Source organism: Myxocyprinus asiaticus, chromosome 20 (assembly GCF_019703515.2).
Source record: "Myxocyprinus asiaticus isolate MX2 ecotype Aquarium Trade chromosome 20, UBuf_Myxa_2, whole genome shotgun sequence".
Taxonomy (NCBI): Eukaryota; Metazoa; Chordata; class Actinopteri; order Cypriniformes; family Catostomidae; genus Myxocyprinus; species Myxocyprinus asiaticus.
The window spans coordinates 9,797,018-9,869,106 of NC_059363.1; the positions used below are offsets into that span (position 1 = coordinate 9,797,018).

Here is a 72,089-nt window from a genome sequence, read left to right on the forward strand (position 1 = left end):
ACAAGTTGGAAATGTAAATCAAATGCCCCTTTTAACTTGATCTGTTTGCTTTGTTTAATGAAGTCTGATTGTTTCATTTGTCTATAATTTGCAGGTCTGAGAAGGTGGGATGTATGTTGGGATCGAACTGTGTATTTACAGTGATTTCTGAGCAAAGCAGAAAGCCGAAAAGGCTAGGATAAACATAGCATTGAGCGTTCAAGCTGTGTATACTGAATGGTTGGTGGTTAGGCATTTGTTAAGATATTGATGGTTAGAGGCATTCTAGTGCCCGAGCGTTTAATGAGCAGAAGAAGAAAAAAAATTGGGGGGTATTGTTTGCTGGGGCGGACTTGCCAAATATCAATTTATCGAAAAGGACACCGCTCAGATAGCCTTTGGTGGTATCTGATTAAATGACTTTGAATTGGCTTATGAATGGTGAAATGGATAATATGCTGTAGTAGAACCATTATTAAGTGCAATATATATAATCCCCCAAACTGAGTGAAGGAAACACCAAATTGAGGGCTGACAGAAATGCTAGATCATGGTAAACTGCACTGGAACAACCGGCTTTCAGAGGCAGCCTCATGCGAGGGCCTGCTCTGGGTGGAAGGTTTGGACGAAAGACCTTTATGCAGCTATAGTGGGGCTGTTCCATTGATATTTGCATTTAATCAGCCAGTTTACGGGGGCAGCCTCACATACGGGCCCAATCCGGGTGGAAGGTTTAGATTAAAGGACCTGTGTACGGCCGTAGGGAGTTGTACCATAGGTATACTGTCAGATCGGCTGGCTTGCGGAGGTAGCCTCACTCAAATGTCTACCAAGAGACAGGGAAATATGGTGCTTTGAAAAGAACAAGAGGAGGTGGTGACCGCCATCTCCTGTAAGGCTCGTTGCAGCTGCTGAGAAGCAAAGACAAAGGACTTCAGCAGAGCATGGTAAAACGCTGCTGCGGCTGTAGAGTAAGTGGGCCTCCTTCGGGAGCATAGTTTAGAGTACCGTTGCTGCAGTGGATTAAATATTTGGGGGCATGGTAAGGGGCTCCTTTGGAAGCGCTGCAGTGTTTCCATTGCTGTAGATGCACATCTATACATTTATGGAGCTTAGGAATTGAAAGTGCCTGTGGAGAAAATAGAAATAACTCTGTGTACACACATTTGGCATGAGCGGGGCACTGTTGCGACAGTGTCAGGTGGGGCACTGTTGCTGCGGTATCAAGTTGGGCACAAATGACTTTATTAGATTTATCAACATCTGTAAGGAAAGCAAAGGTTAGTTTGTACTTACCTATAGGGGGAGCAAATGGTTAGTTAGGAATATGTAAATTTATTACCTTTATATACATCAGTAAGGGAAGCAAATAAGTTTAGTTATGGAAAACCTGTTAATAACGTTTATATGCAGCTTTGAGGAAAGCAAAAGGTTAGTTAAGTATACAACTTTATTTTTTGCCTCATGATGGGGCACTACTGTGGGAGTATCAAAATGTGAAGGGGGTGCTGCTGTGGCATTATCGAGAGTATGCGTGTGATGCTTCAGCAGTATTGAGCATGGGCGGGCGCTGTGGCACATTATCTGGTGGAACTGCAGTATCAAGTGGGGCACACATGGTTTTATTAAATTTATGCACAACTGTAAGGAAAAAAAGTTATTTTGAAGGTTATATCAAGCTCTATTTATTATGTGTTGGGCTCGTTTTAACCATGAGCAAAGGAAATGCCAATGCAAAGGTTAACGGGAAATGCTAAAAGGCTCTTAAGATTACTGCACCACCACTGCTTGAATGGGAGAGCTCATACTGCATACGAACTGTGGCCCAAATTGTGTAGGTTCACACTGCGCCCGAACAGAAAAGCCCACACTGCATTCGAATGGCGGGTGGCGCCAAGAAGAGAACCTTTCCGAATTGTGGTTTGCGATGTGTATATATTTATGAGCTACACCCCTAGACTTTTGATAAGAGGAATACAGGCCCATGAATGCAGTGCTTGTACAGTGCATTTGCGCCATTTGCAGGAATAAAGACGCAGTTGTGGCACCTGTATGGCACGTTTGCGCTACTATGCAGTGTCGGGGGAGTTTGTTGTATGGTCTGAAAGACACTACGGTTGTGGCACCTGGACAGCCCATTTGTGCTGCTTAGGGATGTTTTGAGCCAATGTTAGGAGCACCGCAGTTGTGCTTTCTAACAACTTTTTTCTCCCCTTTTCTCCCCAATTTGGAATGCCCAATTCCCAATGCACTCTAACTCCTCGTGGTGGCGAAGTGACTCGCCTTATTCCAGGTTGCAGAGGATGAATCCCAGTTGCCTCCACGTCTGAGACTGCCACGTGGCTTGTTGAGTATGTTACCGCAGAGAATAGCGTGAATCCTCCACATGCACTAGGTCTCCATGGTGACGTGCTCAACAAGCCACGTGGCAGTCTCAGACACAGAGGCAACTGAGATTCGTCCTCTGCCACCCGGCTTGAGGTGAGTCACTATGCCACCACGAGGAGTTAGAGCACATCCACGCAGAACTCACCACGGCCCACACTGAGAACGAGAACCACATTATAGCGACCACGAGGAGGCTAACCCAACGTGACTCTACCCACCCTAGTAACCGGGCCAATTGGTTGCTTAGGAAGCCTAACTGTAATCACGTCCTGGATTCGTACTTGCGACTCCAGGTGTGGTAGTCAGCGTCTTTAATTGCTGAGCTACCCAGGCCCCCTGCTTAATAGTAACTTAAATGTTTGCCATCTTTGGCTCCATGGAAGGTAACGGTAAAGTCTTGGAGTGATACCTAGATAGCAAAAGCAAGAGGAAAACCTGTGAACTCTCCCATGGAAAGGATTTTAGATGGGCTCTCATAGAGACCTGCTGGAAGTAATATTGGTGAAACCCTTGCGGATGGCACAATTTCAGGCGTTTCTGTAGAATTGACAAAATATTCATATTTAGGTGAAACTTATACACATTTCACGACCCTAAGAAATCTGTGAAAAGTTAGATCCATGACCACTGGAGTGTGGGCTGCACTTGCACCAGTAGAGGGGTAACCTCAGGCTGCTAATGCTTATTTGAGGGGAAAACATGCAGACTGCTAATGCTTATTAGAGTGGAAAGCATGCAGTTGACGTTTTGGGTACATGAGTCTAGAGAGAAGAGAAAAATAAATATTAGTAACATTTAGAAACAATGTGACCAACAGCATAAATTATCTAGGAATAAAGAGAGTTGCAGCTCTGCAATGCATACGGAAATGCAGGAGAAATGTGCTGGGAAATCTTAATAAACAATGTGAAAAAAACATCATAAAATGATCTAAGAAATAAAAGAGCTTTGGCTCTCTACTGTGTACTGATATACAGGAGAAATGCAATCATTATTGAAGGATTCACTTGTGGTCATTCACTCCTTAGGAGTGTGACTGCCACCTGCTGTACAAAATATGTCTTGCATGGGAAATGCATCGCATAGCATAGGTGTGAACAGCATGAAATTATATAGGAATAAAGAGAGTTGCAGTTCTGCACTACATACTGAAATGCAGGAGAAATTGATTGATTTTACTTGTGTGAAGCCTTTGTCCTGATGGGAGGAGGGAAAGTGATGATGAGAGGAAGTTTGTAGCAGCGCTTACTTCATGTTATCGGGGCTGCGCGACGAGGCTCGAATGCTGAGAGGAGATGAGACACATTGCAGGATGATTATGAATAAGTTGGGATGCCTCTTGTGGAGCCGAATTCGGCTCGTGTCTGTTCAGACAGAGGCTGTGTATAACTGCAGTGTGCTGTGGAATGGCCAGAGCGAGTGCTGCGTGGCAGCAAGCTCGCGCTAAAATGTCTGCGTTGGTTTGGAAAAAAGTTGTAATTAGAGTATCGGTCAATTGGAAGGAGTTCATCTGTTGCATGATTGCCCCTGTGTTCAGAAAGGAATAAATCATGCTCCAAAGGGCACTCTGGAGGGAGAAACAATACTGATATTCATGTAGGAAGATGACGAACAATCTCAAGATAGAGCACGCCCTAAACGAGCTGTGCGGTGAGGTAATGAGGCTGACAGGTATCACATGTGTGGAAGAACCAGATTAAAAATGCTGGGGGGGGGGTTGAAATGGTGGTTGGATTGAATAGTTAATCTTTGTTTCTCACGCTTTCAAATAAAATGGAAACTGTAATGGATCGAATGGCATGAGGCCGGAACGGCGCCTGTTTGCAGAGGCAGCTTGCGGATGGAAAGTTTAGATAAAAGAACATAGGAGCAGTCGTGGACATCTGTTTCACATGTATACAAAGACGGAGCAGCCAGTTTGTGGAAGCAACTTCATGCTATGAACTGCTTCAGTGAATGGAGCATAGAAAGAAAGAGTAAAAAAATATAACACTTAACGTGGTAGCTGTCAATACTGCAAAAAAACAAATTAACTGCTGTGGCAGCTTCTGTTGGATGAAAGAGCTGTTCTGATGAAGACGAATGCTTTGAAGCGAAGTTGCATCCAATGATCTGACTGCCTGGGTTTGCTCGTGGGCAAAGGGTGGGGCTGAATGCTGGAAAAACTGTCATGTCAGGAGAGTTGTCACAGGAAGCAGGTAAGCGCGTCTTATATACTCTACTCGCAGGCTGTGATTTGTCAGATTAAAATGAACATGCTCCTCCTGAACCTCTGTTAATTAACTCCATATATTGATTTTCCGTGTGATCATGTTGGAGAAAACAGTGTAAAAATTGCAGTAATAACAAAATCTACATTAAAAAAACTAACTTTGAAGCCATTTAGCTCAATTTAACTTTTGCCATAGTTACTGCATTTTGCCTTTGTTGGGGAGTAGACTCGAGTGATGTGTTTTTCCACATCCCATAATGCTTTACTTCAATATTCATGGCACATTTTGACAATCTGGGTTGCTAGTAAATAAGGATCTGCTCTCAGATGTAGTGATCAAACCATGTCATGCTGGCTTTACATGAAATCTTGACTTGTATTGTGTTATTCTGCTTTTAACAGACACTGTCTTATTCAAATCAGCAGTATATTTTCACTACAGGTGAACAATTCCCCTGGAGCAATGTTAGTTGCCTTGCTCAAGGGCACAATGGTGGAACCTCATAAATCAACTTTTGGGTTGTGATGCTTCAACCTTGGGGTTACTTACCAGCACAACAAGCCACATCACCCATTTAAAGGTGCATTCAGTAATCTGGGACTAATTTAAAAGTTTTACACATTAACAAATGAATTGTTTTCGTGAAGAGTGATCTGAATGGTGTACACTCACATGAGATGAAGACTATTACTCATAATAGTTTTCTATAAAAAAGTGTTTTTATTGTACATGGTGCGGGTCACCCCTTCAGTGTGTTTTGTCATATTGAAATGACATGGTCTGCTGTGTTTCACTAAACAAACAAAGAAAAGAATCCTCGTGTTCATTGGCTGCCGCCAGGGTTGGGGAGTAACAGAATACATGTAATGGGATTATGTATTTAAAATACAAAATATAAATAACTGTATTACACTACAGTTACAATTTAAATCATTGGTATTTAGAATACAGTTACATTCAAAAAGTATTTTAATTACTGAAGAGATTACTTTGCATTTTAATGTCATTTGTTTCATTTAATATTTAGTCCTTTCAGATGGAAAACATTTATACATATAAATGATGCGATCCAAAGTGCATTTGAACAGCGGTGAAACACTTTCTTATGATGTGTTACATTCATACGAGCAGACAGAGAATTAAGTTTGAAGTAAGTTTGGAGCAGAAGAAATAGAAATAAACCTTGTGTAAATTGTCAGCTTTTCGCTAAGCTAAAATGCTATTTCTAGCCATTTTACATGCACATGTTACAACGCACAATTATATTTTTTTATCAAGAAAATTCACTTTATAACATAATTTCTTTTTTTCTAGTAAGACCTTTGATATTAGGGCAAAAATCATATTCTTGATAATTATTTTTGTATTGTTTTCCTGCAAAAATATCTAAAAATCCTTAAAACAAGATCAGTTAGATTTATCTTGTTTTAGAAACAAGATAAATTATTGTATTATATTTAGGCAAAGCAATTATATTATTGTGACGAGGAGGAGGGTGGGGCCGGGCCGTGACTATGCACACCCAGCCCCCAATCGGGCTAATCAGCCGAGGAGAGAGATAAAGGCAGCCGGGTGCGGCAGTTCGGGAGAGAGAGAGCCACACGCAGATGTTGTGTGTGTGTGTTTATGTTTTGTCTTTATGTTTTAATTTTACATTAAACATTACTTTGATTTTTCAGCCGGATCCCGCCTCCTCCTTGCCCATTTTAACCCTATTACATTGGTTCCGAAACCCGGGAAGGAGGAGGATTGCGCTGTTGTGGAGTCCTCGCCATTGCTGTCCGCCCAAAGGAGCAGCCGTGGCTGTCCGCCGGGGGATGGAGGGGCTCGCTGCCGGCCGCCTGGAGCCGTGGAGCCGCTGTCAGGGGCGGAGGGGCTCGCTTCTGGCTGCCAGAACACGGAGGGGCGTTCCATCCGCCAGGGGTTGGAGGACTCGCTTCTGTCCACCTGGGGAGGAGTGGCTGTCGTCTGCCAGAAGGTAGAGGAGTGGTCGAGGACCGGACAATGGCGTGTCTGGGAACCGGCGAGCAAATTTTTTTTCTCTCTCTCTCTCTCACTGTCGCTCTGCCTCGCCCTTTCCCTCTCCTCATCTCTCCTCTTTTTTTCTTTTCTTTTTTCAGGATTTTTTTGTTTTTGTACGTCATGCCGGGGGTTCCCCGGCCTGAGGCAAAGGAGGGAGTGTGACGAGGAGGGCGGGGCCGGGCCATGACTATGCACACCCGGCCCCCAATCGGGCTAATCAGCCGAGGAGAGCCGGGTGTGGCAGTTCGGGAGAGAGAAAGCCACACGCAGCTGCCATGTGTGTGTTTGTTTTGTCTTTGTTTAAATTTTACATTAAACATTACTTTGACTGTTCAGCCGGTTCCCGCCTCCTCCTTGCCCATTTTAACCCTGTTACAATTATAGTAGTAATACATAACTTTAGAAATTACCTCAAAGTCTGACATTTTGTTAAAATACAACATTTACATCATATACAAATTACATAATTTATCATATCAAAAAAGCATAAAAGACATAAGTCATTATAAGCAGGTTAGCCGTGGCAGCACTTTTAGTTTGTCAGATTCTTTGGACGTCTGAAAGAGAAGTATCTACGTAACTGGAATGGTAAGACTTTTCAATATAAGAATCTGATGACAGGCCCTACTTCATATTTCATGCCTGGCATCAAAAGCACTTTATCAGTCTTCAAAATAAAGGTTCTTGAGTGGTTTTTTGCAGCCATTTAGTTTCAGCAAAAACAAAATTTCATTTTATGAAGAATCATTATAGCAATGTAGGGTTCTTTGGTTGCCAGAAAGGTTGTATTTTTTATTTTATTTAATTTTATTTATTTATTGGAGGTTACAAATATTGTACAGTATAATTTAATACAACTTTATGAATTCCCAAGGGGCAATTTTGTTCTTGATGTTACATTATAAGTTCTTCAGGTCAGTGTATTGGTTTCAAGTTCTTTGAAGCTCCAGTAAATAGATTATGTTCTACAGAACTAGAGAATAAAAAGTTATTGTGGAAATGAAACAGGTTCTCCAATGGAATTAGGCTGTTAATCCCTTTTTGGTTCTAATTAGAACCTTTATTTTTAAGAGCGTAGTGCCTGTGCATATAAAACTTCCATGTAGACAGAGAAATCTTCCAAATATTTTGTAAAAACATCTGAAAATGGGTGTGAAATGGGAGGAAGAATAAACAAAGAATCAATGATTGAGTGATAGGCAGTGTTGAGTGAGTGAAGAAGGGTGAAGGAATGAGGAAATGAGACTTGTCAAAGCTTTTTTCTCCTGTCAAAAAGATCACAGCTTGACTAAAGTGCAGTGTTACACTTGAGTAAACTTACCGACGGGTCACTGTTTTTGTCTGCACCAATATGTAAGGTACAAGAGCAGAGGTAAGGCTTCTGGGACTGTGACGGCTTCTGAACACTTTAAAGAGGAGTTCACTGACAGAAAGGGGCCATTGAATTATTATCTACACAGGTACTTGTCTTTTTATCACAAAATCTTTATGCTCATATAATATCAATTGATTGTTTTTCCACTTTTAAAATAATAAAAGGTGGATTTAGATAAATTGAGCCATTTTTTACTATCCACCTGCACTGTAAAAAGTGAACATGTGTTGTTGGTACCTTTAGGAGCTGTTCCTGATCTGAATGATTTACTGATTTACTTATGGTAATCTTACTGATATTTGACTTATTATGACTTCAGTTAGATGTTAACACATTAATTAATTAATATTTAGGTTACTGACAATTGTTTTTTTTTTTTTTAAGGTTTTATCATTACATAGTTTCTATTGATTATTTAGTGTCTGTCTCTTTAAGAAAGTTTTATTGGCCTTAACATTTGTATTGTTCAGTGTGCATGAGAAATGAACAGTGAAACTGGGAGAGGTGCAGTTGTAATGTTCATAAATATCTAAGAGCAGGTGGATCTGTAATTTTAGCTGTGAGAACCTGTTCCAGTTGTCATTTCGGTTATGAGGTGAGGGTTTTAAAATTTTCCCAGACTCTAAACTGTACTGCTACATCTTCAATATATTTTAATGAAGGTTTTAAGGTAATTGGGGAATTATATATGAGATTATTTATAACTTTTGGTTATACGGTCTTAAAAATATGTCTTTTATTGAGAAAAACGGTGGCAAAAGTAGATAAATGCTAAAGACTGCTCTGTCATTAAAACCAAATGTTGCAGCAAAGATAGATTACTGGGTCATTAAAAAAAGGTTATTCTGACTTGTGATTAATTGCAAAAACAAAAAAAAATGTTCCTTGCTAAAGCTTTATAATTACAATAAATAATGGAAAGCAACGGTGGTATCTAGCAACTAAACAATACTTTTAAATGCCCTTTTCAAGATTAACTAGACCTTATCTGATTTATCAAGAGTGAAACAATGTGACATCTCAAGTACAGGTATTTCCATTTGTTGTGGAGTGTTTTATTTCTTTAAAAGGAATTTCGACATCAGAACCATCCCCTGGTGATGCCAGTGGAAACATCATATGAAATGTTCCTCTCTGTGGTATGTTTTATTAGGCAAAACTGTCTAAGAGGCCTCATGATGATAAAACTGAGAGCCATTTAAACAAATACTGTACCTTTTTTATTCAAGAGGGTCAGAGGTATGTTTTTGGAGTATTTGAATTCCATTGTACATATGTGAGCGACCTTTTAGACAAGATTCTACACTTATGAAAAAGTAATTTGTTTTACTTGCTACTTTATTGGTTTAGCCTTTTCTATGACTTAAGCACAAAGAAGATACATTGAAAATTGTATAATGCACAGCCCAATACACAGATTGTGACAACCCTATTATGGAGATTTACACTATTCAAACAGAAGGTAAAGGCCTAATGTCCTGTTAAAGTGTGACAGTGGTCTACTGGTAGCTTATTTTCACTTTGTAACATATATCATCTTGTGCCTGTTATATTTGTTCATAATTTAGGAAACTAAGTCTGTGTAATGTCTATTTAGTAACTTATTTACTAACGTATCTGTTCCATAGGCAATTGTTGAAATGCCTCATCAATGTGGGTAGGATAATATAAAAGTTTAAAACCCTCCAGAATTTGAAGTAGAGATGTTCTGCACATCAACACAAGCCTTTTCAGATGTAATTAATATTAAAATGATACAAAGTAAGCCTAAATGACAAATAAAGGCTCCATCTCCATTGTACCCTTCTAAAGTGCAATAAATATATCTATAAATAATATACAAATCTTTATATCTCTTCATGGAATAATGCATTCATATTTGATTGCTACTGTATACACTGGCCTTGAACTTCCAAGTTGTGTTGTCACCGTCATTTATAAATGCTACAAATACTCTAGACACAACTTGCCTATCTAATTGTCTACCAGTAGGACCAGAATCATGGCACCAATCAACACAGACCTGGTAGGCTGGGCAGCCAAGACACAACCAGAGGCTGCATTTGTCTCCGTGCTCATCCTCTTCATCCTCAGCATTGCACTCCTCATTCTCTGCACAAGCTGTAAAAAGTAAGTAGTTGCTGGATGACCTTTAAAGAGACATTATCCTTTACATCATTTGGGTTAAAAAGCATGCCTTTAGAGATGTCCATTGAACAGATGCAACAATGCATGTCCTTTAGATATGTAGCAGAATGTCACCTTCTTGAATGCATAAAGGTACATTCCAGGACTGCACTGTCAAGTTTTTCCACTCCAGTAATTTGTAAGGAATGAGGCAGGAATGTGGCCCTTTTACAGAAGAAAAGATCACCATGTGCAGGGTATCTTATACATGACTCATATCAAGCATATTAAAAGTGCTTATTGAGAGGTTGTAGTTAATGGACTGCTTGGTTTTGCAAACAAGTTGTAGTTGTCTGTGTAGTCGTGTGAAAAACCAAACTCAAACTCAAAATATAACATTTCAACACTTAAAAATTAGGAAACAGTAATAAGAGACACAATAAAAAAAAATTAAGCTATTATAATATTTACTTTTAAACTAGAATGATTGTTAAATATATATATTATTTAAAAGCATCCTAGGGGACAGAAATGTTCCCCTAATTAAAGATTATAGGGTGTTAAAGGAATATTCCGGGTTCATTACAAGTTAAGCTCTATCAGCGGTATTTGTGGCATAATGTTGAGTACAACAAAAATGTATGTCGACTTGTCCCTTCTTTTCTTTCTTTTTTTAAAAATAAGGCAAACATCTGGGTAACAATGAGGCACTTAAAAGGGAGTAAATAGGGCCAATCCGTAAACTTTAAATTACTCTCCTTTTTTAAAAGTATAGCCACGAGATGTAAACAGGTGTTAATATGATTTAGTGTGATGAAATCGATCACTAACCTTTCCTTTCCCGTGTAAAGTCACAGCCAATATTGCAACTTAAAACGACAATTTAAACAACTTTCCATCTCAAGTAAAACACAAGTTTTAACAGATGAATTAATGTAAGTGCTTTTATAAAATTATAAGCTTCACGTTTCTGCCTTTAAACCCTCCAAAAATTGGCCCCATTCACTTCCATTGTAAGTGCCTCACTCTAACCATGAATTTTGCCTCTTCTATTTTTAAAAGAAAAAGAGGAATGAGTCAGAATGATTATTTCCGGGAATCAACATTATGCCACAGATTCTGTGGATTTTACTAGTATTGCTTAACTTGTATTGAACCCGGAATATTTATTTTAAAGCCAAAAGGCCAAATACCCCAGTCCATTATTTTCTCATTCTTCAAACTTATAATGAAAAAAGGTTTATAATTTTATATTATAATAAAAAGAAACTAATTGTTAATGTTGTAGGGATTTCAATAGAAATGTGTCATTATCTGCATATTAAAGGAATGTTCCGGGCTCAATACAAGCTCTGATCACCACAAACATTTGTTTCAACTCATCTCTCTTTTTCTTTAAATAAATAAAAGGTTACAGTGAGGCAGTTACACTGGAAGTGAATATGGCCAAGTTTTGGAGGGTTTAAAGGCAGAAATATAAAGCTTATAATTTTCTAAAAGCACTTCCATTAATTCTTCTGTTAAGAGTTGTAAAGTTGTTTAAAATGTCATTTTTACAGTTGTTTTAAGGTTTGTTGACATTACGTCATTATGGCAACGAAGTTGTAAAATTGGCTGTAACTTTACACAGAAAATGTTAGTAATGATTTTATCACACTAAAATCCTGTTTACACATATTGTTTATGTCTTGTGGCTATACTTTTGAAACAGTGAGTATTTTAACGTTCAAAAATTGGCCCCCATTCACTTCCGTTGTAAGTGCCTCACTCTATCCCAGGTTTTTGCTTCTTTCTTTTTTAAAGAAAAGGAGGGGCAGGTCAAAATAATTTTTTGTGGTGATCAATATTATGCCACAAATGCTGCTGATTAATTTTAACTTGTTTTGAACCAGGAATATTCCTTTAATTCACATTATTTGTACCTTTATCCTCACTTGTAGTTTTAATCCCAACCACCAGAGGGAAGCCAAGGTCAAGACTGCAAAATGTGTGGGAAAAACTTTGACCATAAATTTGCACTGATAATAACTCATCTTGTAGGATCGCATATCATACCTATTTAAGCAATGAAATCTCTGATGTGTCTATAAAAAAGTACATTCACTCACAAAGTGCAAAGGTTCAACAGTAGCCTACTTAACCTGTCAATGCTGCTAAGCACAAATCACTGCTAAGTTCTTGTATTATTTTACAGACATTCATTTCAGTTAGAGGAAAAAGCACCGGAGCAGAAATCATCAACACTTGTTAGTGTGGTGAGTAAAAAAAAAAAAAAAAAAAAAAAAAAAAAAAAAAAAGGATGTCAACAGCATTAACTACTTTGCAATTAGACTGCTTTTTTTGTATATTACATGAAAATCCCTCTAATGTGTGGTGTTTACAGCACTACACATCTTTAAAAGCCATATAAAACCATTCAGGGTGTGATGTTATATTCAAACCACAATGTGTAATTACTTTTGTCATAAATACTTTTTTGTGTATTTATGATAACATAACATGGCTGATGAAAGTAGCTCTTCTGTTTAAATGGACAGATGTGTAACTTTTTCAAAATACATAACTTTGAAAGGAAAAAGAGTTGGGGAATGATAATATTCTTGCTTTTAAGCATGAAAGAAACATAGAAATACTTTTCCTTTGTGATTTAATAATTCATACAGCAGAGTGATATATTATTATAAACTCATCATATGAATGTTTAAATTAAACTTATAATTAAAGAACATGTCCAGGCCTACTGAAGTAAAATTCTCACCTGAACAGGCAAGAATGAAGGATGCGAGAGGAGCCAACCCTGCTGTTAATGAAATCACGAATAATGAAATCGGTAAACTAAGTTGTCTACATTTCTTTTTGAGCTAAATGGCTCTATGTATTTCTTTGTAATGCTATCAACATTTGGCAAACCCACTCAGTAGATGCACTTTAATCTCGTCTTTGAAGATCTCAGCTTAGAGCCTTTTGACGGTAACATAGAAATCTCTCGAGGAGGAGCAGCGTACAGACCCTGGAGAAGTCACACTCTCACTCATGGTATGCCTGTCTATTATCACTGGAATAATAATAATAAAAGATTACTGGAAGGAATTCCAACCACAAGACTATTTTAATCCTAGAGAATGGCATTTAAATTGCTTAATTTCACACCACATATTTTGATAGATCCTTGCTGTAAAGACCAGCCTTCACCAGCATGCAGTTCCCATGCCGGTCTATGCTGGTTTGGAACTGGTCTAGGTGGTGGACCAGCATTGCCATGTTGTTCACAAGCAAAATGATTGATCATTAGATTGATCACTATATGGTTTTTCTGGTAATGCTGGTCAACCAAGAACGTCTTGATGGTAAAGCTTGTCAAAATGCCTTGATGGAACATCAGCACACCAGCATCCTGTATTGTCGACCAGTGTTCAATACACAACATATGCAGAGTTATTTTTCCTATCCTTTCCTATCAAATAGGGATATTCTATTTGAACATTTGGGTTGGATGTCTTGTATAACCATAATAAAGCTCAGTGAGGAATGTATAGTCTTACACGACATTAAAATATCTCTGCTTTCTGCAGGTTCAAGCCTTCAAACTCAAATAAATGGTGGCATCGGGACAACAACTGATGGTTCAGTAACGCTCCAGGGTATCTGAGCAAGTGTAAGTACTTTGGATGACCTAGCTTTTTACATTTTAAAACTTTTAAAACACTTTTTACACTTAAAGAACAATTAATGATTACTGGATTTTTTTTAAATAATTTCACAGAGATCCCAAAAAGCAATTTCTAACCAACAAAATATTTTAGAGCTGAACATATCCAGAAAAATATATATTCACTATCTAAATAAAAAAATATATATCCCCTTTTCTCCTAATTTGGAATGCCCAATTCCCACTACTTAGTAGGTCCTCGTGGTGGCGTGGTTACTCACCTCAATCCGGGTAGCAGAGGACAAGTCCCAGTTGCCTCCGCTCCCGAGACAGTCAATCCGTGCGTCTTATCACGTGGCTCGTCTTGCATACCACGGAGACTCCGCATGTGGAGGCTCATGCTACTCTCCGCGATCCATGCACAACTTACCACGTGCCCCAATGAGAGCGAGAACCACTAATCGCGACCACGAGGAGGTTACCCCATGTGACTCTACCCTCCCTAGCAACCGGGCCAATCTGGTTGCTTAGGAGACCTGGCTGGAGTCACTCAGCACACCCTGGATTCGAACTCGTGATTCCAGGGGTGGTAGTCAGTGTCAATACTCGCTGAGCTACCCAGGCCCCCAATTTTTATGATTTAAGGTTTTATTAAGTTCCATGACTTTTCCAGGCCTGGAACATTTCCTGATACTGTGTTTCCAAGCTTTCCATTAATGGACCCTGTATTTAAAATCTAAGTGGTATTTTAGTGGAACTTCACATGACAATACAAGCACATACTGTAAGTTTTTTTCTGATTATTTTTTAATTCAGGTGACTAAAATGGCATTGCTGCCGAAGGCGTAACATCACTCCAGCTATAACTACATTTTTTTGTGATGGAAAAAAGCCTGCAGAGCGTTCCTCCATTATCCTATGCAACCATAAACCTGAAACAGCTCTCACATTAAACAAAACCCCTCACAATTTGGAGACATCTGCTTTCAAAGCTGTATCCTTGAAGAATCAGGCTGAAGCCAAACAAAACGGTTCCTGCTTTGTGGATTTGCCATGTATAAGTGTCCAGCACCACTTGAACTGAGCTCCTGATCTGTCCCTCTATATTAACCATACAACACTGAATCTTTATGCAATGTTTCAGACAGTGATGGATATTGTCCCTCAGAAAAATGGGCCAGATATTTGGGCCACACCTGTCGTGACAGACAGGGATCACTATTCGGGCAGTCACCAAGTAAATGTGATGAATGCAATGGTGAGCAAGAAAATCAAGTATTCTACTCCACCTATATGAAGTGGAAGCAACAGCACCATCACTACCAGGGATAACCTAAGGAACTGAATGGTTTTTACTACATGTCTTTTTCCAATGAAATCCAGTATTGTAAAATTGCTCTGATATTACATTATATTTAAGTAGGGATGATAAATAAACTTAATCTCTCAGGTTGACTGGTCTGTATTGTCTTAAATTTAAGGGTTATGCTTTATGAAGACACACTGGTCAGTCTCTTTAGGCTCTGAACATGTATTATAACCAGCAGGTATGAAGAAATATAATCAAAACAAGTTTTTTAATTTATAATTATTATTTTTTCATGAAAAAATGCCCAGGTCACATTTCACCATCAAATCAGATAAACAAAGTTTTTTATTATAAAAAAAAAAAATGTATTATTTTATGATTCATGTTTTAAACATTATTTTACTGTATTACAGTAAGAAGTTTTGTAATCCAATATGTTTAATTCAAAGAAAGGCAGTACATACTACCACAAGGTATAAGCTCTTTATAATTTAAATAATATATCATTGTATTTTGCATTGCAGTAATGAGAATGAGATGTCAAGCCTGCATATATCCACGTGCATTCACTGAAAAAATAAATCCGTTTTCCGTTGCGGAAAAATGTTTCATCATGCATTTATCAGACACGTATTAGCTGTCTATTAGGTCACACGTCTCTTTTAAAGCATGTCGTGCATGTACAACCGTGGAGTTGAAAGTGTCCCTTTAAAAAAATCTATAAAAACATTTTCTTTGACCAGTTCTCTAAAGCTTAATACTCACATTGGATGGTGAGTAGATAAAAAAACACTAGCATGCTTTAATTAAACAGTTTCTTCACGTGACGCCTGTTCTTCCAGTCTTAGGGCAAATGCTCTGCACAGTGCTCTGTGACAGACGTGCAGAACGCCCGTTCTCTCTGCTCTGGCACGAGGATGTGCTTTCGCGCACGTACGCAGTTTATTGGCCTGAACTTGTACACGAGCTCAGCGCGTGGGGAGGTGCGTCACAGCGAGCGACCAATAGCGTGCGGCAGCGATGCCACCAAACTGGGAAAACTCGTATTACGTAACCCTTTCATACCCTCCCCCTTCATAAAATGCATCTCCTGCACTTCATAATGGAGGCTGGTTTATGGCACATTTCAAGACAAAATGCATGCTATTAGTTTAAGCATATTAACTGATACTTTGTCAGTCCTATTAAGGAAACGCATACAGTGTGACATCAGACAGACACAACATACAAAGTGCATGAAGTACACATTTGCACAGACACAAATATTGCACGATACAAACAGATATGATAGTTAAATGAGTGCAATTTGAATGCACAGTTTGTGTCATGTGATATAAATATATATAAAAAGAAACATAGCAAATGTGCTGGAATGCATGTTTCAAATCACTAGAATGACTGGGATTGCACAGTGAGCAAGCGTGCAATTATATGCACATTGCTTCTTTGCATTAATTTTCGCATGCATATTCCAACAGGAGGACTGCAAAGCCACAGACACTTCATAAAAGTGGTGTAGCATTATAAGACATGCAACGTCCTTTGTGTGGCCATTGTGTTTCTTGACCCTTCCTAACTTATGCGTAAACAAGTTGGAATTGTAGGGCGTGTGTCTTGGAAAGCGCTGCTTGACCAATGAGCGTCGACATCCCTGCCACATGGTCAGGTTGTTTACTACAAGAGCCAAAACCCGCTAGAAGACGTTAGACGAAACACCCGGCACTGGATCTCGATAACGGAAGCACAAAGCGGCTTAAAACTAAACTTAACAGGGGCTCGACACACTTGTTGCGTGTGAAAAGAACACTTTAGATTGGGTTAGGTTAGACTGTTTTATTGTTTTAACAGTGTTGGTGATTTGTCAAACAAGCACTGGTCTGTCGTACAGGAAAGAAAATCCATGCCGGGATTTTGAATACCTGAACACAAGCCAGTCTGGGCTCTGAAAAGGGACGTTTTCAAGTTACAGCCGGTCAGAGCAAGCCTTGTGGAAAGGGGGTGTGTTGAAATTTGGCAAAGGTACGTGCGCAGCGTTCATTGAAAGTTTTTCTCTCGATTTAAATGCGTTTGCGGTTTATCACTGAACTTTATGCTTTTCAGGCAAGATTGCACTATTTGATGTCATTCAGGTTTGTAGTAATGTTTCAATGTTTTATAGTTCTTGCGCTGTTTGTGTGATGGCTGCGCTTCGACTGAGAAATGAAAAGCCTTAAAAAAGAAAGAAAAAAATATGAGTTACTCTCTAGAGGATTTTACGTCTTAATAATTGTAAACTTTTGCATATAACAGTTTCGTAATAGAATAAAAAAAAATGTCATTTGGGCTTAAAATGCAAGGAATAATACCGTTGTCGTTTTGTCGCGTTGTGCTTCTGTGAATCTGGTACATTCTGACCAGTTTTGCAAATACAGCATTTAAAGTTTTGTATGAGTACTAGTTGGATGATCTGCTGCTTCTGCGCTCTCTGTTCGTGCTGAACATGTGGGAAGTAAGGGTCCGTTCACACCGAAAGCGTATATATTTGCGTCCGTCCGCGCTGTTTTACAATTGTTTCGCTATGTAAACGCGCTATCAAGTTAAAAAGAAATTCAGATTTAAACACACACACACACACATATATATATATATATATATATATATATATATATATATATATATATATATATATATAAATAATTAAAAAGACACTTGCATTTGGCTATGTTCGTTGAAGTGCGTCTATCTTTTATTTTTTTTATTTTTTTTTTTTTTTTTTTTTGCGTAAATCATAACGTGTTTTGTTTGAACGGCCTCAAATGTACGTGTTGTTCTGAATGAAGCTACTGAAGGTCTGGAACATTTAAATGAGGCTGCATACGCGGAGCGAGCAAAACAGTGACGTCATGGACAGCCTATGTTCACCAACTTTTATTATCATCCAGACATACTTGGACCGTGATTTAAATGATTAAAGAGAGGAAAACGGATTTTGTTTGGTGTAAATAAAATGTTTGCTTAAAACTTGTAAATGTTGACAGTGCCTCGACTTCCAGTTAAATTCTTGAAAACACGGTGTATTCATTCAATATTGGCATACCAAGTGAAAATCAATAAGTCAGTGTAAAATTATATAGTAATATCTAGTGGTTAATGAATGAAGTGCACAGTATTTTGTTAACAGTCTGTTTTTATTTTGTTTATGCAAATGAATGAATGAATGTGGTTAGGAAAATAAAGCTTACAAGGTTTCCACAAGATATCTTAGAAATTTACTTTTTTGTAATCATCATCATCATGTAATAAAATCTACTTGCATTAGCTCAAATTGGATGCATGTGGCAACAAAGGAAACTTTTCAATAAAGTTGTTGCTCTGAATCACCTTTTACTGGAAGAGAAAAAAACGTAATGCTTGTCTGTAAGTTGTGATAATGGTTGTGTAGCTATTACCAATTCCACTGTGCCCCAAACTCTTTCATGTGTCCCTGGGTGAACATTCTGAGGTTACAGGGCCAGTCATGGTCATAACGGTATCTAGTATCTACAGTTTTAATGTCTTGCGTCAGTCTACAGTAGCATTTGCATACTTCATTCTGTGGTTGCAGTGACTCATAGTCATTCTGCACGATTGCATGTATACTTTGAATTTTGCTTCAGTTGTCCTGTGATGGCTAAATAGTTGTCGGATGTTCACGTACTGTAAATGGTTGGGTGGTGACTGGCTTACTTCACTGATTTCATGTGTTTCGCTGATCAGATTCAACAGGTTACAGCAGATGACTAGGTTGCATCAGCCAGTCTTTGGTAAATATGACGTTAGTGTTTGCAAATGCACAGGTCTTTACATTTAGATAAATTAGATATGATTAGATGAAACTGTCTTGTTCATATCTTGATAGTTTTTAAATGACAAGCTAGTTATAAATTGGAAATTTTGGATATGTCAAGACAGTTTTGTTTCATGAATACTGCATTTTGTTTGATTACATCTAGTTCTCGACCATATTGGGTTTTTCAATGGCCGAAACCGATATCTAGAAGGCAGGGTGGCTGAGTACCGATATATTACCACTGTATAATAAAATCTAACAGCAGCAAAAGAGATCTACACAAAACTGCTAAAAAAACAACAGCTTCAATCTTAAATTGGCCAAATATGTTCCAATTAATTGGTCTGACCGATATATTGTTCTGTTAGTTGCAACTGTATAAATGGTCTATAGCAACCACTGTTAAGGATCTTGCTTACAGCCTAGCTTCAAAACATCAGGCATTCTTTCAGGCAATGAAATGTGCTGAGTGGCCAAAAGTGCATTCATCATTTGTTTGTTTTCTCTTCCCAGCTTCCTGTTCGTCCTTTGAATAGTGCTGCTGAATCTCCATCAGGAGTTCTTCAAAGCTGTAGAGAACATACAAGGTGCTAGTAACAGAAAATGGTATCAAAGACCAGACTTGGGAAGCGGTCTCCATTGGGCGCCCTGGTGTGTGGTTCCTCAGCGGAGGGCCTGACAGAAATGGGATCCCATGGATCCCCGGACAGTGGGCTTCACAGAAGCAAGCTTTACCCAGGACAGAAGGTGATAATTATTGAATGCATCCAATGTAGAATACAAAATTCTCATTTTGGTCAGTCCTTCAGTCATTTTGTTTTGACATAAAAATTTTCAAAGTTAATTTGAATGGTATTCACATTAAGGCACAGTACAGTTCATATTGTCAACAGTGGTGCAAGCAGCGCCTTCATGGTGTTTTTGCTGATATGATTCAGGTGTATGTGCACTGCGGAGGCCAGGAATGCAGAGGTGTGGTGGAACAACATAACCACGTGGACAATGAGGTGTCCATCTTTCTGCCCCAACTCAACCAACATGTTCACCGCAAGCTGGAAGACGTATGGACAAGCCCCACATCCAGTTCTACCTCTTCAGTCTCCTCATCCATTGATGTGCCAAAAAGGCAAGACTTGTCAAATATGTCATCTGCTTCCATATAATGGTGCATTTTGACATTTTTAATTGAGCAAAACTCTCTTGCAACTGAACCTCATCACTACAGGAGTCCAGAGTCAGTGGACATGGATGAGATGATGGCTGCAATGGTGCTTACCAGTTTGTCCTGCAGTCCGGTGATCCAAAACTCTGCTCAGGGGAGCATGGCAACAGGTTAAATGAACATTATGTTTTCATTTAGAATCTTAGTAGACACTTTTTAACCATAACAACAGTACACTGCACGAACCACAAGACTTGCACGTACCAGCTGAGATTACACCACGCTTACTCAGCTAAGCATTAGTCACCAGGCAGAAGCTCCTAACAACTGCACGTACAATAAGATTTTTTGACTAGGGTTTAAGATTGCTATTGGAATTTCCATCATAAGTTTTTAACCAATCTTAAAGGATACTAAAGAACCCTATAAGAATAAAAGAAGATCATACTGGATTGACTGAAATTCTGAAAACATAAACTGAAAAACAGGAATTTCATTTTATCTTGAGTGATCAAATTTTATTCTCATTGAAGCCATATTTGATTCCTCTAGGATTGGTTTCAAATTATTTGGAAATTCCAATAGCAATTCTTTTGATTTTTTTCGACTATGGCCTCAAAGTTCAGTTTCTCACTAAGGCCACGTCCACACTACTCCATTTTTGTTTAGAAACACATTGATTTTGCCATGATTACGCCTCTCATTCACACTGGAATGGCATTTTGCTCCACCGAAAACTGAGACTTTCGAAATCGGTCTCCATAACTGTATACTTCTGTTATGTGCAGTGAATTGAAAACAATGATGTTAGGAACCTGAAATGGAGGTTTCAAACTTAATTGGACTAATACACTTTGCTTGAAAACATTTTCTGTTTCCTAACTTTTTCAAAGTATGAGGTAGTAGAGAGCTTTATCGTATGTCTTTTTCTGTCGTTTTCGGGCGAGTAAAATGACATTCCAGTATAAAAGACCCCTACTGGAATGTAGAATGGTGGGTTTGGGTTAGGGTCAGAGAGTGTTTTCAAAAGACTTTTTGATTTAGGAAAAAGCATTTCAGTGTGGATGAGAGGCAAAATCGATACATTTTCAACACCTAGCCAGAACATTTGGGACACTCACCTACTGGCTGAACACTAAGGTCATTTACTTTGAAGATCAAGCACTTCTAATAGCATTTATCTCTATTATTCTGTTTGTTATAGCTTTGTGTGGAATGGAGAATGGTGGTGGTGAACTGTCCGATGCTGGATACTGGAGTTGTGACCACGGAAATGGAAGTCCTGCCCCATCCCCACCCATCGCAGAGGTGGACAAGAGCGCTCCTCTCGCTGACGAAGGCCTGGACGTGGAGCTGGATCAAATGTTGTTTAACGAGCCAACGCCAAGGAAACGCAAGGTAAGTCGTGAACCATTAGCAATGTGTACATATCCAGTGTTAAATAGCGTGTTTGTATGGTTTTATGGACAATTAGGGATCATTTGTTTTTATTCCATAAATACGACTTGGGAGAATGTTCTTATTCATCTTCTTTGTCCTTTTCGCCCTCTCTAGAACTCCTTAAAAGTAGCATATCGGTGCTTGTGGCCAAACTGTGGGAAAATACTGACAACAGTAGTGGGCATCAAACGTCACATCCGAAATTCTCACCTTGGGTAAGTTTCAAAAACTCCCTAAGTTTTACAGAATTATTTTACCAATTGCAGCAGTCTGGCACGTTGAAAATGCATCTCATTCTGTAATGCCTTTTTCTGCAGACAAAGTGATGAGCATTCCCAAAGGGAAGAAGACTTTTATTACACAGAGGTCTATCAGGACATGGAGCAGACAGCTCCCTCTGGTGGCCACCGGCCCTCCTGTGCCTCTCCATCCAGTCCCAGCCGGCACATGCCCCCTTCTCCCTCCACCCTGGAGATGCCCCAGCCCAGCCCACTCAGCCAGTCTGCCCCGAGTAGTTTTTGGCAGGTCCACTCCGAGCACTCTTACCAGGTGAAATGCTATACATTGTAGTCACATAATTATACACCACATTTTCCCTCAAGGGCTTTTAATGCAGTCGAACCTCCAGTTGTTGCCGCATGTCATTGTTTGTGTCCCCTGTGCATGTTGTCCAAAATTAAATGCAGTTATTATAAGTCGATCGTATATATTTCTCTATAATCGATTCTTAGGCCCCTCCACCAGTTCAGGTGGTGACTCAGTGTAAACCAGTGACCGTTCCTGTCTCCTGTCATTGGACTCCATCTCTCACGGTTCACCAAAACAGACAAGTGAGCATTTTCTTAATTACATAAAGGCAAAATAAACCTCAGAACAATGGCTTTGCTTTATAAGAGTGTATTGTACAACAGCGAATGCATCAAGGCCTTTGTTCCGTGAATATTTATACCTAAAGGATTGGTTATGCAACATATTCTCTGAGGCTTTGAGAACATACAAAGTTCCACATGGTCTCAAAGACATAGATGTGCTCTCTCACTGGAGATGGGAGTGACATGCCCATGTTGTTTTCTTTTCGTTTGTCCCGCCTATAAGAGATATTGCAGTGCCATCTAGTGGACTTCAGGACACTGTGCGTTTTCTTTGTCTAAACATGTTTGTCACCAGTGTGAAAAATATGAACAGAATATTTGATCTGCGTATTTTGATATTGGTGATTTTAAGAGGCCTATTTACAACAGATATCGGTGATTTGTACAATGAATTTTATTTCTGATCTTTCTCTTTTCGAATTATGCTTCATGTTTAATGGTCTTGATGCATTATAAGTTTGTCAATTTAGTTGTCAACAGTATTTCTCTGAAATTGATAATGTTACTGTTTTATTTTTAACCAGTTTTACTGAATTGAAGCATTATGTATAATGTAGGTAGTGTTTGTAGATGTAATGTAACTGCAGTGCGTCATTCTGTGACTAATGGCTCTCTCTCTTTTTTGTTTTTTCTTTTTTTTTTTACCCAGGGCTCACCATTCCGCCGTCGTTCGGTTAGTGTAGGAGAACAATGGCTCCAGAATAACAGCGCCACCTTCAGGCCACATCCTGCCAGTGTTTCGCCTCCAAGAAACCACTGCACTTCCAGGTTGGGTTTGCTGTTGCTGTACTGTACAGAGTCTCTTACTACTGATGTTAAACTTAATTTGCAAAATTTATAAGGAAAAAAAAATACAGTGTATGTATAAAATATATATATTACACCAATCAGCCACAACATTAAAATCACCTGCCTAATATTGTGTAGGTCCCCCTCGTGCCGCCAAAACAGCAGTTACAGAAATACTCAAACCGGCCCATCTGGCACCAACAATCATCCATGTGATTATCTAATCAGCCAATCGTGTGGCAGCAGTAGAGTGCATAATATCATACAGATATGGGTCATGAGCTTCAGTTAATGTTCATATCAACCATCAGAATGGGGAAAAAATGTTATCTCAGTGATTTGGACTGTAGCATGATTGTTGGTGCCTGACGGGCTGGTTTGAGTATTTCTGTAACTGTTGATCTCCTAGGATTTTCACACAAAACAGTCTCTAGAATTTACTCCAAATGGTGCCAGAAACAAAAAACATCCAGTGAGCGGCAGTTCTGCGGATGGAAACGCCTTGTTTATGAGAGAGGTCAGCAGAGAATGGCCAGACTGGTTCAAACTGACAGAGTCTACGGTAACTCAGATAACTGCTCTGTACAATTGTGGTGAGAAGAACAGAATCTCACAATGCTTTTCTGAGATATGGGATACTTCCCAATTTGGAATGCTCAATTCCCAATGCGCTCTAAGTCCTCGTGGTGGCGTGGTGACTCACCTCAATCCAGGTGGCAGAGGACGAATCTCAGTTGCCTCCACGTCTGAGACAGTCAATCTGCGCATCTTATCACGTGGCTTGTTGAGCGCGTTACCGCGGAGATGCAGGTGTGGAGGCACGCGCTATTCTCCACGGCATCCACGCACAACTCAACACGTGCCCCACCGAGAGCGAGAACCACACATTATAGCGACCACGAGGAGGTTACCCCATGTGACTCTACCTTCCCTAGCAACCAGGCCAATTTGGTTGCTTAGGAGATCTGGCTGGAGTCACTCAGCATGCCCTGGATTTGAACTCACGACTCCAGGGGTGGTAGTCAGCGTCAGTACTCGCTGAGCTACCCAGGCCCCCTAGGTTGATGCTGTTTTAATGGTATGAGGGGGACCTACACAATATTAAGCAGGTGGTTTTAATGTTGTGGCTGATCGGTGTGTGTGTGTGTGTGTGTGTATATATTTATACACACACAGTTGAAGTCAGAAGTTTACATACACCTTAGCCAAATACATTTAAACTCAGTTTTTCACAATTCCTGACATTTAATTGTAGAAATCATTCCCTGTCTTAGGTCATTTAGGATCACTACTTTACTTTAAGAATGTGAAATGTCAGAATAATAGAAGAGAGAATGATTTCAGCTTTGATTACTTTCATCACATTTCCAGTGGGTCAGAAGTTTACATACACTTTGTTAGTATTTGGTAGCATTGCCTTTAATTTGCTTAACTTGGTTCAAACCTTTTGGGTAGCCTTCCAGAGGCTTCTCACAATAAGTTGCTGGAATTTTGGCCCGTTCTTCCAGACAGAACTGGTGTAACTGAGTCAGGTTTGTAGGCCTCCTTGCTTGCACATGCTTTTTTAGTTCTGCCCACAAATTTTCTGTCGGATTGAGGTCAGGGCTTTGTGATGGCCACTCCAAAACCTTGACTTTGTTGTCCTTAAGCCATTTTGCCACAACTTTGGAGGTATGCTTGGGGTCATTGTCCATTTGGAAGACCCATTTGTGACCGAGCTTTAACTTCCTGTCTGATGTCTTGAGATGTTGCTTCAATATATCCACATAATTTTCCTTCCTCATGATGCCATCTATTTTGTGAAGTGTACCAGTCCCTCCTGCAGCAAAGCACCCCCACAACATGATGCTGCCACCCCAGTGCTTCACTGTTGGGATGGTGTTCTTTGGCTTGAAAACCTCGCCCTTTTTCCTCCAAACATAACGATGGTCATTTTGGCCAAACAGTTAAATTTTTGTTTCATTAGACCAGAGGACATTTCTGTGGGGGGCTTGAGTATCTCAGTGGTAAAGACGCTGGATACCACCCCTGGAGTTCGCTAGTTCAAATCCCAGGGTGTGCTGAATGACTCCAGCCAGGTCTCCTAAGCAACCAAATTGGCCCAGTTGCTAGGGAGGGTAGAGTCACATGGGGTAACCTCCTCGTGATCGCTATAATGTGGTTCGTTCTCGGTGGGGCGCGTGGTGAGTTGAGCGTGGATGCCGCAGTGGATGGTGTGAAACCTCCACACGTGCTATGTCTCCGTGGCAACGCACTCAAGCCATGTGATAAGATGCACGGGTTGACGATCTCAGACACGGAGGCAACTGGGCTTCTTCCTTGCTTAGCAGCCTTTCAGGTTATGTCGATATAGGACTAGTTTTACTGTGGATATAGATACTTGTCTACCTGTTTCCTCCATCTTCACAAGGTCCTTTGCTGTTGTTCTGGGATTGATTTGCACTTTTCGCACCAAACAGAATGCATTTCCTTCCTGAGTGGTATGATGGCTGCATGGTCCCATGGTGTTTATACTTGCATACTATTGTTTGTACAGATGAACATAGTACCTTCAGGTGTTTGGAAATTACTCCCAAGGATGAACCAGACTAGTGGAGGCCCATAATGTTTTTTTCCTGAGGTCTTGGCTGATTTCTTTTGATTTTCCCTTGATGTCAAGCAAAGAGGCACTGAGTTTAAAGATAGGCCTTAAAATACATCCACAGGTACGCCTCCAATTCAGTACACCTCCTATCATAAGCTAATTGTCTAAAGGCTTGACATAATTTTCTGGAATTTTCCAAGCTGCTTAAAGGCACAGTTAACTTAGTGTATGTAAAATTCTGACCCACTGGAATTGTGATATAGTCAATTAAAGGTGAAACAATCTGTCTGTAAACAAGTGTTGGAAAAATTACTTGTCATGCACAAAGTAGATGTCCTAAACAACTTGCCAAAGTTACAGGTGCATCTCAATAAATTAGAATGTTGTGGAAAAGTTCATTTATTTCAGTAATTCAACTCAAATTGTGAAACTCGGGTATTAAATAAATTCAATGCACACAGACTGAAGTAGTTTAAGTCTTTGGTTCTTTTAATTGGGATGATTTTGGCTCACATTTAACAAAAACCCACCAATTCACTATCTCAGAAAATTAGAATACATCATAAGACCAATAAAAAAAACATTTTTAGTGAATTGTTGGCCTTCTGGAAAGTATGTTCATTTACTGTATATGTACTCAATACTTGGTAGGGGCTCCTTTTGCTTTAATTACTGCCTCAATTCGGCGTGGCATGGAGGTGATCAGTTTGTGGCACTGCTGAGGTGGTATGGAAGCCCAGGTTTCTTTGACAGTGGCCTTCAGCTCATCTGCATTTTTTGGTCTCTTGTTTCTCATTTTCCTCTTGACAATACCCCATAGATTCTCTATGGGGTTCAGGTCTGGTGAGTTTGCTGGCCATTCAAGCACACCAACACCATGGTCATTTAACCAACTTTTGGTGCTTTTGGCAGTGTGGGCAGGTGCCAAATCCTGCTGGAAAATGAAATCAGCATCTTTAAAAAGCTGGTCAGCAGAAGGAAGCATGAAGTGCTCCAAAATTTCTTGGTAAACGGGTGCAGTGACTTTGGTTTTCAAAAAACACAATGGACCAACACCAGCAGATGACATTGCACCCCAAATCATCACAGACTGTGGAAACTTAACACTGGACTTCAAGCAACTTGGGCTATGAGCTTCTCCACCCTTCCTCCAGACTCTAGGACCTTGGTTTCCAAATGAAATACAAAACTTGCTCTCATCTGAAAAGAGGACTTTGGACCACTGGGCAGCAGTCCAGTTCTTCTTCTCCTTAGCCCAGGTAAGACGCCTCTGACGTTGTCTGTGGTTCAGGAGTGGCTTAACAAGAGGAATCTTTTTCTTCCACACTTTTTCCTGCCACTCAACTTTCTGTTAACTTTCTGGATACAGCACCCTGTGAACAGCCAGCTTCTTTGGCAATGAATGTTTGTGGCTTACCTTCCTTGTGAAGGGTGTCAATGATTGTCTTCTGGACAACTGTCAGATCAGCAGTCTTCCCCATGATTGTGTAGCCTAGTGAACCAAACTGAGAGACCATTTTGAAGGCTCAGGAAACCTTTGCAGGTGTTTTGAGTTGATTAGCTGATTGGCATGTCACCATATTCTAATTTGTTGAGATAGTGAATTGGTGGGTTTTTGTTAAATGTGAGCCAAAATCATCACAATTAAAAGGACCAAAGACTTAAACTACTTCAGTCTGTGTGCATTGAATTTATTTAATACACGAGTTTCACAATTTGAGTTGATTTACTGAAATAAATGAACTTTTCCACGACATTCTAATTTATTGAGATGCACCTGTATAGTTTGCTAATGTTAAATCTGTGGAGTGGTTAAAAAATTAGTTTTAATGACTTCAACCTAAGTGTATGTAAACTTCTGACTTCAATTTTATATATATATATATATATATATATATATATATATATATATATATATATATATATCATGTCTTTTGGCTATACTTTTGAAAAAGTGTTCTGTTTGAATGTTTATGGACTGGCCCCATTCACATCTATTGTAAGTGCCTTACTGTAACTGTGATTTTTGCTTTTTTTTTTAATAAACCAGGGACAATTTAAATTATTTTAGTGGTAATCAATATTATGCCATAAATGCTGTCAATTGAGCTTAAATAGTTAATTCCTTAAATTTATGTAGTGAACTCAGAACATTCCATTTTAAAGGTGTTTTGATCAGGTGTCATTCCTAACTCTATAATCATTTTACGGTAACAGGAGGATTCGTGGAGAGGCCAAAAAATGCAGGAAGGTGTACGGCATTGAACACAGAGACCAGTGGTGCACTGCCTGCCGCTGGAAAAAGGCCTGCCAGAGATTTCTTGACTGAATCCTTCTTGAGAAAATAATAAACAGAACACTAACCTTACAAAGACCTTCAAGAGGGGATCTTACCAGGAACTATGGTTGAAAGAAACCAAAAGAGCGCCTTTGTGACTTAAATAAAAATGTTTTTCTACCTTTTTATAGCGATACATGTTTTGTGTTTTACGAAATGTGCTAAGACACCTTATTGGTGCTTGAAGAATAATAAAGCAAAAAGGACAGCCTCTGCCACACAACTCTGCAGTCTTCCTGCGTCTTACATCTTATCGTGAACTAATGAAGTGTGACCTGATTTTTACAAGCATTGAGCAGCCATATACAACAGCAGCAGCCGTATATTTCATGTTTAATCTTTATAAACCACCATCCCCAAAAGACTGGACTACAACCTCCTCATGCTGGTCATCAGACACGGATGGAAAGTTTGCTTATCATTCCATTAAACCTATAGTTGCTGAGATGAGACTGAAGGGAGGTGTTTTTTTTACCGCAGTCCAATGTGTTCAGGGGCAAAAATGGCAGCAAAATAAATCTTTCAATAGCTTATAATTTTTTATGTTTGTGTATGCCATGTTTACCTGCTGTCAAGCATTTTTGTCCTTCTATTTCTATAGCAAAGTTTTGTAAAATAAACTTTAGGAAAAGGAAGAAAAAGGATGTTGTATTACGATTTTGATATCTGTGATGTGTTAAATTATATGTCAGTGTCATTATCAGTGTATGTCACAGGTTATACTTTTGTGGAATAAGATGATTAGCTTTTTTCTGTTACGTCAATATTACCATGGAAGTACCTGTATTTAAATGCATGATCTGATACAATTTATCGGTTTCTTTGGTGCTTCTCGCCCCATTCTGCCCACTTGCTGTTCGTCTACTTGGATTGTATTCTTGCCAAAGAAAATCTCAGCAAGATGAAGTCATAATTCTCTGCAAAATAATGTGAAAGCATACATAAAACTGTTGACCATTGATAAGAAAATTGTAACCAACTGTTTGATTGGTTTGTACTCTTAATACTGGGTCCAAATATGTTGTTTTCTTATTTTGTATAAAACTTCTATTGTGTCAGCTTTTTGTTATGTGTAGCACAGCAACTCTATAATCTTACACAAAACTTGATGCTTTGACATCATTAAACAGAATGTACCTTTTTTCATTTCCAACAGTCAGTATAATAGCTCGACATAATACAAATGAAAGGACATGCTAATTAGTCTGTAAAGACTGCAAGATATTCAGTGTAGCTCAACGAGAACAATTCTTTTGTACATTTTTGTAAAGTATTTCTAAAAGTATTTCCTTTTTTGAAAAGTCCTGAACTGTCTGAGATCTGTTCAAAATTGAGAAAAATAATAATTTTGTGTAACTAAACTTGTCATATGCCTTTTTTAAATAAACTTTTTGTCCAAACAAATATGACCAAGTGCAAAAATGTGTTGTAGTAATATTTATTTTGAGGATGAACATAGTGCGAGATACATTTGGATGATTCGGAAAGACAATTAAAGTAGTTCGCTCAAAAATGAATCATTTTCTCACTCTCCTGGCATCCCAGATGTGTATGACTTTCTTTCTTCTGCAGAACACAAATTAAGATTTTAGAAGAATATTTCAGTTCTGTTGGTCCTCACAATGCAAGTGAATGGTGTCCAGAAATTTGAAGCTCCAAAAAGCACATAAAGTCAGCATAAAAGAAATTAATACGACTTCAGTGGTTAAATGTCTTCAGAAGCGATATAATAGGTGTGGGTGAGAAACAGCTCAATATTTACTTTTTTACAATAAATTCTCCTCCCTGCCCAGTAGGTGGCAATATGCACGAAGAATGCAAATCACCAAAAAAATAAAAGGAAAATGAAAGTGGAGATTTATAGTAAAAAAATACTTAAATATTGATTTCCACACCATCGCTTCTGAATATATGGATTACTTTTATGCAGCCTTTATCTGCTCATACACATCTGAGATGGCATGAGGGTTAATAAATTATGAGAGATTTTTTTATTTTTGGATGAACTGTTCCTTTTTTTTAAATTGCATTCATCATAATTGCTTTCAATAAACACTGCATTTGTTTAAGAAATAAAGAAATAAAACAAGGTGTTTATGTGAAAATTTTGTGTTGCTTTAGATAAATTATTGACAGTAGTATGAACAAAATACTTCAGGAGACAATCATTTGCTGCATGACAAGCCACAGAAAATAGTAAACTATTTTATTGACATAGTTCAGTGTTGCCATATACAGTTCATTTAGTGAATATGATTTTGATCATTGGAATAAAGGGTAAAGCATGACTCTGCAATGTTTGCATAAATACATTATTTCATGTGCACAAATACAAACTCTGTGTGCATGTGTGCCAGAATTTATGTTTGTACAGGCATATTACAGTGATAAGACATTGTTGGAATTGTTTATGTGAAATCTGGCTTTATGTATTTAGGGGGTAATAGTAAACATGGATTAGCTTTCCTTAATCTGTCCATGAATTTTATGTTTTCATAATGGGAATTTTCTTTGACCAGTAGGTGGCAGTGTTGTGTAGAGGAGATGAATTTGGACCTACTGTTGGTGAGGAGCACAAATGGTCTTTATACAATGTATGATCAAATATAAAGGAAATTAGTACAATACCAGTATTATCTAATGTCATCTATAGGTGTCTGAATATTTTTTAGAAAGAAATGAATCTCACTGGGACATATTCCTTTTTTTCCCCTAAGCTTTAAATGAATGTTCCGGGTTCAGTACAAGTTAAGCTGAAATGACAGCATTTGTGGTATTATGTTAATAATTTCAATTCGTACCTCTTGTATTTGGAAAAAGCATAGAATCACAGTTACAGTAAGACACTTCCTTTGTAAATTAATGGAAACATTAAAATCAGAGCCAGTTATCAGATGCAATTTTTGGGGGGCATTTTGATATTTAGGGTGGGCAAATAGTCAGGGGGTTCAGTTAAGCCCCTCCTTAAACCCGGTTTCAAAAGTGTTGCCACAACACGTAAACATTATACATGTTAACATGATTTTAGTGAGATAATTTCGCTCACTAACCTAGTCAGAGTACGTTTTATCCAATTTTACAACTTTGTGGCCATGAAGACACAGCTAATGCAGGTAAACCTAAAAAGGAGTAATTTTATCACACTAAAATCATGTTAATACATATAATGTTTACGTCTTGCGCCTATACTTTTGAAACAGTGTGTCGTATTTGAACATTTATGGACTGGCCGAATTCACTTCCATTGTAAGTGCTTTACTGTAACCAAGGGACGAGTTGAAATAATTTTTTGTTGTAATCAACATTATGCTATAAATGCTGTTGATTATGCCTTTAAGCTACTATCACTCATTGTAAGTCATGTTAATTTGAATTTAGAAGCTTTAGGTGAACTCAGATTTTAGCAGTCATCTTTCGGTGTGGCAGGAGTGTAACAAAACTGTTCGTGCAAGTAGAGTTTAGACACTGAACCGCATCATGCAAAAAGAAGCAAATGTTTTCAGTTACTGATGCCAGTGTAGAAATACACTATTTATCCATAATTAATTTATTCCGTGAGCCAAAGTGTCTGATAATAAGGGCCGTTACCAAAGATAAAGCAAGTAGTAGCTATTCAGCTGGCCATGTGATCTCAACATGGCAGCGCCCAGGGGATGACCCACCACATGTGAAATAAAACCTCTTTTATTAAGCTACTGATATGGAGTCTTCAACTCATTTGAGTCCAAAAGATTCCAATTTTGTATTTTATTTTTTTATTTATTTATTTTAAGTATTACACATTTGATTTCAAAACTTTTTTTAATGAGGGAACAGTTACTGAGTGCACCTTTAAGGATCTCTTAATGTACATCTTGTTTGTCATATAAGTTAATGCTAACCCTGTAGCATTATGGATTTTTTGTGCATGTGTGGATTTTGAGGAGAGGGGTGTACGATATCATTTGACTGAGCATAACAAATGGTGGTTCGCTGGGTATGTTTATTTGCCTTAAAAGTCCAAGCTTTATTCATTCTCTTGGGTGATATCAGCAGACATACTATTAAACTTGCTAGCTCGAGTGCTCATCCCCATGTACTGCTTAAGAAACTCACTAAAACGTTTCTGGTTGTTCCACTTGCGGGCAGATTTGCGGACTCCTATGAATCCCCCATACCTCTTCTGCAAAGACCTGCCAGGATCCATAAATTTCCTGTAGCCATACTTGTTTTTGAGGAAGCCTCCAAAGCGTTTGATGAGGTGGATAGCAGCCTCTCCCTCATCGCCCTCCATCTCGCTGTCTCCATTTTGCTCATCCTCAGATTCTTGCTTGGACTGAACTTGTAGGAACTTGTAATTTTTACTGAGCTGCATATTTTGGTCTTGGTCCTGATCTTCTGCACCCGCAGCACGTGTTACATGGTTGAATCTCTGGAGGGTTTCAGAATAGTGAGAATCGTTCTCATCCAGAGGCAGAAAGGTGTCTGCATCTTCATCTTCCCTTTTCAGCATGGTGCCCCCTATTGGAAAGGAGGCTTTTGGTTCCTGTTCCACAATGGTCCTGTGACACAGCTCCCAGCTGTCATCTGGAGAAAGTTTACCATGACACTCCACCAGACACATCTGAATTCAGACAAACACACACACACATTACTCTGAGTTTTAATAAACCTATAGGCAGAAACATAAAGGCATGTAGAAAATCTCGTCTGTTCAAGTAAGTTCTTGATTTATTAGTGACAGAGGCTGCAATGTAAAGCTGTAGTGAATTCGGCAACAGTAAGTCAAAAGTTCTTCAGCTAAACTCGGTCTGTGCTTATCGAAATTGGAACCACTGGCCCCAGTGGCCGAAGCAGGAAGTGTTTTCGAACGTATGAGCCACGTGAGCTCCAGTTTCTGGGTGAAATGTCCACATAATGCCACTAAAAGCGAATTATTAAAGTGAGTTGTTTTTAGTTGTATATGATGTAATACAGTGAAGAAGAAAGCATATTTCATTAACTCTATGCTAAAAACCCAAACCTCAACCCTAAGTCTAACCATTATTGGAGTAAAAATTTAATTTTGGAAGGAAAATGCAGCCGCCGAATTGTTAACGTGTTTATGTCCTGGTTTCAACACGGGATAAGAACCCGTGTTTTTGAGGCTGCAGTTGTGTCACAGGAAAAGGTAAACACAATTAAATTGATGCAAAAATGTCTCATGGGAGATTGTGCTTGTAAGGAACTCTGCAGAATGGGGTCGATGCCTGGGCGGCTCCAGGCCTGGGCTACCAGGCTTAAGCCGCGAATGTTTTCTGTAAAGCTCTGAATATTTTGATCATCTTTTTGTTGTGACGTCAGAAATACCAGTGTATCAAGTTGATATGATAACATATTACATTTTATTATTTTAACATTACATTTTTAAGTCAGGGTAATATACATAAATTAATGATTGCTGTCTTTCTACAGTATTGATAACACCAAATACAGACTCAGTTCAGTACCCACTCACTGTCTTATCTTTCCAGCTCTCATGTAGCCTTTGTGTGTGCATGCAAGAAGAGAGCTCGTGGCATGCAATTGAGGCTGTGTCTTGGAAACTGTGTTTAGTTGGTCCATCCAGATGCAGTAGGTACCAAATATTTAGATATATAACCCTGAACACGAGGAGTAATATATACAGATGTACTTGAGGAATTTGCTAACTTTAAAGTCACAAGCCAGGACATTCGCGTTTTTAGCTAAAATCTTTATTAAGATACGATGCAATAAACCCAGCAAAATTTTCATCTCTAGTACCTATTTACAACCTGCTTTCTTGTAAATTAACTTAAGCACCCAAACGAATCAATAAAACTGTATACAGCCGTACACAATGGCTGCGTCCAAAACCAGGAAAATGCTGCCTCCGGAGGCTGTATACGGAAGGAGGAAGGGACCAAGGCATGTCCGAATCCAATGTTCATGTCACATCCTGTCTACTGAGATACCTTAATCTGATCGATTTTTGAAGGCAGCATATGGGGCTTTTCCACTGCACGGTACAGCTCAACTCGACTCGACTCTGCTCGCTTTTTGGGGGTGCTCCACTGTGGATAGTATCTGGTACCTGATACTTTTTTTAGTACCACCTCGGTCGAGGTTCCAAGCGAGCTGAGGCGATACTAAATGTGACGTCAAAACCCTGCAGATCACTGATTGATCAGAGAGAATCGTCACTACCAGCATCACTGGATTTGCGACACGGGACATCAACCCGCTAGTTTTAAAGTTAGCAACAGCGACAGCAATATCACTTGTTCATGCGATTTTCGAATCGTAAAAAGAAATGGCTGTGCGCAAAACCACGCCATGGTCAATAAAAGAGGTTCAGACGTTGCTTTTGTTAGCGACGAACGAAACGACGTGAAACAAAAAAGTATTTCAGGAAGTGTCTCAGCTGTTGGCCGCACACGGCTACCACCGGACCTACCAACAGTGTAAGGAAAAGTTAATAAAACTTAAAAGTGACTACAGAACCATCAAGGACCACAACAGCAGGAGTGGTACAAACAGAAGAAAGTGAAAGTGGTTCGACCAAATGGACACTATGACAACAGACCGGTGAGCAGTGGGAGGGAGAGTGCCCTGGACTCGGCATTGTTGGAGTCCACGATGGAGGATGGTATGTTTTGTTACGTTAACTCTATATTCTGCTTGAAACTTTTTCTTGCTTCACTTTATTTAGATGACCAGCTACTGGAAAGCTTGCTTCTAAAACAACCAGATCAATTTAACTGTTACCCTTGTGTAAAATCACCATGCAACAACTGCTTTATACAGCACAATGAGCTAGTAGCTAACAGCTAGCGGTCTTGTTATTGTTTATGGTCAGTAATGTTTGTGTCGCGTTTAAGATGATGTCACGGCAGTAGAGGTGGCGCAACTATGACAATCAACCTATAATCCCACCCAGGTTGAGGCGGCACTAAACTGCAGTGGAAAAGCAAGCTCAGAAAAGTAAAGCGAGCAGAGTCGAGTTGAGTCGAACCGAAATGTGCAGTGGAAAAGTGCCAATAGATGTATCCTTCGCTGCCTATGAAATCCCACAATCCTGTGTGTGCGGATCCACAGCGGTTGAGCTAAAAAAATATGGCGGCCGAAGAGGCAGTTGATAGCCAATTTGTGTATAAATGTATGTTTTATTCACTTTTTCTAACTTTTGATTCCATTTCTAGTGAGAAAGTAGTATTGTAGTTATTAAATATACACTTGGTTATTGCCAAAACTCTCCTGATTTTGTTCTAGATTATTAGACCATTCAGTGCAACCGAACCACAATGAAGCAGACGCGTTACCTTTAATGGACACCAGATGGCAATAATCAGTTGCTGGTATCCTAGCAACGATGTGTTATGCTGCCTCAGGAGCCTGTCCGAAACCAGTTTTTGGAGGTACCTTCGTACACAACGCTGTCTGTTGAGTCATTGACTGATAGGGCAGTGAGGCAACAATACAGCTACATTTGGTTTTTGATGCAGCCAATCTGTGTCAAAATACGGAAAGCCAAAAGGGACAATTGTTTTTTTAATTTTTTTATTTTTTTTATTGCGATTTAAAGTATAGGTGTTAAAAGCATGCAATTTCTGATCTTTGAGCATATCTAAAGCTGAGACAAAAGTTAGTGAGTCTTTTTTAGTTTAATATAGATGATACCTCATAGATGTATTAAAATTTTTATTATAAAGTGTATTGTATTCTGATATTTCATCAAAATATGACCCCATATGCACAGAGGTCTGGGCTAAGCCCCGAATGTCCACTTACCCTAGCACCGCCCCTGTTTGGGAACTAGAACATTTGGTAGCAACATATCGACTTCCTGTGTGATCATGTTGGAAATTAACAAAATAACTAACAACTAAAAAAAAAATTCAATACAGATTCTACTGCTTCATCATACAAGAGTATTTTAGGCTGAGTCCTGCTTCCAAACAGTTCAGAAAACAGATGGAAATCACGATAGTTCATTTTCTTATCACAATGTGACAATTAAAACTTCAGTTTGAGTGGATTTTTCCATTTTAGCTCATTTTATTCCTTTCTCTAATTGAAATGTTTCAGACAAAACATGTTTTATTGGGAATATTATTTGATTTAATTTTATAGTCAGATTTATTTTTTTATTTTGGCCGTAATCACTTTCCATCCTGTTAGGCTTTTGTATGATGCCTTTAACTAAATCTAGTTCCTTAATGACATCAGTCTACAGGAAGTGACATCATTTTTGGGAAGAAAACAACAGACCAAACATAAATAAGTATTAGCAATGGATTTTATGAATTCTATAACTGTCTGGTTAGGTTCAGCCACCAAATCAGACAGTCAGGACTGCTGAGAGGATTACTGGTGCCCCCTTGCCCACCCTCCAAGACCTGTACCCCCTGCCCACCCTCCAAAGTGAGGAAACGTGCAGGTAGAATCGCACTGGACCCCACACATCCTGCCCACTCCCTTTTTGAACTGTTGCCCTCTGGCCGGCGCTACAGAGCACTCAGTGCCAGAACAACCAGGCACAAGAACAGTTTTTACCCTCAGGCCATTTTCTGCGTGAACAATTAAACTACCTTCAGGACTCCTATGGTGCAATAATGTATAAATATGTCATGTACATATGTAAATTCACTCATATTTAATTCAATAACTGTACATACACCTACCTTGCACATACATTACCACTTGCACATGTACATACGTCATTCTATGTCATATGTCCTATTTATTTGTATGTCTATTTATACTCTTACCTTGTTTTATATTCTGTGTCTCACTATAATGTTCTGTGTGCACTTGCTTATTTCTCCTATCACCAAAATAAATTCCTTGTGTATGTGAGCACACTTGGCAATAAAGCAATTCTGATTCTGAAATCTGTATGGTTAACAGGATGGAAATAAAGAGCTAAAGTTAGCCATTGCTGAGTGCGGGATTGAAAGTTACCTTAAATAAGGGTCTTAATTTTAGGTTCATTTAGATATTTTAGATATCATGCCATTGTGCGGTAATCAAGTTAGACTGAACAAAGTTTAAGTGCCTGAACTTGACCAAAGAAGATTTCTGAAGGTCTGGTATAGGCTACCCCTTTTATAGAAATAGACCTCTTTAATTACAACACAAGCATATTCAAGTCACAGATTTTAAAAGGTACTGCATAACAGAAATGACCCTCATTAGAAATTAAAAGTAGCAATGGGGAACAAAATTCACAACCTCAAAATTGCACATTAAAATGGGAAGAGTGTAAAGTTAACTTAGTTTCTGTAATCCAGTGGAATCAATTAACCGATGTAAATTAAAAGTCACGTTTTGGGGGAATTTATTTAATCACCAGGAAGAGGAAGTTGATACAGAATTAACAGTGAAAATTATCTATACTATCTGGTCATTCGTGCTGAAATATATATATATATATATATATATATATATATATATATATATATATATATATATATATATATATATATATATATATTTTAAAAAACACCCCAGGGGAACCCACTTAACGCTACAGAGGGCAACTGTGTTTCATCAATTTCCGCAAGCAGCCTTGCAAGATGATGTTTTTGTGTTTCTACTTAATTACACAACAAGATAACTGAATCACCCCAGCTGTTTTGAGTCAAAGGGCCATCTTTAACCAAATTAGCACTTCTGCCCCCTCAAAAGCATCTTATTGACATGAATCACAGAGGGTACTGCCTCCGCTCCTCTGAGCCGTAATCAGCTACAATACAAAACCACATTCCACTATTATGATCATTGTCTTGCAAGATCTGTGCATGTTAACTTAGAGGTTGCTTTTTCATAGCTGAGGAGACTATCAGCTTTATCTCAGATGTTTCTCCTAAAATCCATTAGCTGATATAATAATAGAAAAAATGACGCAATTGTTGATATACAGTAAGAGTATAGGGCTTTAAAATGAATGTAGATTCGGGAGTATTGGCAAATCCAAGCACTGTTTGGCATTGACAACAAATAAAAAAAATTTCTGAAACTCTTGACAAGACAATCTGACATTGCATCAGTGGCTTAACCAATGGTGTGAATGTTGGGGTGGGACTAACTGTTTGTCCAACCAATGGAACTGTTTTTTAAATAGTCATTATTTTTGCAATTCCGTTTGGTGCTGCTAGTGGTTCAGAAATCACATTCATCACTTTAACTAAAGTCTCCATTTAATCTTATAGCTGTTTTGGAGAAACAATTGAGAAATTAAAGAGATCTCATTCTCCTTTCCTACAGGAATTTACTCCAAGGAATTACCAAATTGCTGAAGGCATATTCTTTAGGCAGTTGTTGGCTGCAGAACAGGCAATCTTCCTGGCAGTCACACCACGTTGGGTTACACAGTCCAAGCAACAGTAGCATCCACAGTGGGGTCTTCATCACGGCTGAAGTGCAGTCTACAGAGAGTGTATAGACAAGAGAAGATGGTGAGTAAATCCCATCATAGTGAATATATGTGTAGTTCACCATAATCTTGCATGGCATGATGCTGGATTAAGTCAGTAAAATACACACATATCTTCAACTTTAACAAACCATTGTGCTCTTTGAATGCATCTAACATAGACTAAGCATCTGCAAGTACCTCATTAGCAAAACTCATCATCTGTAGTAACTGAAGCTAGAATTAGTGCCTGTGGCATAATGAGAGTAGAATGAAGATGAGGAGGAGGATTTGAGCCACTGTGATGCTCACTGGTTAGTCATCACATTAGTCCAAACTACAGCCAAGACTAAAAAGCTTCAGCACAAAAAGGATAGAAAGATTTTAAGAATAATAAACGTATTTTGCTATTTCCTTGTCAAACAAATAAAGCACAGATGAGAATGAATGTTTCCAGCTTTGACGATGCACCTGACATGCTGACTGCCGAACCATCAGTTGTTTTAGTTGGTTCAAAAGCAACTTCAAGAAAAATCAATTTCACTTGCATTACACTTGAATTTAAGTTGTCAACAGGTAAAAGAAGTAAAGGGTGTAAGTCACGCAGAATCGATTGCTACCGCTCAAGCTAGTTTTATTGAATTTAGTGACAGTACAAGCAACAAAAAGGGAAAGACATATAATTATAAGAGCATGAGTAAATTACAACTTACGGCGGAGAGAGAGGACTGGATATTGATTTTAGCCAACCCCTTCAGTTTATCTAGTTTTTTATTTCTCTCAGTAACTACAAGATGTTGAATCTAAATGGATGGATGGTAAATTGCAGCATTGCTTGGAGGTGATATTTTTTTAAGAGAAGATGGATGGAAAAGATAATTTTCCCCATGTCCTATATCTTTTTAGAGGGTTTACTGTCTTAGCCGTAAGTATTTTGATTTAGTTGAACATTTTTTCTCGTTTGCCATTGTCTTTCTCCTTTGCATTACATTCCAAGTTTCTTGCACAGTTTAAGGGCCTCAGAAATTCTTAATTTCTCTGCAATTCATACATAATCATGCATGTGGGATGCAGAGCTGGCCAGGCCTTCGATATTTAATTAACTAACTCAATTAAGTAATGAAAAAGAGCTAACCAAGATAGACACATGATTTAACTCTTGGCCTTTGGAATTATCTTATATGCCCAATGGAAAACAGTCTTTCATTAAGAAGGTGGGTGGAAAATCGAACTGTGCTGTTACAATTTTACAATAAGAAAGATTTTCAGTTTGAAAAAGAAATAGTGGCATACAAGATTGTCAGACTAAGTGCTCTTTTTTTCTTACAAAAATATTTCAAGGATCATTTTAGCTCATATGTTTTCATGTGCCATACTTAATAGGAATTCTCTGGGTTACATACAAGTAAAGTACTTAACAGCATCTGTCTTACCTCAGAAAAGTTATACCTTTGCACCCAAGACTTACATTCGTCCATTCAAGTGCATACCTGTAAACACATTTTTTGTCTTTTTTATTTTTTTATTTTTACAAACTGAGTTATAAGTCAGAAAAAAAAAAAAAAAAAAGAATTCTGTGGTAATTGACAATATGTGAGAGATTCTTTCCATAAAGCTTGTATTTAACGGCATATTTAAAACATCTTTAATTATGTCAGCTCATTTTCCATATTCTGATGATCTGAAAGGAGTGAAGACATAATAAACTGGTTTCTAAAGAGTACAAGTAGCTTTTTGCCATTGCTGCTCATAAATATCATGATGAGAAATGACAGACTTTGTCCAGTAAACAAACTGAGCATAAATAATTCCATGTTCTGCTTCATTTCCTATCTCCATCACCAGTCGCTATTCTCATGCAGATATTCTCCATCATTTCAGACGTGTTATCTCCTGAGATTTTGAGTGTGTGCCAAAAACACATGGCTAAAAACACAATGGCTCAATCAAACTCCAGAGGTAAATGGGGCTGATTATGCACAGCTCATTTCTCAATCAAACACGTCATAATCAATGCTAAATACCAGAGGGGGTTCTCAGTGGCAGAAATGGGCCGCTCACTGCTGGGTCTAATTAAACCAGAATTGTGCAAGTGCCGATGGGCAGCTTTGAAAAATGGCTGCAAGGGGTCTACAAGCTGATAAACGCATAATTATGATCACATATATAGTTTAAATTATGTATGACACAATATAGACATCATAAACACTGAGGAAAAATACAGGGCTGAACTACAGTATAAGGAGTTTTGGACCAGTTTATGGAACTGTCACTTGCCCTATTGGGCCAGTACTTTCAGTTTTGTGTTCTAGCAAATTGATGATCATGTACATGAGTTTGAATGTTATGCAAACTTAAACTTTTGGTTTTCTGTGATGTTTTAAACATTTTTGTTTTGCGAATTATGTTGAATTCTGATATGAATGTGCCAGCAAGGTAACATTATCTTGAGAAACTGCGAGAAATCACTTGTGATTGTCTCGAAAGTATCAGTTAGAAGGGGTTGAAAATGATTAAATCAATATTGTTTTGCACCTTATGCCGTCATTTTTATTAATAAATGTAAAATATTACTAGATTGTTAGATTTCCAGCTATTATTGCAAATTATAAGCATGATAATTTTATTTTTTTATTTTTTAAGAAAGCGATGTTTAATGATACATATAAATATATTTTTCTGACACATGAAAATATGTTGCTAAAAACAATATTTAGTATTATTTGATAAATATTACCAATTTGTTTTTTTTGTTTTTTTGTTTTTTTTGTTTTTTAAATAATCTTATCCAAATTGTTGAGCACTGGAATATGAAGACCATGATTGGCTGGCAATTGGGAAAGAGTGTATACAATGCTTACAAATGCACCTGTTTTGGATAAGTGATGTAGATTTCCTTCAAGCAGAACACAATGGATCATTGTGAAAAAGTAGGAGAAATCAATGACCAATTTTATTGCTAAGTGCCTTAAGCATCCAGTACTTGATTTCTAAAAGTGCCATTATTATTATTTAATTTCTACAAACAAAGTGAACATCAATGAAATGACTAGTACCATGGAACAACACTGCCCAGAGGTGAAATGTATTACTCATAGGTTGCTCTTAGCTCAGGGGACTTAATGGTGGTTCTAAATTATGTTTCATTTAACTATCAATTTTGTCTCTGATGTTTCTCCTAAATTTCCATTAAGTATATGCATATTCAAAGGACACAATTTGTGTTTTTCTTGGGAATCAAACCCATGACCTTTGTTATTACTGGTATCACATGCTACCAGTTGAGCTATTAGAACTCTGGAGTTGATGTTCTTCCTCTGAAACATATTATTCTGGTAAATCTATGCAAAAATGTGTAGCATTGTTGAGATCTCTTCTGAAACCATGACCTAACATCAGTGACAAATTAACAGAGAGATTTGGCACAACTTTGTTTATAGAGGTAGACAGACAGACAGCTAAGATTAAAGGAAAAGTGGGGAACACTATAGTGCGTCAGACTGTATGTCACCTGTATGTCTCAGCAGGGCCGCTACATAAGTGCAACCTATGAAGGTCAAACATTCGTTCAATCACACACACAAACTCACAAGCAGATACTCTATATGCAAGCACAAACTAAAAGCCAAATTGCCCCAATTAGGCTCTCAACAACTGCAACTATTTTAAAGCATTATCTTTTATAAGGAATAATTAGTGACAGAGACAGCAGGATTTACCACACTTAAACACAGCAGCAAAAATGAGATTTGCATTGACACTGACATAAAGATAGATTATCTAATCAAAGAGCTTAAAGCTGTTTTCATGCCTGTGATTCGAAAGTAATTGTTTCATTTACAATGCTGATTCCACTTCTTAAAGTGAAGTTAAGAGCAAAAACTTCTTGATAAAATATCCTAACGCAGTTCAACTCATCTGCGCAGTGCAGTCTTTCAGACCAATGCAATGTCTTTACTTACAAACCTTCTAGATTAACAATGAATTTCCTAATCCAATCAAAATACATGTTAGTCCAGTAACTTTAAAATACATGGAAATGTTTTAAAGGTCTGGGGAACATTGGAGTAAACAGGGATTATAGATGAACATGTCAAACAAACACTTTGTAATGCAATTTTAATGTTTTTGTGATATTGCTCATTATTAATTTACGTTATTGGTCAAATGAGACTTTGAACTCTTATAACAGAATTTAACACCTGTATTTTTTATTCTACTACTCATAGGAATGACACTGCAGTACGACACTGCACATCCACATTCACATAAAGCTTTCCTTTTCTGCAGTCTGCATCTTGTGTCCTTCTCATTTGCTGTTTGAATATGCTGACCACTGTGCCTTTAACAAATAAACACAAACAGACACACAAAAAAAGAAAAAGAACACCAACAAAAAAGAAATGTAGAATATTGGCTAATCCTGTTGCGTATATGTGTTATTTAGGTAACACTTAGATAACACTATCAATTTTGTAAATTTACTGTATGTTCCTCTGCGCTTTTCAAGCATTGTTATATGTATTGGATCACTTGATCTGGTTCAAGAATATTGTCAAGCTGTGTTATCATTTTCATAACTATACCCAGTCATTTATTATGATTATGCTTATTTCCGTATTTTTGGCATCAAGATACTTTAATATCCACCAGGAAGTACAGCTAATCAAGAATCAATTTCACAGTTTCTAAAATTGTGCCATAAGTTTGGGATAAGCAGTTGATGTATCTGCCTCGGGGCATTCTGAGAAATAATCTGGCTATTTTTGAATTCTGAAAATATCTTCGCAACATTTTTTCTCAACTAATTTTGTGCCATGCTTTTGAAAATCATATTATTTATTATTACATTATTAATCATCAAGTGGATTTGTCTTTGCATAGGTCTTATCTTATGGTTACTTTATTACTTAAACACTAATAGAAACATATCACACCTCTCTGTAAGTACAACATACAACATTAGTCATTTATATAGAAGGTATCAGTAGCACACAGCCTGTTACATGTTTGAATGTCAGTCTGCCTTGTATTTAAATAAAAAGGATACATCTTATAAAGTTGTGAAGCTAATGTGCATCAGTCTTTTCTTTTGTAGATTTACAGTTACTCTTATTTATTCCCTTTAATTTATGACCATAGCCATGATCCTGTTGTGCTCAGGTAAAACTAACCTTTAAGTGACACTATGTGAATAAAAACAAGTTGGATATGGAAATTATCCAGCACAGTGGAAAATCAGAAAGTTCCATTTTGCATTATCCAGTGCAGAATGAAGTCCCATGCATTTCTTCAAAGGCTAATTCATTACGACCCTCCCTGTGAAATCATATCTTTTGCTCTTTAGTTTTAAACCTGAGCACTAAATCCAAACTAACTCTTGCAGATAAGCAATTTATAAGCACTATAGCCACAGAGAGCAGAAAATTGTGTGGTAATGGCCCATGAACAGATAAGAGCTGGGCATTTTGTGCTCCAAAAGTCAGCTCATTTTTAGAAACATTAAAAAATACTGTCGATATTTCCTTACACGTTCCCAGCAGAAATTCAACTTAACAACCTACGGTACAGTAAATTTCTTCCTAAAGTGTATTGGGGTGTTTAGTCATCTGAATTATCATGCCCTTTGAAAAGATGCATTTATTTCAGTATGTATCATTCGATGACACAATTATGAAAGCAAAGTGAAACATATGCCCCATTATTCACGCAAATAGGTTTCAGAGATCGTAAACAGCTTAACCTGTAAACATCCTTATCTGACACATCTCATATGATACCTTATGTCTGGGTAAAAAAAAAGAAAAAAGAAAAAGTGGTTTAAAAAAGCAAAGCATGTCCTATCCCCATAGTTAACAACATAACTATGATTTTATCTGTTTTCCTTGAAAAGTATTAAGTAGTCATTAATAGATATTTTGCATAAAGCATTTTGCTTATATTTTCCCTAAACTTCTGAAATGTAATTGTAATTACCTTCTCTTTTTTTTTCTTTTTTTTTTACAAAGAAGACAAATTTTACAAATTTAAGTCTATTGCACACTCTACATTTTTATTCATGCATTTGGCAGGTGCTTTTACCCAAATGTATGCTTTTTTTGTCCATGCATTCCCTGGGAATCAAACCCACAAACTTGTCGTTCCAGTTGCACTATCCTTTCCCAGTTAACACCAAAACCTTAGTCTAAATAATCAGCAATCAGACTCTTACAAACTGGGCTGAGTAAATTTATGTAAAATAAATTTGCAGCGTTCAGCCCCCCTACATCCCCCCCACTCCCCCGCCCCCTTTAGCCTACCTGTGCTATGTGGGGGTCAGGCACCTGTCCTGAGCAGATCTGCTGAAACTAAAGGCAGTTATATTCTCCTTTCGTCTGCTTGTGTTTGTTTCCAATGAGGATGCTGTTGCTCAGTCTTATAGAGACACACCCCCTCCCTGTGGTCCAACCCCTAACCCCCCTTTTTACAAGTGAGACAGAGAGAAAGAGAGAGAGGACACAGGAAAGACTCTCTTACGTATAGAGATGGGTGGACACACCTCGATGTGTCAACATGGACGTCAAGACTATCTTCTACGTCAAGGATTGCACGCTCTCAGAACGAACTAGAAAATTAAAAATACTGGCAAAACAGTTTTCAAAAATGTGCACACACTCATAATACAGTGTGTCCTCTGTCCATTCATCCTCTATTCTCCTCTAAAGAATCGATGATGCTTTGAAAACAATAAGCAAAAGGCTTAACTATCGCCATTGTAATGAATTAACTTTAATCTCTGCACAGAAATTGCAAGTATAAAAGTTTAAATAATTGTTTAATTAAGAAATAAACACTTTTAACAATGATTTTAAACATAAACAATGGAAATTAACTCTGAAGACTTAATGAGAGTTCTCAATAATGTTTCATTTAAGTGTAAACTTTGTCTCAGATCCTTAGGAGAATTCAAACAAAATGAACAAATTAGACGATCATTGGCACATTAATAGTTAATAAAATGAATATGGATAACATAGCCGACATAATGTGATCTTGAAAGAATTTGTTGAGAAATGTTTAAATTCATATTGATTTGACATTTGATTGCAGACTTCTGTGTCTTACAGCACAGTTTTAGAGTCATTGTTGAGATATCCTCTGAAACACTAGAGGAGACAGATGTGAGATTACTGGGGTCTTTGTCTTTGGAGAAATATCTGAGAAGCATGGAAACTTCAAAGTCTCAATTTAATCCCATTTCTCTAGAAGGAACAATTGGCATGAAGAGATCTCATTTATGCTTTTACTTTCCTATGGGGAACCCTGTGGACAAAATCCAATTCTTGAGATTGGCATGTGTATGAAGTAAAATGTTCATCTGGAACAAATGTTGTATGTCAGCAGATTATGCAATCTGATTTACAGTATGTTTTAATAGTCTAAATAGATTGTAATATAGTCTTGTGTCTGATTGCTTTCAAGCTTCCAGGCTAGTGAGTCACTGTTCAATGCAACAGCACAGTGATAGACAGGCAAATGATATAGCACTTAATTTGTGCATATGCATTCTCTAAATTAAACACTGTCTGAGAACCAGGTTTCTATCAGGAAGACTCGCAGGCTTGAGTGAAATTCAAGATGACATTTATTTGATGAATATAAAACAGAAAATGTAATGTCTCTCTTTGGCGTAAGCCCCATCTGGCAGTTCGAAGAAGTTGTACTCGGAACCGTCATATCCTGCCGGAGATAGGAGGCAGGGGAGAGGAGCCTACCCCCGTGCAGGACGGGCTCAACTGGTGGTGGTGGGGTGGTGGAGGTTGCTGTGTTAGCACACTGAAACAATGTGACAGATTGTGAGCAGATTTATAAAGCAATGGCTTACATGTGATTGGCTAGGAGTTACCTAGCTAATGGTGTGATGATGTACAGCTGCTAGTCTTCCTGCTAAAACTACGCTGCACTTACATTTCGAAGTAAGCCACAAGAAATCTCTTTACTAAACACTTTTCTCTCTTAAGGTGTGCTTTTTTTAATTAGTTGGTTATCAATAATCTGGCACAGTATGTCTATTTACCTAGCTAACATAATGTGTGTATTAGAACACATTTAAAACGTTGCATTTTGCTTGACTTGATAAGAAACAGGAATGACGTTTACATTTGTGAATAGAGTTCAGCAGGGAAAGCAATGGTTGAAAATATGAATTTAATCATAACACATCTTAATCCTTACAGATTAATACTTGATTCTGATTGGTCAATCACACTACTCTGCAGTCATATATATATATTTTTTAAACTGACTATTAATTATGACTGCATTATTGATCGTTGTACCTGGCAACCAATTTACCTACATAGTTCTGCTAGTTTTATGTATCCCATTTCACTCCGCAGTCTCTTCTAATAAAATCAATTGAATTTTCTCATTTAAAAAAAAAAATCAATATATCATGTCCATTTATTTATGTAATAAGCAGGATAATGTACTGTCAGGCGGTCATTATTGCAAAATAAATCCCTTGAGGATAATGCAAGACTGATCACCTTGTAAAGGTGTATTTTGCGATAATGACTGACCTACTGCACATCATCCCTTATACAGTATATAATCCTTTATACAGTATATATACCTTTCTAAAGTCTACATTGTAAATTAAAGCGTAATATTTATGTAGAAGTACATATGCCTAAAGAAATGCAGAGACAATTGCTTAATTAGTATGAACAATAATTTTACAGCATTTATTAATCTTGGTTAATTTCTAAAATGTTAATTTTTATGTATAGTTATAATGTTTTTTTTACATGAAAAGTTATATGTTATAGTAGTTATAGTATATGATAACATTAATAAACAATGATCAATAGTTTTTGATGAATAAACATTAACCAAGATTATTATGCTGTAAAAAAAAAATCATTGTTAGATAATCATACGTAATACATTTACTAATGTTAACAAATAGAATATTATTGTAAAGTGTTATCAAACCAAACTTTACTATGTAAAACATTGCCTGAACATGTTTTGAGAAATCTATCCTTGTTTAAGACGTCTTCAATAATGAGTGCTTACAGTCACACCAGTGAGGTGAGACATCTGCAGCACTCAGAACATGTCCAAAGATGAGTGTACTGTATATTTTACATTAAATATCCTGTAGATAAATACGCCTGACTGATAGCGAAAACTCCTTTTCATAGTCTCGCCGTGAATGGCAGTTTTAAAATAAAGCTATTTCATGGCGACAACACAAAATCCCAAATACAATGTAAGGACTTGAACGTGTTGAGATTGCTTTTCTAGCAGTGAGCAGCTTGTGAATTGAAACCCAGTCTTGTCTGGCAAGTCCAAAACTGCCAAATAAGAACAGGCCAGCACTCTGCTCACAGGTGAGGGGACCAGAAAATTGGCCCTCCCGGCTGTGGCCTCCACAGTTGCTTAAGCCAAATCTCATAACCAGAGTTTAAACAGTCATGAGTTTGTCCTTGGGTGGGTATATAGAGGACCTCTGATTATGGTGATGGTAAAAACAGCCTCTCACTGAGATGAGCATCTCATGATGTTAAGAAGGGCTTCTGGCCGTAATGATGTATCATTGTAGCTCTCAGCTGGGTGGCATGGAGGAAGACATCTGATAAGTGTGTTTCAGGATGAGTTGTGTTTGTTGATCTGGCTGTAGCATGTTAACATGTTGAGGTAATGGGGGCCAGTGAAGAGACTCATGCTGAGAGAGCAGAAAGCATTTTGTCCGATATTCTTATGGGATCAGCCCAAGGGTGAGTCTGTTATGGGCAGAAGTGCTGGTTTGCATCTGCCCTAGTAGCTGATTATTGTGTTAATGATTCAGGGTAACGTAACCTTCACAAAAATCTTAGCAGACATCCACCCTGAATAATGACACCAACGGTATACCAATTATGTGGTGAAACTCTTAAAAATAAGTATTTCTCTTTCACAACAAATGGTCAAATAGGTGCTTAACTTTCAAAAATGGCATAAAATTCACTTAAAACTATTCAATTTTGGAATCTTTTCAAGAGTTCTCTGCTGTTCTCTTTCCTTCCTGATATCATCAGCTTGATTGTACAGAAATTCTCAAGTTGTGTCAATGAAAATCAGTGGAACATCACAGATAAGATTGCATCACAACAGTGAATGCAATAAATCAAGGGTCACAAAAAAAAAAAAAAAAAAAACATCCCCAATTTCATTAAAACAAAGTAAAACAGAGATGTATCTTCGTGCAGTCAGTTTGATTAATAGAGCTGCAGAAACAGCAGCAGTAACAGCAACAGCTTTTGCAGTCTTAGGGGACTGGCCCTGTATGATTTTTTACACGATAACAGATAACATTATGTTTTTCTACTTCTGAGAAGAGATACTGTAAATCCTTGAAAAGGATTTTTTGTAAAATCAACATTTTAATGGGACATCACCAGGAAGTGCTAATGGAAATAAAGAAAAGTTTAACTGTCCCAAAACAGATGCACACAATGATATCTATATTAATTTCGCTCAATTTCCAGGAAAGCACTTGACCTACATGAGCACATGAACCAATCTCTTTAGCGCACTGTCTTCTTATTATAAAAAAAAACCAAAAAAAAAAAACCTCTCTCGTCCTCCTTGCTAGGGGTACTTCTCTAAACAATTTTTAAACTTGTGTTAATACTGCCTCCCTAGGATGATTCGCTTCTGTTGTTCTCTTCATTTAATTTGGATAAAAGCGTCTGCTAAATGAATAAATGTAAAATGTAAACAGCACTCAAATAGTCAAATAGACACTATTTTAGCAAACTTAGTTTGTTTTTCTGAATAACGATTTTAAATCACACATTTATCAGCGAATTCTCTTAAAAAATAAAAGGGAAAACGATTTTGTTTCCTTTGTTCAGTTCTTTTGTTCATTTATAGCAAATCATACCCACTTTTCCTTTGAGTCTACCAAATGCAAATAACATACTTCAAAAATAGACATAAACAAGTCCTCTCTAGCATCAGTTTCCTACGAATTATACATTTTTAGCCCAATCAGTTTTACCAAATGATGCTCAAGTACGTTTGAAGAACATGATCAAAAAGTGAAACTGTAAAATACTGTGTGACTGAAACATCTTGCAAAGGCATGTGTGTGATTGTATCGTTTTCAGATGATATCATTTGTGGAAAAAGACTTTGCTTTTGATTGTCTAGACCGGATATTTTTAGAATGCAATAACACAATGGAGCTATTAGAAAGTTCAAGACAGCTCTGATTTTCCCTTGTCATATCAATTTCTATCGCCAAGGGCAAACTGCAAAAGAGTAAAATGGTTTTGGAACAGTTGTCAATCAAAGAGCACAAGCTTCATGTTGAAATTTAATTGAAGTTGTGAGATATTTATGTATGTAAAGGGCATTTGCAACATCTTTATGAATCCAACAAATTAAAAACATGGTTCATCAATTAAGAAAACATTTTATTTATTATTTTTTCATAAGTTATTTGTTACTTAAAGTTGATGTGTTTCATTTTTTTCTGTTGAAGGTGCACTCAGTAACTTTTTTGCTTGTTTCATCTGGACCTACAGTTACACCTAGCGGTGTGGATTCAGCATCATTCAAAATCAGTAGTTTTCAGGCACAGATGCCATTGTACTCACAGTACTAAATGAATCATTTAATCCATAAGAGAAAGTATCCAATAACAGGGAGGCTTCTGAGATTAAACAAGTATTCGACTCATCATGTGATCATAATAAGGCAGCCCCCATGAGGGAGACCCTCTCCATTTAGAATAAAACAGCTTTTATAAAGTTACTGATGTGACTGGTGTCTTCATCTCATGTGAGTGCTCATGATTTTATACATATGTTTCAAAATGACCATTCTTTTCTTTAAGTAAAACTTTTTTAATGAGGAAAAAATTACTGAGTACACCTTTAAATGCTTTCTCCTAGCTAAATATGCAGAGTCTTATCTATCTATCTATCTATCTATCTATCTATCTATCTATCTATCTATCTATCTATCTATCTGTCTGTCTAACTGTCTGTCTGTCTGTCTGCCTGCCTGCCTGCCTGCCTGTCTTCACTGACAATTTGTTCTTCAACACTGGAGTAAATAATTTTACTGTACTGAGGAAAAACCTTGAATCCTCTTATTGATGGTCTTATGATGCTCATACACATTGGTTTATTGTCACTCTGTTCAAATCAGCCATTTTACATTTACACAGGACAAGTGATGACCGCAGTTAGTATCTCAGAATCTGAGAGATACTGAGATTGGAGCAACAGCATGCAGAATAAAGCCGACTCCAGATGGAAGGCTATCATTGGTTGACTTACACCCTGCAGTAAAAAGCCTCCTACTGTACAAGCAGGCATTTGGACTACAACTCACAGTGAACTGCCACAGCAAACCCTCCATCTGAATAGATTCCTAATTGTTGTTGTGTTTTTTTTTTCAGTTGAATAACCCGGTGGTTTACAGTATATTGGTCTTTCATGGCACAAATATAATTATTGACTAATAATTGAGTTTACAGTATATTATACACAAGGAGTTTTAATAAAGTCAAAACAGTTACAGTCCTATATGTCCAGAGAGGTTTAAGGATGTAAACGTCCGGCATACAGTAGTAAATGAAACTAGATTTTAACTTTTTCTGAAAAAATGTCAGTGGAATCTGCAAAAATCACTACCATGATGCTAGTATGTTGTGGATGGTTGCCAAGGGCATTGCTGTGTGGTTGCTAAGATGTTCTGAGTGGTTGTTAGCATGTTGCTAGTTGTTAGCAGTGTTGGGTAAATTAATCCTTATAAATTATTACAGATTATTACTTCATTGAAAAGTAATCATATGACTAATTACATTACTTTCAGTGGGTTATTCAAGGTTCAATACAAGTTAAGCTCAATCGACAGCAGTTGTGGCATAATATTGATTACCACAAAAAAAAATCATTTTTGTCCTTTTCTTTAAAGAAAGCAAAAATATGGGTTCCAGTGAGGCGATTATAATGGAAGTGGATAGGGCCAATCCATAAACATTAAAGTACTCAGTTTCAAAAGTATAGCCACAAGACATAAACACTATGTGTGTAAACATGATTTTAGAATGATAAAATCACTTACTAACCTTTCCTGTAAAAGGTTATAGCCAATTTTACAACTTCGATGCCATGATGATGTAATATTAACAAACTCTAAAACGGCTGTAAAAATGACAATTTAAACAACTTTAAAGCTCAAATAATACATGAAGAATTATTGTAAGTGCTTTTATAAAATTAGAAGCTTCAAATTTCAGCTTTTAAACCCTCCAAAAATTTGCTCCATTCACTTCCATTGTAAGTGCCTCATTGTAACCTCGATTTTTGCCTTTTTTAAAGAAAAGGAGGGACGAGTCGAAATTAATTTATGTGGTAACCAATATTATGCCACAAATGCTGTCTGAGCTTAACTCATATTGAACCCGGAAGTCACTTTCTAAAACATTTTTCACAGAACTGCTTCAAAAAATTCAAAACAATGTCTATTTTTCCTCCTTGTTCATTGTAATATGCAAGTCACAAGAACCTCATTGTAACGCCAGTCTACCAGTCCATCAATCAACGTTCACCATCCCCAGCTTATTGACTGCACCTTTAGCTCATCACAGTTGCCCATCAGTAACAGTATAAAACACTTTGGTTATTGGTTTGGTTATTGGGTGCCAGCACCATACTGAGCCTGTAAATGGCTTGCTTTGCCATTGCCAGTTTTGATCATTGCTTGTATTTTTGAACTTGTTTCTGCCTGCTGGGTTTGGACACTGTGGTTTATTCTTGTTATTCAACTTCACCTTGTTCCTGTTTCCTTTTGTGGATTTTTGAATTTACTTCACTTTAAAATAAAGTTTAGGCTCTGCACTTATGTCTCCACTTGTTTCATTACACACACATTTCTCCCTTACAATTTCTTATAAGGTGGCAATGCGCAAGGAGACATACCTATGAAAATAATACATTTTTATCTATTAGTTATGAAATGTGTAATGCAAGAAATGTACTTAAAATTAGGTAACTTAACTGAAAGTCAGGAACTGTAATCTGAAAACTATTTAAATCTAATGTTGCACTACTAAAGTTATTTGATTACAGTAGCTAATTACTTTGCATTCAGGTTTCACCCAATACTGATTTCTAGGGTGTTATGTATGGTTGCTATGTGGTGAAATAGCCCACCCTCAAGTCTTTATCACATTCTGGTCCCTAATTATGATTTGATTCCCTCCTTTAATACAAGTCTATGGGATTTTGTTTTGTAATTTGACCGCTTTGAAAAGTAATAGCACTCTTCTCCACAACAAGCCACACGATTTAAGCCAACATGCCGTATGGAACAAGTAACCAAAGTATGAGCAACAATAAAAGTGTACAAAGCATAGAGGTCAGAGTCTGTTACAAACAATGAAACAGAGTACTTGTGCTATCTGACTAAAGGTTTGCTTGAAGATTACCTCCAAACTGTTAAATACTTATTTAATTCATCATATGACGTCACAACAGACTGTTGTCAACAAATGACACATCATGGAATGCAGCCAAACAGACAAAATCACATCCTTATTTAGTCAGAGAGCTTTTCTGCCAAATGGCTGTGACTCTCCCTCAATGATGATGAGCATTCTGCTTGTGTAAGAGTCAAAACTGATGCAGTCAGGCATTTCAGGAGAACTTGAGGTTAGTTTAGTAACCTCAAGTAGATCTGTAGATCTGTTTCGTATTTTTTGAAAATAGATGGTGCAAGTCATTTCTTCATCTTGACGGTCAAGCCATGAAAAATTGCTTTCATTATTTCAGTCATTTTAGACGCTAAATAAATAGTCATTAGGAGTTGCAACTCATTTCTGATTACCCTGAGGACAAATGGCAGAGAGACGCTTAGAAGGGGCAGTTTTCAGGCTCCAGACTATGTTTCAAGAAAATAACAATAACTCAAACTGTTATTTCCATTTGAATGAAAACTGAAACAGATGATGTTTTGTTTTCAATATGTATTTATTCACTTGATGATTTTGATTTGCATGTAATGATGCTGTTGCTATGTGAAAACACTTTCCAAAACTCTGTGATGCTGTAATTATGACAGTAAAAAAGCAATTATATTTTTTTTATTGTGGGTTTCCCCCATAATCCAATGTGAAAAGAGGTGGAAACAGTGGGTTTGGAACGTTCAGAAGATAAGTAGCTTATCTCTCTTTCTGCAGGTGTTCAGAACTGCGATCCAATCAGGGAATTTCAGAAAGAATTCATTGACTCTTGAACTCTTGTAGACCCAATGTGTTTGGAGAAAAATAAGCATTTAATCTTTTTTGCACTCACTAATCTGTCAAAATGTTGGCAGCTGTAAATTGTTGTTATTTTTTTAAGATTGTAATTTTGGTGTGATAAATATTTCTACTTAAAGGGATAGTTCACTCAAAAATGAAAATTCTCTCATCATTTACTCACCCTCATGCCATTCCAGATGTGTATGACTTTCTTTCTTCTACAAAACACAAATTAAGATATTTGGAAGAATACTTCAGCTCTGTAGGTCCTCACAATGCATGTGAATGGGTGCCAAAAATTTGAAACTCAAAAATCTACATAAAGGGAGCATCCTTTATGTAGATTTACTCCAAAAAGTACTCCAGATGACTCTGGTTAAATCCATATATTCTGAAGCGATTTGATAGGTATGGGTGAGAAACAGATCAATATTCTCCTCCCTGCCCATTAGGGGTCAATATGCAAGAAGGTGTGAATCACAAAAAATAGAAGGAGAAAGTGAAAGTAAAGTGAAAATTGACTTAGCAGGGAGGAGAATTTTTAGTAAAAAAGGACTTAAATATTGAACTGTTTCTCACCCATACCTATCAAATCGCTTCAGAATATATGGATTTAACCACCAGAGTCGTCTGGAGTACTTTATTTTGCCCTTATGTGGATTTTGGAGCTTAAAACATTTGGCACACATTCACTTATATTGTATGGACCTACAGAGCTGAGATAGTCTTCTAAAAATCTTCGATTGTATTCGGCAGAAGAAAGAAAGTCATACACATCCAGGATGGCATGAGGGTGAGTAAATGATAAGAGAATTTTCATTTTTGGGTGAACTAACCCTTCATACTACTAAGTATGAAGCTAAAATCTTTTTTGCAATAATAATAATAATTATTAAAAAAATAAATAAAAAGAAACGTACAAAAACGTGTGGCTTTTACTCCCAAAGAGATAAATAAATGAACCAACGAACATTGTTAATCAATTTTTTACTAACCCGGAACCCAAACCTAAACCTTAATGTCACGTTAATAAACTTGCATATTGTTGTTGGGCCTGTAGGCAGTTCATGGTAATATTAATAAACTTCAATTAACATTTCAAGAACATTTTTGTTTACTTTGTACAATAAATAATTTTGAAATGTCCAATGTTAAATCTGGGTCCTGAAGCAAAACAAGTTGAGAACCATTGATCTAGAAGATATTAATTCATTCAAACATTCCTGTTTAATTGGCTATGCCACCCAAATCCTTCCAAACAGCATTTTAAATAGTTTATAGGCAGGATGCATGCTGGTTGTTTTGGTCCTTGCACTGATTCATTTCTTATTGTTATTGCTCATCTCATCATTTCTTTGTTTTCTGGCTTTGCAATAATCAATTATGATTCCATTACTGCTTTTGTGGCACCACACGTCACAAACAATGACATATAGCTCTTGGAGATTAAAGCCATAAAGGATTAGCCACCTGAAATATGTCTAACAATAAAACTGAGATAGTCTTCAATAACTTTGGAATATGTCGACAGCACTCATTGAGAGGATAATGGTAATGAAGGATCAATGTGTGTTAATATTCCTCTCTGAGGTTTACAGAGGCCACTTATATATAGGCAGATTCACAAGCCAATGACAGACATTCATTTCTAATCCATTATCTAATTTATTGAATCATGAAAAGTTGTCCCTGTATAAAAGGTGGTCAGAGAGGCAGAAGTATTGATGAAAGATTACGAATGAAGTTCAGATGAATAGTTCATAATAAGACCAGTAATGTGTATTAAGAAAGTAAATTTAGGTTCAGTTTTGATTTCATATTGACTTCCATTTGAAAATTAGAGATCTAGAGAATGTGTTTGTTTTTTCTTTTTTTAAAAAACTTTTTCTAAAACCTGTCCGGAATAGTCCTTCTGGGAGGCATTATCGGAAGGCATATAAATTATAGCCATGCTGGCCCATGAGATTTATTTACGCATACACAGGGTAATTATCAATTATGCCCAAGACTAATGGAGCTTTCCTCTCATTTGAATTCATTCCCAGATGAACTGCTGATTTGTACCTACTTCCGTCTGTGATGCAAAAGCTTTGATAGTGGGGAACATCTGCATTTTATGTGAGGCAAAATAGTAATGTTACACTTTATTTTAATGTGTCCTTGTTACAGTGTAATTACAAAAGTAATTACTGATTATTACTAATTAACAACATGTACTTACTATAGGTTTAGGTTTAGGGTAAGGGATGGTTTATGGTTAGTTGCTTTTAATTATGCATAATTGACTTTTATTACTAGAGTAAATGCATATAATATGTGTAACAAGGACACATTAAAATAAAGTGTTACCAAACGTTATTATGAAAATTTGTGAAGATAAGCTGACACAGTTCTGAAAGGCTTTTCTTTTTAAGGTTCTGTGTCAGTGGTGGAGCGAATCGATTAAGAAATCCTATTTGTAAAATGGAATTTTTTTCAAAGAGGGAATCCCCATCTAAGGCCTGCAATGATTCAATCTTTACTGGTTTATCTCGTTAAGAACTTTTCTAGAGTTACTCAATGAGAAGTAATGAAAGTGGTCTGAAATGTGCAAAAGTATTGAATTCTACACTTTAGATCTGGGACTAAAAACAGTTCAAGGATTAAAAACAAAAACCAAAATGAACGGATTTTTTTAGCAGAACTTAACCGAAAACCGGAACAAAGTGATATTCAGTTATTCCGGAGTGAAAACGTTATTTTTAAATGCTGGTGACCGGTTATAACTAGTTAATTTTGTTCTGATAATTTTTTCATGAAACTAAAGGACAAAGGGTTTACCACAGTAAATGTTTGGAACTACACCACTTTATGTTGCCCGAGAAAAATGAAACGTGTGCTTTGATTCTGAAGGAAACTGCTGCATCACACATTTCTTTGCCTAATTGCCCATTGTGGATGTCGCTGTCAGAGAGCAAGAGCAAGACAAAGGGACCCAAAAGCAGAGGAACAATTCAAAGGATTTATTTACAATAAATGATAATGTTAACTGTGCTGGCGAAGACTGGAGATCCTGGCACCGGCTGCAATAGAGAGAGGGAGTCTTCTGAATGAGTGTGTCCCGTAATCGCACAATGGGCAGATCTGTGAAGAGTGTGTTCGTAGACAAGTGTGTGCATTGTGGAAGTCAGGAGCAGATCCATAGGAATCCTCCGTAGAAGTGTAGTGAGGTGCAGAGAATAACGGCCAGCAGATTTGAAGGTAATCACATTCCCGACACGCGGGCAGAGATGAGGAATCCTCCTTTGAAAATTCGTGAGCGCAGAGAACAAGCGTACAGCAAGCTGGAAGGTAACCACACTCCCGTCACACAGGCAGAGATGGGCAACCAAACAGATACATGAGACAGGACCATCTAGGCAGAGAGAGTGAGGTAAGTTACTTCACATCAAACAATAATCTAGCAAAGATACTGAGAACACGAAGGGTTTAAGTAGGGAGTGAATTAGAGGAGAACCAGGTGTTGCTAGCACGCTAATAAGTGGCATGATCTGCGTTCCCCTGGGAACAATCAATGTTCCCATGGAAACACTGATCATGCATGCCGGCTTCGCCTGCGAAACATGAGGGAGAGAAAATGACAAAACACACAGAATAAACAGACAAACTCACCGGAGCCGTGACAGTCGCTTTCTCTGAATGAAGACCTTTTCACAATTATGTATAAATACTGCATATACATGCATGACTAATCCAGATACAAGGAAAACCTTATCAGAGGTAAAAAGTACTTTTCTCAGTTGTTTATTGTTAGATATGATGCATTAATACATTTGATGCTGCCGGATTTTGACTCAGAAGAAGCTCTGTAATTAAATTATACATATCTGTTAATTAACTGCTTGTTATGATTTCTATGCTGACAAATCCACCACACGGGAAGAAATGTAATTGCTCATTTTCACTTATTTTGGAGAGGCAAGTGTCTTATTTTGGGCTTCTTTTTCAAGACCATGTTGCTTGTTTCTCTCGTGAGATCTGGCAACACTGTAATTGGTATTTCACCACCCCTTAGCGCAAAGTAGGCTTCTGTCATTTTAAAAAGAACATTATTAACCGTTCTTTTAATATGTTCTAACTGTTAACCATTTGGATAGGAGGCTGTGGAACTTTTGAACCGGAACAAAAAAATACTGTTTTTGCTCAGAATGAACCGAAATGAAAAATATTTTGATTTTAATCTCTGCTTTAGATATGCAATCAAACACCTCCATTGTCACCCTGATTCTCTATCCTCATTGGACAACTTGAAATATGTGCTACATCAGAATGGTTTTGACTACTTAGAACCTGTTTACACCTGGTAATAAAGGAATATTCTGGGTTCAATACAAGCTAAGCTCAAACAAGAGCATTTGTGGCATAATGTTGATTATCACAAAAAAAAAAAAATTTTCAACCTTCTCCTCCTTTTCTGTAAAAAAAGCAAATATCGAGGTTATAGTGAGGCACTTACAATGGACGTGAATGTGGCCAATTTTTGGAGGGTTTAGAAGCAAACATTTGAAGCTTATCATTTTATTAAACACTTACAGTACATTAATTCTTCTGTTAAAAATCATGTATTATTTGAACTGTAGTTAAGCTACAGTCAAGCTACCCTTTTGAAAAAGTAGTTAGCTACACTACAAATTACTAACAAAAAGTAGCTATAGTAGCTACATTGAAGCTACTTAATGAGGATATCAAACCAATAATAATAACAAAATGAACTATCATCGTTAAAAATTAAAACAGAAATAGACATTTGATATAGTGTGCAATATAGCAGGCTAGTTAATCAATTTAAAATGAAGACTAGTATTAATCACCTGTATGTGTACTTAAATTTGTGCTTAAAGTCTTTGACGCAGAAAACGTTGTAATCTTTGGTTTGCATTGATTACATACAAAGGTCTATTCTTTACTGTTCGATTCTTCAAGAGACAAGAACTTGGGATAAGGCCATGGGATAATAAGGATGAGTGTGTTGAACTTGAAATATCAATACTTCCAATCAAGACTTTTCTTTAAGGATAGTCGCATAATAAAACATAGGTGAATAGGTGAAGGTAAATATGCTGCTGTTTTGACTATTAGCAACAAAGTATCTGAAACACTCTTTATTTCATAGAATAGAATGGGGTTCTTTTATTGTGGTATTATCATTTTCAGATTTACCTGCCCCTGTAAAAGTAAAAAACTGTGGTTGGTCACTTACATAACCATCAGACTGTTCTTATCAAAGTGAGCTGTAATTAGCTGCCTAGTTTAACAGTACATGGTGGTAATGCACTATTTTAATTTGTGATCTGCTGTTACAAAATAAGAAGAAGAAATTCTGAGCAGCAGTCAGTGTATGCTGCTAGTTTGTCAGAAACGGGGTCTTAGTATTACGCTTTGGCATTAAACTTGTCCCACACTTTTGTTTGGCCTCAAATTATGCAGCTCATTTAGGAGTAGTGTGCTATTACTATTCTAAGCGATTCAACTAAGGATTTTTGCCCGGTGGACCGTAAAACACCCAAAAAATCATGTATACGCCAGGAACTCTTGTAAACAACATGCAGACTTCCTGTGTAATCATGTTGGCCCACTGTACAATTTTTATGGTCCTTTATGATTTTTGCTTGTCAGATTGTACAATATGATCCGAGTAAGGTCAAGGTCAAGGTCAATTTATTTATAGAGCACATTTAAAAACAACAAGTAAGTGCTGTACATGGGTAAATAAAAAAATAAATTAAGAGGAAATAAAAAAGATTGACACTAAATACAATAAACAACACAATATATATTCATACAAAAGCCAGAGAATATAGATAAATCTTCAGACGTGATTTAAATATGTGAAGAGCAGGAGCGGATCTAATGTCCAGAGGTATGATATTCCATAGTCTAGGGCTGACAATGGAGAAGGCACGATCCCCTTTAGACTTCAAGCGTGAGCGTGGTGTATGCAGGAGAAGTTTTTCAGAGGATCTGAGAGTCCTGGAGGAATGTTGATGACTAAGGAGTTCAGAGAGATAAGATGGGGCTAAACCATTTATAGCTTTAAAAACAAATAACAAAATCAATCCTGTATTGGACTGGTAACCGGTGAAGAGATGCTAGAACAGGTGAAATACTTTCCCTCTTCCTTGTTCCAGTCACCAACCTAGCAGCTGCATTTTGGACTAACTGCAAATGATACAGAGATGAATGGCTAAGACCCATGTACAGTGCATTACAATGTCTAGTCTGTATGAGATGAAGGCATGAATAACTATCTCCAAATCCTTAAATGAGAGCAATGGTTTTAATTTAGAAATCAACCTGAGTTGGAAAAAGCTGCCCTTAACAACAGCACTTATTTGTTTTTCCAAATTTAGAGCTGTGTCAAAGATCAAACCCAAGTTTTTAGCAATGGAGTGAACATTTAATGACAGTGTCGCTAGATTGCTAGTGATATTAGAGACAGCGCTAGGGAGGCCAAACACAACAATTTTAGTCTTGCTCTCATTTAGCTGGAATAAGTTTCTTGCTGTCCAGCATTTAATATCCTCAAAGCATTTAAAAATGGCAGAATATGAATAATCAGAACTAAGTGGGACATACAGCTGTGTATCATCGGCATAACAATGATATGAAATGTTATATTTCCTAAAAATTTAACCCAGGGGAAGCATATATAAAGAAAAGAAAATAGGGCCAAATATGGAACCCTGAGGTACCCCACAAGTGAAAGGTGCAGAGGGAGAGGAAGAATACCCAATCCAAACACTCAGAGTTCTATCTGAAAGGTAAGATGTAAACCAATCTAAGGCTGTGCCATTAATGCCAACTTCACACCTAAGATGGTCTTGGTGGATAGTATGATCAACTGTATCGAAAGCAGCACTAAGATCCAGCAACATTAAAATGGCAGGTCTACCAGAATCCAAAGTGAGCAGTAAATCATTCATCACCTTGAGTAGTGCAGACTCTGTGCTGTGACAAGCTCCAAAACCAGACTGAAATTGACCTAAAATGTTGTTTTCAGATAAGAATGAAGAGAGCTGAGAAAAACAATTGTTCTCCAGGATTTTTGATAAAAATGGCAGAAATGGGCCGAAAATTATTAAAAGTTAATAGGATCCAAATTTGGCTTCTTAAGAAGTAGCTGGATCACTGCTTGCTTAAAGCAGGACGTAACAATGCCATTATATAAGGAGCTATTCATAATAGTCAACACACTAGAACCAACAGTGTCCAGCATCTCTCTGAGGAGCTGAGCAGGAATAACATCAACAGAAGAAGTGATAGGCTTTATCCGTTGGACTATATCTATCAACCCAGTGAGTGATATTGGTTCAAACCAATCAAACAAACGGAACAAGTGACTGAGGGGTCATGACTACTAGTGGTAATGGAAGATCGTAAAACATCAACCTTACCAATAAAGAAATTATTATAAGAAAAAAATATATAGGGTATATACAGGGTATGCAGATAGACAATTCTTAAGGATTTCATAAGACGCTTGCAGTCTGTCTTTTATCCATTTACGCTCTGCTTTCTGACATTCCTGTCTGAGAGCAAGTGTGTTATTGTTTACACAAGGCTGGTGCCTAAGTTTATGTTTTCTAGTTTTGAAAGGAGCAACAGAGTCTAAAATGCAAGTACAGGTATTGTTAAAAAGAGTGACCATCTCCTCTATGCTTAGACTTGGATGAAGTAGCTTCATAGTGCACAATACAGGAGAAGCAGAGGAGGCCTCAGAGAAATGTCTGGCTGTAGCAGAGGTTACAGAGCGTGAATATAACCCAGAGAAATGTGATTTTGGAATCGGACATGGTAGTGTAACATTGAAAACAACAGGCTTATGATCAGACTGACAAAACTCGGTAATTTCAACATTGTAGATGGGAAGACCAAAAGATAAAACAAGATCAAGAGTATGACCATGATCATGTGTAGAGCCAGTATCATGCTGCGTGAGATTAAACGAGTTGAACAAACTCCCTAACCAGAGGTTTGGAAGGGCAGCAAACATGAATATTAAAATCATCAAGAATGATAAGATTGTAGTATGCACAGTGGTAGATAATAAATCAGCGAATTCCTGAATGAAGTCCTTATTATATTTAAGAGGCCTATAAATGAGAGCACGAGGACTGGACTGGACTGGACAGCTGAGCTTTTAGTGATTGCACTTCAAAAATATTATAATGTTCTGAGGGCAATAATCGGCACTTAAAACTATTTTTTAAAACTGAAGCCAACCCCTCACCTAGCCCCACAATCCTAGGGGAGCTAATATATATATATATTTTTTTTAAAGTCACAGTCACTTAGGGAAGATCTTAGGTTAAAGCCATGGCACACTGTGCAACATTATGTCAGACCATGAAAGTGTACCTTAATGTAAAGTGGACAGCAGTGAACCATTTATTAATGACTTACCAACATTAATAAGCTATGAAAGTGTACCTTTATGTAAAGTGGACAACTGTCAGCCATTTATTAATGATTTACCAACATTAATAAGCTATGAATGTATCCCTTAATGTAAAGTTGATACCTGTGAACCATTTATGAATTACTTACCAAAATTAATAAGCTATGAAAGTGTACCTTAATGTAAAGTGGACAACTGTGAATCATTTATTAATGACTAACTAACATTAAAAAGCTATTAAAGTGTACCTTAAAGCAAAGTGGACAACTGTAAACCATTTATTAATGAGCTACCAAAATTAATAACCTATAAAGTGTACATTCATGTAAAACTGACAATAAAAATAAAAACATATAAAAATTAACATATACAGTATCATGTAATATAGTCTGATGACCATTTACTGAACTTTATGTAAAGCAAATAAACAGTACAATTTACATTCATAAAACATAATATTTTTCATAAATTTTTAATGTACTCCATATAAAACTGTGTCATTTATTAATAGTTTCACTTAAAAAAAAGTAGTCCAATATAATAATTCCAAAAATATTAGAAGCAAGGTTAAGTGGGAAAATTAACTTATTTAATAAAGCCAGGTGTGTTGGCCATAGTGAACTTTATGATCGTCAAACACAACCTCAAGATTTCTGGCTGTCTTGGATGGTGTGATCGTTGATGAGTCTAGCTGAATGGTAAAATTGTAGTGAACTGCTGGGGTTGCTGGAATCACAAGAAGCTCGGTTTTAGCAAGGTTGAGTTGGAGGTGATGTTCTTACATCCATCATCATCATAGCAATGGTAGGAAAAGCTATGTGCCTGAATGACAGATCCCAGAGATTACATGTATGTGGAGAAGAGGAGGGGCCCAAGTACTGATCCCTGGGGTACCCCAGTAGCTAGTTGGTGAGACTTAGACACAAACTCCCCTCCAAGACACATAGAAGGACTTACCTGTGAGGGTTGACAGGAGAATCTGGTGGTTTACAGTGTCAAATGCAGCAGACAGATCCAGCAGAATGAGAACAGACGATTTTGATGAAGCTTTTGAAAGTCTCAGAGCTTCAGTAATGGACAGCAGGGCAGCTTCTGTAGAGTGTCTGCTTTTGAAGCCAGACTGGCTGCTGTCTAACAAGTTGTTCTGGGAGAGAAAAGATGAGACTTGGTTGAACACGACTCATTCAAGTGTTTTTGCTATGAATGGGAGGAGATTTTGGAGCTTCAAAAGAGAAAATATTTATCTTTTTTGCACCAAAAGTGATCATGTCACTTTAGAAGACATTAATTTAACAGCTGTTGTCGTATGGATGAAGTTTATGAGGACTGTCTGTGATTTTTTGGAGCTTCAAAAGAGAAATCTTCATTCACTTGCATTTTAAGGACCTACTGAGCTAAGATATTTTTCTATTTTTCTTCAAATATGTTCTGGTGAAGAAAGAAAGTCATACACACCTGGGATAACATGAGGGTGAGTAAATAATGAGAGAATTTAGATTTCTGGGTGAACTATCCCTTTAATAAATGGTTCACGCTAGTCCACTTTACATTAAGGTACAATTTCATAGCTTACTAATGTTGTTAAGTCATTAATACAGTAAATTTTCTCGGGTTCATGGGTAAGTCAATAAACAGGCCATGGTTGTCCAGCTAGCATTATGGTACTAAATAAGGTGCTAAATAAGTTTGTAAATCCACCTTACATTAAGACATGTATTACAAGGTACATATATTGTTGCCTAATTAATAAATGAAATAAAATAAAGGGAAATAAAGAATATTGATATACTTTTGATAAGTGCAAGAAATCAAAGGAACAGGTATACATTATTGCTGTGGATGAGCATGAAGACCTGAAAGGTGTTTGGCTGAGACATTCCAACTTTGAAACATATTTTACCACTCTGAGTAGCAGCATTCTTTTGTCATCAACTCAACAAGTGACATGAGATTAATAAATGATGATTTATTTTTTTATTGTTTGTTCATGATACCTAATGCATTAACTAATGTTAATGAATGGAATCTTATTGTATAGTGTTAAGGAAATCTTTTACGATCCCCGAAATTTGTCTCAGATGATAAACTCGCAATGTGTTAACCTGGTTTTACACTGAAAGAGGGACCTAAACCATATCTAGGGATGAGTGTTTCACCATTACTTGAGCAAATTGATTAAAAAATCCTGTTTGAAAAGGCTTTTTTTTTCTTTTAAAGAGAGAATCCCCATTTAAGTCCTGCAGTGATTTAATGCATTATTTGTTCCTGGTTTATTTTGTTACGAGGATAAACACTGAAAAATGGAAATGTTGTTTTCAATGTACGGAAAAAAAGATGCAATAAAAAATAATAATGGTGACCTCTCCATTTGTGTTCCATGGAGGGGGGAAAAATAATGCGGGTTTGAAACAATAACATGAGGGTGGGTAAATGATGACAGTATTTTCATTTTGCTTGAACTAGCCCTTTAAGTACTTTAGAGCCACTCAAGGTGAAGTGCTAACAGTGGTCTGAGATGTGCAAAAGTATTGAATTCTACACTTCAGATGCACAATAAAACACTGCCATTGTCACCCTAATTCTCTGTCCACGCTGAAGAACTAGAAATGTGTGCTACAGAATTGGTCCATTAACTTAATTGATAGAGGGTCGTTCTGGAAAAAAGGTATGAAAAAATAGATGGGGATTGTGTACGAGAGACAGGAGGGGGCTGGGAGAGTAACCTTTGGGCTTTTTATTGGAATGAGATGACACACTCAAGAAGCTCTCAAATGAATGGCATCCATTGTAGCGATTTTGCTGAGAGGGTTGCCCTTTTCCTTGGCTGCTCAGTCCAAGTGAAAATTAAACACTGCCTCTTCCTTCTGACCACAAGTCAACATGTAGTCTACCTCCCAACTTTGCCCTGTCCCCCACCAGATGTGGCATCACTCCACATTTTCAGCTTGTTGTGATGTTAGGTTGATCTCAGGTCCAGTGGTTGCCAGTGACTCCTGTTCTTTTATGAGAATGAGTCCTGCAGTTTTACTGAAAGACTCAACAGATATGTTGCCATTTTTAGTAACAAATTTTGAAGTGAGGTTGTCCGAATGACTCATTTTCATTACGACAAGCCACGTCCCAGATAGAAAGTTCCCTAAACGTAATTAACAACATTCTTATCATTGTTATTGTCCCATTTGAGCATTCTAATGTTCTTGTTGAAGAACAATTTCTCGGCAGTTAATTATTTCATCATCTTAAATCTCTATGCACTCTGCATATGGAGGAGCCACACCACCACAATTCTCTGCTCCACTGCACTCACAGCGATTGCTTTTTTAGAAATTAGCCCTAAATTGCGCTTTGCTTTTCGGCCAGATAACACCCAAGGACCTCGTATCCAATGTGGAGGATTTCCTTGAATCACCTTAAATGAGAAAGACAGGCTTCATAAAGTTGACTTATCAAGAATGAACAGGGAAAATTTCACAGTTGGCCTACCAGCATAAAAACACACAGTTCCGGGTCCAATTCATGATTGAAAATCCAGCTCTCCAAGGATTTTCGTATTATTCATTGCTTGTTAAATTTCTGTGGCTGAATTATAATCCCTTAAAGGTGCTGATGTCATCTCTTCCTTAAAAATAACTGATTACAATTTATTATTCTATAAATAATACATTCATTCTTAAATACAGCACAAAAATGGTGAATGGAAACAACTGCTTCTTTCAAACAAGAACATACTAAATGCTTTTTCATTCAACCTGTCTAAAACTTTTTTTGTTCTTTATTGTCTTGGTTTTATATGAGTGCTCCAATGCACAACACAGTTGAGGATACTCTATACCAGCCAATTATATTGTCAAAGAATTGTCAGTGCATATAGGCATATAAAACAAACAACAATACTCATAGTCTTATGACAACCTGTAATAATTTGTATGAGTTGGCTAAATCCTAAGATATCATACGTGTTGGCTGTTACGAAAAGCTATGACTTTTATTTCCATAGAATCAACCAACCAATCAATAACAAAATTTCAAATCGTAGCCTCCAATCTAACACTTTATTTTAAGAAAGGAAACATTTGTGAATAAATTTGGTTACTCATTCCGTATTTATGATGTAGGTCAAAATTCTTTAATAGTTCTTGGTTCTCATCCCGTATTGAAACTAGGAAGTAATCGCATTTGCATAATCAGTGACAAGCGGTATTTATAGATTCTGAAAATATAAAATTTTTACTTGACTGATGGTTTATGTGAACAGACCTGCAACCCACCAGTTGAGAACTATTGTTCTGGAATATGAAGACAAGATTTCTGTGATAAAAAGAGAACAAACTTTTCACCATACTGTGAAAATGCCAATAATATCAATGTTGTGGCGAAACAGAACGAAAATCTTTGTTTTAACTTGTTCCCCTTGACTAAATTCACCATTTGATATGTAGCGCCGTGAGTCGTTCTCTCAATGCGGCAATCATCAGTTCACTGAGATGAATGGACACTGCACCAGTTCTTTTTCCATCCTGGCCGGGAGACACGGACGTCTTCTGATGACAGTGTGCGCTTGTCCCAAACACTCTGATGTGTTGATGGGCTTTCTAAAGATAGAAAGCACCCCAATGATAAATACTCCCAATCGACTGAACTCAGCAGCTGACAGTCTTAAAGCCTTTTTTATGCATTTTACGGTTCTACTGCTGCAGTGCAGAGGCTACAGGATGAGGGCTTTGAGGTGAATAAGCTCAAGGGGGAAATGAATGAGCGCTCAGTGAGGCGAGAGAAAGTGAATGTGTTAAGATAAACGGCTAAAGCTGAAATAATATCAAGTACAAATGAAATGATCATCAAAACCAGCAACTTGAAACAGGCCGGGACCAAAATAAGTGGTGTGAATTATTATATGATGAATAAAGCTTAGTAAAACAGCATAGCACATCAATACAATTTTCTCTTTCGATATTCCACACCTCACAATATTCAAATAGTTTATCAAAAAGTAACAATGCCATCATTATTTGTGTACCCTCTCGTCATTCCAAACATGTGTTACTTTTTTCTTTGGACCGCAAAAGGAGATATTTTGAAGAATCTTTATGTACCTCTTTGACCCCAAAACATGGTTCTCATGTTGGTGTCACAACCTAATGCAGTGTGCCAGTTTGAATGGATAGAGAATGTGATTTAAGAGCTGCAGTGGAAGGGAAGATTTTAATTGAATACCAACCCAAATTTCAGTCTGTTCTTCATTAAAAGCTATCGTGTGGCTTCAAAAGACTTGAAATGTAGTGTACAAGTCATATGGACTGCTTTCATGTTTTTTTATGGTATTGTTTTGTCCTTTTTGGAACTTAGCAGCTGTGATCACTTTAAGCTCAAGGGGGGAAAAGAGGATGGGAAAGGTATGGAAAAGAGCTGCATTAAGATTCTTCAAAAATTGACCTTTTGTGTTCCAAAGTGTTCCAAAGGAAAAAATGTGTCCTGGAAAAGACGTAAAAAAAAAAAAAAAAAAAAAATCATTTCAAATTTTAAAGATGGAAGAACATTTTGCAAAATTAAACCAGCCATTTGTTTCAGTGTTTTTAATCTGTCTGCATGAGGGATTCCTCTCTCTCTCTCTCTCTATATAATTATATATATTTTTTAAAATGCAAGGAGACAACTCACGAATTCACGAGATTGACTGACCTATGATCCAAGAGGCAGTCTATTAACTGGCTTACTAAACACGGTAATGATGGACAGCTGGTGTGGGTTGGGGTGCTGCCTCCAAACTCAGACAGTAAAAGAACCCCCCCCAAACCAGCAAATGTAATATTTTTTTTGTTGTTGATGATTTTTCTCCCCTTTTCTCCCCAATTTGAAATACCCAATTCCCAATGCTCTCTAAGTCCTCATAGTGGCGTAGCGACTCGCCTCAATCCGGGTGGTGGAGGATGAATCTCAGTTGCCTCCGCGTCTGAGACCGTCAGTACATGCATTTTATCACGTGGCTTGTTGTTACCGCGGAGACCTAGCGTGTGTGGAGGCTTCACGCTATTCTCCACGGCATCCACACACAACTCACCATGCACCCCACCGAGAGCAAGAACTACAGAATAACGACCACGAGGAGGTTACCCCATGTGACTATACCTTCCCTAACAACTGGGCCAATTTGGTTGCTTAGGAGACCTGGCTAGAGTCACTCAGCACTCCCTGGAGTCAAACTCGTGACTCCAGGGGTGGTAGTCAGCGTCTTTACTCGCTGAGCTACCCAGGCCTCCTCAAATGTAATCCTGAAGTTGCATAGAAATAGAGTAATGTACCTGTTTGCTTGCTATATTCACAGGAGTAGTGTTAAAGCAAGGACCTGTCTGTGTGAGATAGAGTAGACTGTCATTGAGGTGCTGGGGAGAGATGGGAGCTAATTGGGGTCAAAAACATTTCTGCTGGCTATAGAGATGGCAGCCGTCTGGGGCCTGAGAGACAGAAATATCAAAGCAATTGTGTGGGAAACCGCCTTGAATTATACTTCTCTAAAATAACTCTGCCTCAAGGACTAGCTAATTGTAGCATTTTGCGAATGTCCTTTTTCTAAATATTATGCAAGCATTTTGAAAGATTATTGGTGACGTGCATGTGTACATCTATATACTGTATAACATCACACTTTAAGTGTCACGAAGTGTGTTATGCTATGATCTAATTCTTGTATTATTAGGCTATTATATATGCAGTTTTTATCACATCGTGGTATTTTATCACTTCATGGAATATTTGGACATTTAAAAATTAATTCGTCACACCAGGACTGTTCATGTAAACTGCAAAAAATCGAAATACTGATTCTTGAGTTCACTGGTTCAGATAGTCCTGGGGCGCATTAAGGTAAATGGATTTGGCATGCTGTCAATAATAAAGGGGCTTGAGCACAGGACTGGGCTTGAGCTCTGAGATCCCCCAGGACTATCTGATTAAGGCAGGATATAGAAAGACCATTTTGAATAATAATTGTTATAGGCGTTATAAAATATAAAGGTAGAGATGGGGAGGTGGAGGGATGCTGGAAGAATCATCACTGTTGCGAAGGAAGCAGCTGTTTATATATCCTTGGGATATGATTGGCAGGCTTAGATGAGCAAGCTCCTCCCAAATGGTTTTTTTGGGGGGGGGGGGATTTTCTCCCCTTTTCTCCCCAATTTGGAATGTCCAATTCCCAATACGCTCTAAGTCCTTGTGGTGGCGTTGTGACTCACCTCAATCCGGGTGGTGGAGGACGAATCTTAGTTGCCTCCGCGTCTAAGACTGTCAATCCGTGCATCTTATAACATGGCTTGTTGAGCGCGTTACCGTGGAGACCTTGTGTGTGTGGAAGCTTCACGCTATTCTCCGCGGCATCCAGGCACAACTTACCATGTGCCCCACTAAGAGCGAGAACCACATTATAGCGACCACAAGGAGGTTAACCCAATGTGACTCTACCCACCCTAGCAACCGGGCCAACTGGTTGCTTAGGAAGCCTGACTGGAGTCACTCAGCATGCCTTGGATTTGAACTTGTGACTCAAGGTGTGGTAGTCAGCGTCTTTACTTGCTGAGCTACCCAGGCCCCGCTCCTGGGTAGCTCTGGTAGGTGGTGACCACTTACAGCACTTAAAATATACACTTTCCATTGTAAATGCATATCCATTTTAACCTAAAATCTTGATGCACACACATGCACACACAGGCGCAAATCTCTCTTTTTGGAAAGATAGTTTCTCAGAACCTTACCTAAACTTAATTTTAGTGCTATGCAAATGTTGTTAGTGTAATTTAACCTTCAGGTCTGCATACATTCAAATCCTAATATGAATTTGTGAGTTGGTCTCTGTGTCACATTCAAAGAGCAATCACGTGCTCTTAGACGTCACCAAACTGATCACAGCGTTTTCTCCCCTGCGGTGCTGTTCAGATTGGGTGTGAAGGACCAGCACCGTAAAGCTTAACTCTTATCTTATCTACTAATGTGACCACATAAACTCGCTATACCATTAAGTTTACTTTAACAGTAATTTGGTGTGGAGCTGAATTCTTAGTTTTTGGAGATAATGGACTCAAAAATAGCACCAAAAGAAGAATCACTTGAGTAAACATAATCATGGATGTCATATAAGATTTTACACATGATTTACAGTATCTCCAGCTTTCAAAGCGAAAAGCTTTTTGGAAATACATCTGTTTGGTAAATGCCTCAATAAAAATCCTGCTTTTGTAGACCAGGTGCCGAAAGCCACAGACAGATCCAAGGGTTTCTCTCCCCCTCTCTTTGACGCACATGTGGGGAGTCAAATCAATGGCTGAATAAATAACATGTCAATGGCATCTTATCATTGCCTGTTGCAGCTTGACGCTGGTCTCTCAGCCGCTGGCAGAGGTCGTTCCGGGTGTCTGCCAAATCCTATCACTCATTCCACTCAATGTTTCATAGAATAGCTGAAAATGTTAAATGATAAATAATACTTCACCCATAAATGAAAATTCTGTTATAATTTACTCATCCTCATGTTGTTCCAAACACGTATGACATTCTTTTATTCAGTGGAACCTAAAAGGAGATATTAGGCAGAATGTTAGCCTCAGTACCCATCGTCAGAGATGCTAGGGCTGAGCAACCGGGGATTAAAGGAATAGTTTACACAAAAATGAAAATTCTCTCATCATTTACCCTCATGCCATCCTGTATGTGTATGACTTTCTTTCTTCTGCTGAACACAAATGAAGATTTTTAGAAGAATATTTCAGCTCTGTAGATCCTCATAAGTGAATACGTACCAAAATTTTGAAGCTCTAAAAGCACAAAAGTAATAAAAGTAATCCAGAAGACTCCAGTGGTTAAATCGATATCTTCAGAAGCGATATGATAGGTGTGGGTGAGAAACAGATGAATATTTAAGTCCTTTTTTACTATCAGTCTCCACTTTCATTTTCACATTCTTCTTCTTTTGTTTTTGGTGATTTGCATTCTTCGTACATATCGCCACCTACTGTGAGAAGAATTCATTTTAAAAAAAGGATGAGAAAAAAGTCACAAGCCAGGACATTTGCAGAACACTTTTATTAAGATTCAGTGCAATAAACCTCGCAAACTTTGGCAAATGTTGCAACTGTATCTTCCTCATAAGTACCCATTTTAGCTTTTTTACAGCCTGCTATTTTCTAAACTAATGTAGATCACCAAATCAGTAAAATAAAACTGTACACAATATCTGTTAAACAATGGAAAGCTGAAAAGGAAAAAAATAAAAAAATTAAATAAAATAAAAAAATCACATTTTAAAGTATAAGTGTTAAAAGTAATTTCTGATCTTCGAACGTATCTGAAGCTGAGATAAAAGTTAGTGGGAGCTTTTAGTTTTAGTTTCAGTAATATTTAAAGATTTACTATATAAATTACATCTCACAGATGTAACATTTGAACTTTTATTATAAAGTCTTTTATATTCCAATATTTCATTAAAGCATGGCCCCATATGTATCCACAGAGGTCTGGGATAAGCCTCTGACCCTAGAACTGCCCCTGTTCCCCATTCACTTCCATTGTATTGTGAAAAGGTGACATTCTTCAAAATTTCTCCTCTTGTGTTCCACTGAAGAATGACATTCATACAGGTTTGCAACGACAATGAGGGTGAGCAAATGATGACAGAATTTTCACTTTTGGAGGAACTATCCCTTGAAGAAGAAAGTCCCATTTTCAAGTGCCTTATCATTGATGTCCGTCCTGTCTGCCTTTGTATAAGGGTGAATGGAATGGCTTTAAACAATTCCCTCTGTCCAACTATCATTCAATTCCCCCTCACACACTTTGGCTTCCCAAATGCTACAAGTGAGATTGATGGTGTGTGCAAACTGGCAAAGGCTTAATGGGATTTCTTTATCACTGTAGTGATTCACAAGCATG

General features: G+C 37.6%; 3 protein-coding genes across 8 annotated transcripts; 2 read left to right on the forward strand and 1 right to left on the reverse strand.

Annotated features, from left to right (window-relative positions):
* The first annotated feature begins 7,872 nt into the window (after positions 1-7,872).
* si:ch73-204p21.2 (uncharacterized) lies at positions 7,873-15,208 on the forward strand. 4 transcript variants are annotated; one of them, XM_051647120.1, is made up of 8 exons: positions 7,873-8,062; positions 8,221-8,572; positions 9,967-10,107; positions 12,299-12,359; positions 12,871-12,934; positions 13,051-13,140; positions 13,677-13,759; positions 14,570-15,208. In XM_051647120.1, exons 2-7 carry the CDS (start codon positions 8,568-8,570, stop codon positions 13,751-13,753), a joined length of 438 nt encoding a protein of 145 aa, XP_051503080.1. In that variant the 5' UTR covers positions 7,873-8,062; positions 8,221-8,567; the 3' UTR covers positions 13,754-13,759; positions 14,570-15,208. The 4 variants fall into 4 exon arrangements, with proteins under 4 accessions (XP_051503080.1, XP_051503082.1, XP_051503081.1 ...); XM_051647122.1 differs by lacking the exon at positions 8,221-8,572 and having other exon boundaries at positions 7,875-8,062; positions 9,970-10,107; XM_051647121.1 differs by lacking the exon at positions 8,221-8,572 and having other exon boundaries at positions 7,876-8,062.
* Positions 15,209-16,770: 1,562 nt separating this feature from the next.
* On the forward strand, positions 16,771-29,488 carry LOC127411488 (zinc finger protein 395-like). Of its 3 annotated transcripts, none has more exons than XM_051647105.1 (10): positions 16,771-17,081; positions 19,384-19,617; positions 19,809-19,996; positions 20,096-20,202; positions 21,237-21,430; positions 21,587-21,687; positions 21,790-22,021; positions 22,204-22,302; positions 22,994-23,112; positions 27,935-29,488. In XM_051647105.1, exons 2-10 carry the CDS (start codon positions 19,474-19,476, stop codon positions 28,044-28,046), a joined length of 1,296 nt encoding a protein of 431 aa, XP_051503065.1. In that variant the 5' UTR covers positions 16,771-17,081; positions 19,384-19,473; the 3' UTR covers positions 28,047-29,488. The 3 variants fall into 3 exon arrangements, with proteins under 3 accessions (XP_051503065.1, XP_051503066.1, XP_051503067.1); XM_051647106.1 differs by lacking the exon at positions 16,771-17,081 and adding an exon at positions 17,088-17,191; XM_051647107.1 differs by lacking the exon at positions 16,771-17,081 and adding an exon at positions 18,810-18,844.
* Positions 29,489-29,497: 9 nt separating this feature from the next.
* On the reverse strand, positions 29,498-44,828 carry LOC127411493 (prepronociceptin-like). The gene is made up of 3 exons (XM_051647111.1): positions 44,751-44,828; positions 38,325-38,464; positions 29,498-32,658 (listed from the first exon to the last, which is right to left on the reverse strand). The coding sequence occupies exons 2-3, from the start codon at positions 38,445-38,447 to the stop codon at positions 32,062-32,064; spliced, it is 720 nt and encodes a 239-aa protein (XP_051503071.1). The 5' UTR covers positions 38,448-38,464; positions 44,751-44,828; the 3' UTR covers positions 29,498-32,061.
* Between the last annotated feature and the right edge of the window lie 27,261 nt (positions 44,829-72,089).

What these genes read in the sequence shown, in the direction of transcription:
- LOC127411493 (XM_051647111.1), bottom strand. Translation starts at nt 38,447, where the DNA reads ATGAAGACCCCACTGTGGATGCTACTGTTGCTTGGACTGTGTAACCCA. An exon ending in AATATGCCTTCAGCAATTTG is followed by an intron (nt 32,659 to 38,324) that starts GTAATTCCTTGG and finishes GTCTGAATTCAG; the next exon opens with ATGTGTCTGGTGGAGTGTCA.
- si:ch73-204p21.2 (XM_051647119.1), top strand. Translation starts at nt 9,097, where the DNA reads ATGAAATGTTCCTCTCTGTG. An exon ending in CTCTGCACAAGCTGTAAAAA is followed by an intron (nt 10,108 to 12,298) that starts GTAAGTAGTTGC and finishes ATTATTTTACAG; the next exon opens with ACATTCATTTCAGTTAGAGG. An exon ending in AATCACGAATAATGAAATCG is followed by an intron (nt 12,935 to 13,050) that starts GTAAACTAAGTT and finishes TCGTCTTTGAAG; the next exon opens with ATCTCAGCTTAGAGCCTTTT.
- LOC127411488 (XM_051647105.1), top strand. Translation starts at nt 19,474, where the DNA reads ATGGTATCAAAGACCAGACTTGGGAAGCGGTCTCCATTGGGCGCCCTG. An exon ending in CAACGCCAAGGAAACGCAAG is followed by an intron (nt 21,431 to 21,586) that starts GTAAGTCGTGAA and finishes CGCCCTCTCTAG; the next exon opens with AACTCCTTAAAAGTAGCATA. An exon ending in AGAAACCACTGCACTTCCAG is followed by an intron (nt 23,113 to 27,934) that starts GTTGGGTTTGCT and finishes TTACGGTAACAG; the next exon opens with GAGGATTCGTGGAGAGGCCA.